This window comes from Cyprinodon tularosa, unplaced genomic scaffold (genome assembly GCF_016077235.1).
Source record: "Cyprinodon tularosa strain WSP-4 unplaced genomic scaffold, ASM1607723v1 ctg920, whole genome shotgun sequence".
Classification (NCBI taxonomy): Eukaryota; Metazoa; Chordata; class Actinopteri; order Cyprinodontiformes; family Cyprinodontidae; genus Cyprinodon; species Cyprinodon tularosa.
The window spans coordinates 197188-268496 of record NW_024039697.1 but is presented as its reverse complement, the minus strand read 5'-3'; the positions used below and the strand labels follow the sequence as shown (position 1 = coordinate 268496).

At 41.9% G+C, this 71309-nt stretch overlaps 3 protein-coding genes and 1 long non-coding RNA gene across 6 annotated transcripts in view; 3 read left to right on the top strand and 1 right to left on the bottom strand.

The window, feature by feature from the left end:
* The window catches only part of rrp36 (ribosomal RNA processing 36), an 8659-nt gene extending 1236 nt beyond the window's left edge, over nt 1–7423 (top strand). The window contains exons 2-7 of the mRNA XM_038274595.1: nt 2722–2854; nt 2949–3015; nt 3101–3205; nt 3271–3348; nt 4648–4765; nt 7066–7423. Of these exons, the coding sequence (XP_038130523.1) occupies nt 2722–2854; nt 2949–3015; nt 3101–3205; nt 3271–3348; nt 4648–4765; nt 7066–7217 (653 nt within the window). The 3' untranslated portion in view covers nt 7218–7423. The remainder of the gene's footprint in view (nt 1–2721; nt 2855–2948; nt 3016–3100; nt 3206–3270; nt 3349–4647; nt 4766–7065) is intronic.
* Nucleotides 7424–25026: 17603 nt separating this feature from the next.
* Nucleotides 25027–48355, top strand: slc22a7a (solute carrier family 22 member 7a). Its single transcript, XM_038274597.1, has 10 exons — nt 25027–25483; nt 28729–28832; nt 32869–33023; nt 37461–37629; nt 37717–37840; nt 42313–42422; nt 42500–42714; nt 42825–42933; nt 45322–45528; nt 45946–48355. The coding sequence occupies exons 1-10, from the start codon at nt 25118–25120 to the stop codon at nt 46001–46003; spliced, it is 1617 nt and encodes a 538-aa protein (XP_038130525.1). The 5' UTR covers nt 25027–25117; the 3' UTR covers nt 46004–48355.
* A 1326-nt stretch (nt 48356–49681) lies between these two features.
* Nucleotides 49682–69140, top strand: ero1b (endoplasmic reticulum oxidoreductase 1 beta). 3 transcript variants are annotated; one of them, XM_038274591.1, is made up of 16 exons: nt 49683–50095; nt 52969–53088; nt 53231–53314; nt 53402–53443; nt 55445–55527; nt 56598–56671; nt 60668–60788; nt 60982–61028; nt 63137–63148; nt 63237–63263; nt 66524–66616; nt 66701–66947; nt 67034–67103; nt 67635–67721; nt 67994–68127; nt 68208–69140. In XM_038274591.1, exons 1-16 carry the CDS (start codon nt 49934–49936, stop codon nt 68266–68268), a joined length of 1464 nt encoding a protein of 487 aa, XP_038130519.1. In that variant the 5' UTR covers nt 49683–49933; the 3' UTR covers nt 68269–69140. The 3 variants fall into 3 exon arrangements, with proteins under 3 accessions (XP_038130520.1, XP_038130519.1, XP_038130521.1); XM_038274593.1 differs by lacking the exon at nt 49683–50095 and adding an exon at nt 50320–50520; XM_038274592.1 differs by lacking the exon at nt 63237–63263 and having other exon boundaries at nt 49682–50095.
* LOC119776278 lies at nt 62671–69596 on the bottom strand. Its single transcript, XR_005279765.1, has 3 exons — nt 69522–69596; nt 63467–63699; nt 62671–63363 (listed from the first exon to the last, which is right to left on the bottom strand). It is a non-coding gene; the product is annotated as an uncharacterized LOC119776278 (long non-coding RNA).
* Nucleotides 69597–71309: the final 1713 nt, after the last annotated feature.

The following is a 71309-nucleotide window of genomic DNA, read 5'->3' as shown; positions in this document are numbered from 1 at the left end:
TGACCTCAGCCCTGTTAGCTCTGACCCCCCATGACTGACCTCAGCCCTGTTACCTCTGACCCCCCATGACTGACCTCAGCCCTGTTACCTCTGACCCCCCATGACTAATCTCAGCCCTGTTATCTCTGACCACCCATGACTGATCTCAGCCCTGTTACCTCTGACCCCCCCATGACTGAGCCCTGTTACCTCTGACCCCCCCATGACTGAGCCGTTACCTCTGACCCCTAATGACTGACCTCAGCCCTGTTACCTCTGACCCCCACATGCCTGAGCCCTGTTACCTCTGACCCTCAATAGCTGACCTCAGCCCTGTTACCTCTGACCCCCCATGAATAATCTCAGCCCTGTTATCTCTGACCCCCCATGACTGATCTCAGCCCTGTTACCTCTGACCCCCCCATGACTGACCTCAGCCCTGTTAGCTCTGACCCCCACATGCCTTAGCCCTGTTAGCTCTGACCCCCAATGACTGACCTCAGCCCTGTCAGCTCTGACCCCCCATGACTGACCTCAACCCTGTTACCTCTGACCCCCATGACTAATCTCAGCCCTGTTAGCTCTGACCCCTCCATCACTGACCTCAGCCCTGTTTCCTCTGACCCCCCATGACTGACCTCAGCCCTGTTACCTCTGACCCCACCATGACTGATCTCAGCTCTGTTACCTCTGACCCCCCATGACTGACCTCAGCCCTGTTTCCTCTGACCCCCCATGACTGACCTCAGCCCTGTTACCTCTGACCCCCTCATAACTGAGCCTTGTTGCCTATGACCCTCCATGACTGAGCCCTGTTACCTCTGACCCCCCTCCCCCTCATGACTGACCTCAGTTGTGTTACCTCGGACCCCCCATGACTGAGCCCTCTTACTTATGACCCGCCTTTACTGACCTCAGCCCTGTTTCCTCTGAGCCCCCCCATGACCATATAGTGGTTAGTATACTATATAGTGGCCTATAAAGAGGTTGGTATACCATATTGTGGCCTATATAGTGGTCAGTATACCATATAGTGGCCTATAACGAGGTTGGTATACCATATAGTGGCCTATAACGAGGTTGGTATACCATATAGTGGCCTATAAAGAGGTTGGTATACCATATTGTGGCCTATATAGTGGTCAGTATACCATATAGTGGCCTATAAAGTGGTCAGTATACCATATAGTGGCCTATAACGAGGTTGGTATACCATATAGTGGCCTATAACGAGGTTGGTATACCATATAGTGGCCTATAAAGTAGTCAGTATACCATATAGTGGCCTATATAGTGGTCAGTATACCATATAGTGGCCTATAAAGTGGTCAGTATACCATATAGTGGCCTATAACGAGGTTGGTATACCATATAGTGGCCTATAAAGTGGTCAGTATACCATATAGTGGCCTATATAGTGGTCAGTATACCATATAGTGGCCTATAAAGTGGTCAGTATACCATATAGTGGCCTAAAAAGAGGTTGGTATACAATATAGTGGCCTATATAGTGGTCAGTATACCATATAGTGGCCTATAAAGAGGTTGTTATACCATATAGTGGCCTATATAGTGGTCAGAATACTATATAGTGGCCTAAAAAGAGGTTGGTATACCATATAGTGGCCTATATAGTGGTCAGTATACCATATAGTGGCCTATAAAGAGGTTGGTATACCATATTGTGGCCTATATAGTGGTCAGTATACCATATAGTGGCCTATAAAGAGGTTGGTATACCATATAGTGGCCTATATAGTGGTCAGTATACCATATAGTGTCCTATAAAGAGGTTGGTATACCATATAGTGGCCTATAAAGAGGTTGGTATACCATATAGTGGCCCATAAAGAGGTTGGTATACCATATAGTGGCCCATAAAGAGGTTGGTATACCATATAGTGGCCTATAAAGTGGTAAGTATACCATATAGTGGCCTATATAGTGGTCAGTATACCATATAGTGGCCTATAAAGTGGTTAGTATACCATATAGTGGCCTATATAGTGGTCAGTATACCATATAGTGGCCTATATAGTGGTCAGTAAACCATATAGTGGCCTATATAGTGGTCAGTATACCATATAGTGGCCTATATAGTGGTCAGTATACCATATAGTGGCCTATATAGTGGTCAGTATACCATATAGTGGCCTATAAAGCGGTTAGTATACCATATAGTGGCCTATATAGTGGTCAGTATACCATATAGTGGCCTATATAGTGGTCAGTATACCATATAGTGGCCTATAAAGTGGTCAGTATACCATATAGTGGCCTATATAGTGGTCAGTATACCATATAGTGGCCTATATAGTGGTCAGTATACCATATAGTGGCCTATAAAGTGGTTAGTATACCATATAGTGGCTGTATAGTGGTCAGTATACCATATAGTGGCCTGTATAGTGGTCAGTATACCATATAGTGGCCTATATAGTGGTCAGTATACCATATAGTGGCCTGTATAGTGGTCAGTATACCATATAGTGGCCTATATAGTGGTCAGTATACCATATAGTGGCCTATAAAATGGTTAGTATACCATATAGTGGCCTATAAAATGGTTAGTATACCATATAGTGGCCTATATAGTGGTCAATATACCATATAGTGGCCTATAAAGTGGTTAGTATACCATATAGTGGCCTATAAAGTGGTTAGGACGGACATTCGGACACAGTTTCCGTTGTAGCTTCCTCATAGTGGAATATTTCCTGGTGATGTGCTCTTCCTACTCAGGACTGTCGAACATTCCCTTTGAGGAGGTCATGAAGCTGCAGCAGAAGGTGGGAACTAAAGCTTTCAATGAGGTGGCGTTCAGTAGCAGAAGACACGGAGCAGTCAGCAGTAAGAAAAGGCTGAACAAGAACAGGTCTGTTGCTTCTTATGGTGAAAAGTGTTTGATTTCTGCAGCAGGTCCTCCTCCCACAGACCTTCAGTTTGTTTCACACAGTGTTTGATTTCAGGCCGATGGAAATCTCAGCCAAAAAGGCGCCATCCTTCCTCCGCCAGGTCATCCCCATCAAGAAATCTGTGAGTCACACCAGTTTTGACAGAACATTGTACCATAAACCCTCCGGATGCATTAGAAGCTTAATGTTGGACTGTTGTGTCATAGACCAGGAGGGATCCTCGGTTTGACAGCCTGTCAGGGGAATACAAACCAGAGATATTTGAGAAGACTTACAAGTTTATTAATGACCTCAAACACAGAGAGAAGGAGGTGAGAAAACCCAAAGGTTTATTATCCTGCATGAGAGGAGCTGCTAACATTCTCTTTCTGTGCAGATGATTAAGAAGCAGCTAAAGAAGAAAAAGATGGGCAGTCAGAGGAAGGAGAAGCTGCAGTTCCTGCTGAGGAGATTGGTGAGAAGTCCTCATACTTCACTCTTTTTATGATCTGACACAGAGAAATCAAGTGTGATCTAGAATTGGACAACCTGCACTGTAGATCTACATCTCACAGCTCTGGCAGTGATGGAGACACCCTCTCACTGACAGCAGCAGCTGGAGGGAGGGCCCCTGGGCTTTGCTATCCTCTTCAGCCAGCTCTTCATAGGCAGGCCTTATATCCTGCTAAAGGGCCAGCTTTCTAAAGCCGGGTGTACGCCCTTTTTGGGCCGATTCTCCAGTCGTGCAATCATTTTTCCATCGGGCCGACTTTCATCCTGATGGTGCGTGATGTAGTGAACAGGGGGTAACGAGGGGCGATCAGCCTCTAACGACCACCTCCCCATCAGGAATCGTGAGGTCGGGAGAAAATCAAACATGTTTAATATTCAGTCGGCCGTCGTAAGGTGGTCATGGGCAAATTGCTCAGTTGGCAAACAGGGATTCTTCTTCTTCTTCCTCTCAGATGTAAACACAGAAGCATGGCGGGGGTGCAATGAGTGAGTTCTTTCTGTAAAACTGACAGACCGCAGTAGCCCCGGTTGATCAGCCATGTCTATAAGCCGTCTCTTTCTCTTTTCAGGGCTTTCAGCACAAAATGGCACAAATTGCCAAGGCAGCACATTTCACCTCTAGTGAGCTTTATATTCCTCTTCTACTCGTTTGGCTTCCCGATAGACGAGTCTGAGTAGCGCCCTCTCACTGCGGAGCTGAGTCCCACAGTGTGAGCAGGTAGATCTAATCAGAGCGTCGGGTCGCACAGCGTGAGAACAAACATTCGAGCTGGGAACTTCTAAACCCTGCGGTTTTGTCGTACAGTTTGTGCTGTAGCTGCGTGCAACCATTAAATATATAGCACAGTGTAAGCTCCGCTTAATGGGGTTGGATATTGACAGGGGGCCCGCTCTTCTGGCCGTTGGATTATAAGGGGGACAATTCCTCCAAGGGCCATATATTAAGGGCTCCGCGGGGAACAGTGTCTTATCAGCTCCTCATAAGGCCATTTAGCCCCCTCACCTGAGGCCAGCTCTTCAGAGAGTCGGCATTTCAGGCTGGGCTGACTATTTTGAGGGCCCGTTTCCCCCCTAGGGCCAGGTTTGTCAGGGGGCCTTCATGCCAAGGGGGCCAGCTCTTTAGGGGGGGTGGCAATTTTTTGAGAAGGTGTGGGTACCAGATCTGCTTGAGCCCTGCAGATGCCAGTGACGTATGATTGGCTGAACGTTGCCACATGACCCAAAACATGTTGGTTGCCCAGACTGTCCACTGTTTTTACAGGAGAACCAGGAGAAAGCCAGACAGACCAGAGAGCAGCAGAGAGAGAGAGAGCTCCAGTTCAAGAAGCAGCAGCGAGAACGAGCCAGTCGTGGGGAGCGGCCTTTTTTCCTGAAGAAATGTAAGGAGTGCTCCATCAGTCAGGACCTGGTGATGTGGGTTTGTTACCTTCTGAGCTGCATGGATCTTCATGGTGACTCTGAGTCACCAACTAGCTGAACAGAGGGAATGAATGCTTGAATCACAAGTCCAAGCTTTGAGTTACAGTTCCTTTGTTTGACGTGAAAATCTTCAGAATCCCCGTCAGAAACTCTCAGCGATGCAGGTCATACACATCCATGTTCCACCGCTGCATAAGGAGCAGATTCCTCTGTTTGACCTAAAACTGGATACATAAAAGTAGGCTTTGGTGTTAGTCTGCGGCAGACTTTTTCATTCCTCATTTACGAGATAAAAAGCCTAAAAATGTACTCAAATAAACTGAAACCTGTCCATCTGGTTAAAGGTAAATGATCACCTTGAATCTCTTTACCAAAAATCCTGTTAAAATCAGGTCATATAGGTCAACCTGATAGTGTTTAAATAGCCTAAATAGAGTTCCAGCTCTGGGTGCGATGAGCAGACATGGTGCCATCTGCTGCAAGACATTATATAAAATGATACACTACCATCCTGTAACCTTTAGATGCGTCTTTTCTCTACTACCCCTGGGTCTAAAGGCTGGCTCATTTGGCTCAGCGGAGGCTAACCGGCCACTCGTTTCATTCAGGTGTGTTCAGAATGGCATGGGCTGGCTAACCAGAGCTGATGAAAGAGGCTGTGTCTGACTGTCCGCCCTAATCAGGGCACTATATAGTGGTTACGCCATTCTAGATGAGTGTCCCAACGTCTAGTGGATGAAAAAGTAGTGGACTTGAAATTTCCCACAATGCACCTTAAAAAGTAGTGCTCATCTATGGTCACTAGAATCAATTGTTTATTTCTATAGAGCCAATTCACATCATGTCATCTCAAGGTGCTTTCCAGTTCACCAGATCATCCAGTCAGATTGATTCAACGTTTTCTATCTATAGAAAAGCAGCTAATCGACTCATTGACTCTTCAGCAATCCCTCACACTAAGCATGCTTGTAGTGACAGTGGAGAGGAAAAACTCCCTGAACAGGAAGAAACCTCCAGCAGAACCAGGCTCAGTGTGAGCGGCCATCTGCTGAGGCCGACTGGGGTTCAAGGAGACAGAAGCAGACATAGAAAAAGAAGCATAGATACAAAAGGCAACTGTCAACCAGCTCCACAGGCGGCCCCGTCCAGGAAACACACAGCCAGGCAGACGAGCTCCGTGCCAGCTCCCATGTCAGAGGATGAGGAGTGCACATCCACTGTATTATGAAATTTAGGCAGGATCGGGATGCACACACAGAACACACAAACTGTTTCTGCTAGAATTAAAATGTGTCGCTTTATTCCGCCACAGAAAACAGCAAAGCAAGCACATCAATCAAGGCACGGTGCTGAATACAAATTATATTGCTTCAATACAACTTCTATTGTCCCCCTACCGTCACACAAGGATCGGAGGGCCGGTCGATCCCGGCAGGGCAGCAACCCGCGCAGCTAGGCGTCCGTACGCAACCCTAGGAGACCCCGCCAGTGCCAACCGCCATCCGTCATTTATGCCAAACTTCAAAGGAAAATCTTTTACCCAATCAGGAAAAGTGATCGCTCCCTCTCACGCCTGGAGCGCATGATTACAGAAACCAAAATATGGAATGCCCCACCCAGGGCTCCTGGACAGCCGAAACCAAAAACGAAATTACATCATTCTCAGAGCATGGCACCGAGAGGTTGTGAGTACAAAAACAAATTATATTATCCTCTCAAGGAAACAGAAACTTAGATAATGAGAGTGCTTAGGTAATAAGAGGGCTTCATTTGTGATACAAAACTTGATGATTGTCAAAGAACATAAAATGTAAAACCCATATATATCATGCACTTAGAGAAACAGGACTACACTGAAAAACAGGCTGATCTCCAGCATCTAGAAACAAAGGTGTTGATGGCAGCAGCACAGCTGATATTTCTCTCCAGGATGGAGTCACAGCCAAACAGGAACAGACGATGTTAGGTCAATGTCTAAACCCAGAAGCCAACTCAAGACTGAATTCAGTTCAGTTTATCTAAAGAGCACCAATTCACAACACAGTTTTTTTTTTTTATTTCTTCCCCAAAACGAGGAGCAAATCTCTTTTTACCATCCTTTGATGTTAGAGATTGGTTTGACCTCTCCAGGGTCCTGAAAACCCAAACTATACTAAATAAAACTGCAGTATAATGACAGTATTTAAAAGTTTGAAAGAAAGTTAGATTTACTGGAGCTCGTTTTTGGAACACCTGATCTAGTTTTCTTTTTTCTCCTCAGCGGAGAAGAAGAAGCTGCAGCTGGCTGAGAAGTACCTGGACTTGAAGAAAAGCGGCAAAGTGGAGAAGTTCCTCAGCAAGAAGAGGAAGAGGAATGCAGTGAAAGACCGCAGGAAGCTGCCGGAGCAACTCCAGAGCCAGAAGCTTTCATAGTGAGAGCTGGCCAGGAGCTGCCTCTGCAGAGACTCATCTCCGCCTCCTGATGGCGCCGTTAAACATTCATCAGCAGGTCTCCTCTTCCCTGATGTCATTAGGGAGGTTTGGATGCCTGAAAACCTCCCGGGTTCAGTGATGTTTAAGGTCTAATGTTGGATTGGTGTCCAATGATTTAGTAATAAAGGTTTTCTATTTTCATCCTCCTGTTCTTCTGCTGATAGCTTCTCTATATTTATCTCCCTCTGTGGTGCAGCTCGCTCCACTGGGACCGATCATCTAGAATATCGCCTAGCTTCACTCCTCCAGCTGTTCAGCACAGTTTGCCGTTCAGCTACGGCCGTTTCTTCTGTTTAGAACGACCCAAACCAGAGACACGGACGCTTTGGGGTGGCCCTCTGTTTTCAGTTCTCCATGTATGGATGCTGTGCCGCTGAGCCAGAGGGATCCCATCAGATAAGCCGTCCGCTGAGCTGGTTCCATCCTTTAAAGCTCATTTCTTTAATAAATATCCTATCCTAGCCAGAATGCTGGGTGAACACTGCAGGATGGAAACTGCCAACATTTCAACATCTGCTCTGTTCAGGTCTATGTTTTCTCTGGAGACACTGAAACCGAAGGGAAACACATTCTGCCAGGTTTTAGGTTAAATTCCTGCTTGTGATGGAAACATTTCCAAACCACATGAAGGGAACGTGTTTTTGGTAAACCCAAAAAAGTAAAACCAAACGACGTGACAGTTTCAATTGAAAAAAGCTTCCTGGATGGGAAGCAAAATGACTTCAAACTTAATGAAACTAAGTCTAGTGGATTGTTTTTCACTTTTTTGGAATGACTATGACCTGAGTGGCTGAGAATCTTCTCCAGCATGTTTTTGGTAAAGAAATCCCCACTTCTACTTTCTCAGCTGCTTCCATTCAGAAGAGTCAATGTTCTAACAGCCTTGGTCCCAGCTTCTATCAGGGATTGGCTTGTTTTAAAACACCTGATGTGGTTCCATGTCTGACTGATAAACACTACAACAGCTCCACTATGAAACCCTGACATGAACTCATGCAGCAGCAGCAGTTCCAGGGTTGGTCTGCCTGATGGGGACCAAACATTGAGGGAACAGACCTTCACTTCTGGAACATTGTAAGGTCAAATTGAATTCATTTACAGTAAATAACAGCCCTCCAGAGGGCATGTTGGTGGAGCAGGGGTTAAAGCATGTGCTGCAGGTCGCCCCCTCTTCATCCCAATCTTTCAAATACTAAAGTTAGTAAACAGCAGGAGCTGCATGACAAACAGCGGGTAGATCAGTGGGTTTGAACTGCTGCCTGAAACCATCCAAAAACAGGAGTGTTTGGTTAACTGGTCGCTCTGCAGTACTCCTGCTGGAGCCCCCCCCCCACCACTCAAATAACTGACACGTCAGAAGTGACTGTTAATCACTCATTCTGTTCATATGAAGTTTGATTTGTTCTTTCTTGGATGGAAACCCAGTCAGTTGAGAGTTCTACTTTAATGACCGTTAATGAAAGCAGAGTATTACATCACAACCAAAGGTTTTATTACAATAATAAACATTTAACATGAAGCCAGCTGTGGATGAAGAGGCTGAACTTTAGAAGCAAAGACAGAGATCAGTACAGGCAGAACTCCCAGAGATGTGAAACCGCTTCCAGCCGTTCCCATGCAGGAAGATCTCTCTCTGCTTCAAACAGAGATCAGTCCGTCTTCTCCGCAGCAGTCCTCTGTCTGAGCTGCGCCTCAGATCGAACGCTGCTCCTCATCGCTCTCTGCAGGGCCCAGGTGCTCAGATGGACCAGAACAAAGGCTCCTCCAGCTGCCCACAGCCAGTTCCTCCGGATCCAGCTCTGAGACTTCATCCAGACTCACTGAAAGACAGCAGCACACATCAACGCCATGGTGGACAGGAAAGCTGATGTTTGGTGAGGAAATGAGGATCCAGCAGCTCACAGCTGAGTCCTGCTGGAGATCAGGGCTCCAGCTAACCATCATTTAGCAAATCCATTCATCGGAAGATTATTTTCTCCATTAATAATCACACTTTCTACTAAATTAAACAAGTGAAACTCAAACTTTTCCACTTGAGGGGTTCTGATAGAGCATGTTGACACAGTGTTGTTTTTTTTTTTTATCTTAAATGAAAAATATTTATATATTTTGTATAATTCCTGCTCTGGGGGAGGGGCGGCCTAGTGGTTAGGGCATAGACCTTGGAATCCAGAGGTTCTGAGTTCGAGCCCCACTCCCACAGACTGCCACTCTGGGTCCCTGAGCAAGACCCTTAACCCCACACTGCTCCCTCGGCGCCGCACAATGGCAGCCCACTGCTCCCCAATGAGATGGGTTCAATGTAGAGAGTTCATTTCTCCAATGTGAGATCAATAAAGTTCAATTATTATTTAAGTGGGTCTCTAGACTCCAGATAAACCGATGACTAAATTATTGTTTCAATAATCGATTAATCTGATTGTTTCAGCTCTAGTGGAAATCATTAGACAGAAAGCTTCCAGATGTCTCTTGGATGGTCAGTAAGGGACCTAAGGGTCAGCTTAGTTTTATTTAATGGCAGGACTGAAGGGATCCAGGAAACTGATTCAGGGAGGGGCAGGATGGTTCCTCAGCTCTGGAACCGTTGCCCTGGAAACACGGACTACAAAAGGTAAAACATTTCGGTTCTGGCTCTAAAATGAAACTTTAGTATCAGTTTGCCTTTAATGAGCCTTTTAATGCTTCCCAGGGTTTAACAGAGAACTCCATGTGTGAAATAGTTTAAAGTCTGCTGATCTCTGTGCCGTTAGCAGCTAGAGAACACCTCTATAAATAACCCTGCATTGTGGACCAGGAGCCTGATAGTCGGTTCTTTGCAGCGACAGGTGAACTGATCACACGGCTCGGTGAGCGCAAGCAGAGCACAGCATGAAAGGATGATCTGAGAGGCTGGTGTTAAACCAGCAGCATCTAGTAGACAAACCAGGAAGTGCATGTGCTGACAGGAAGTGCATGTGTTGCCAGGAAGCGCATGTGCTGACAGGAAGCGCATGTGTTGCCAAGAAGCGCATGTGTTGCCAGGAAGCGCATGTGCTGCCAAGAAGCGCATGTGCTGCCAAGAAGCGCATGTGCTGCCAGGAAGCGAATGTGCTGCCAGGAAGCGAATGTGCTGCCAGGAAGCGCATGTGCTGCCAGGAAGCGAATGTGCTGCCAGGAAGCGCATGTGCTGCCAGGAAGCGCATGTGCTGACAGGAAGCGCATGTGTTGCCAAGAAGCGCATGTGTTGCCAGGAAGCGCATGTGCTGCCAAGAAGCGCATGTGTTGCCAGGAAGCGAATGTGCTGCCAGGAAGCGAATGTGCTGCCAGGAAGCGCATGTGCTGCCAGGAAGCGCATGTGCTGCCAGGAAGCGAATGTGCTGCCAGGAAGCGCATGTGCTGCCAGGAAGCGAATGTGCTGCCAGGAAGCGCATGTGCTGCCAGGAAGCGAATGTGCTGCCAGGAAGCGCATGTGCTGCCAGGAAGCGAATGTGCTGCCAGGAAGCACATGTGCTGACAGGAAGCGCATGTGTTGCCAAGAAGCGCATGTGTTGCCAGGAAGCGCATGTGCTGCCAAGAAGCGCATGTGTTGCCAGGAAGCGAATGTGCTGCCAGGAAGCGAATGTGCTGCCAGGAAGCGCATGTGCTGCCAGGAAGCGCATGTGCTGCCAGGAAGCGCATGTGCTGCCAGGAAGCGCATGTGCTGCCAGGAAGCGCATGTGCTGCCAGGAAGCGCATGTGCTGCCAGGAAGCGCATGTGCTGCCAGGAAGCGAATGTGCTGCCAGGAAGCGAATGTGCTGACAGGAAGCGAATGTGCTGCCAGGAAGCGAATGTGCTGCCAGGAAGCGAATGTGCTGACAGGAAGCGAATGTGCTGCCAGGAAGCGAATGTGCTGCCAGGAAGCGCATGTGCTGCCAGGAAGCGAATGTGCTGCCAGGAAGCGCATGTGCTGACAGGAAGCGCATGTGTTGCCAAGAAGCGCATGTGTTGCCAGGAAGCGCATGTGCTGCCAAGAAGCGCATGTGTTGCCAGGAAGCGAATGTGCTGCCAGGAAGCGAATGTGCTGCCAGGAAGCGCATGTGCTGCCAGGAAGCGCATGTGCTGCCAGGAAGCGCATGTGCTGCCAGGAAGCGCATGTGCTGCCAGGAAGCGCATGTGCTGCCAGGAAGCGCATGTGCTGCCAGGAAGCGCATGTGCTGCCAGGAAGCGAATGTGCTGCCAGGAAGCGAATGTGCTGACAGGAAGCGAATGTGCTGCCAGGAAGCGAATGTGCTGCCAGGAAGCGAATGTGCTGACAGGAAGCGAATGTGCTGCCAGGAAGCGAATGTGCTGCCAGGAAGCGAATGTGCTGACAGGAAGCGAATGTGCTGACAGGAAGCGCATGTGTTGCCAGGAAGCGCATGTGTTGCCAAGAAGCGCATGTGTTGCCAGGAAGCGCATGTGCTGCCAGGAAGCGAATGTGCTGCCAGGAAGCGCATGTGCTGCCAGGAAGCGCATGTGCTGCCAGGAAGCGCATGTGCTGCCAGGAAGCGCATGTGCTGCCAGGAAGCGCATGTGCTGCCAGGAAGCGAATGTGCTGACAGGAAGCGAATGTGCTGCCAGGAAGCGAATGTGCTGCCAGGAAGCGAATGTGCTGCCAGGAAGCGAATGTGCTGACAGGAAGCGAATGTGTTGCCAGGAAGCGCATGTGCTGACAGGAAGCGCATGTGCTGACAGGAAGCGCATGTGTTGCCAGGAAGCGCATGTGCTGACAGGAAGCGAATGTGCTGCCAGGAAGCGAATGTGCTGACAGGAAGCGAATAGAATGTGCTGCCAGGAAGCGAATGTGCTGACAGGAAGCGAATGTGCTGCCAGGAAGCGAATGTGCTGACAGGAAGCGAATGTGCTGACAGGAAGCGAATGTGCTGCCAGGGAGCGAATGTGCTGCCAGGGAGCGAATGTGTTGCCAGGGAGCGCATGTGCTGACAGGAAGCGCAAGTGCTGACAGGAAGCGCATGTGCTGACAGGAAGCGCATGTGTTGCCAGGAAGCGCATGTGCTGCCAGGAAGCGCATGTGCTGCCAGGAAGCGCATGTGCTGCCAGGAAACCCCTGTGTTACCAAGAAGCGCATGTGTTGCCAAGAAGCGCATGTGTTGCCAAGAAGCGCATGTGCTGCCAGGAAACCCCTGTGTTGCCAGGAAGCGCATGTGTTGCCAGGAAGCGAATGTGTTGCCAGGAAGCGCATGTGTTGCCAGGAAGCGCATGTGTTGCCAGGAAGCGCATGTGCTGCAAGGAAATGCCTGTGTTGCCAAGAAGTGCATGTGTTGCCAGGAAGCGCATGTGCTGCCAGGAAGCGCATGTGCTGCCAGGAAGCGCATGTGCTGCCAGGAAGTGCAAGTGCTGACAGGAAGCGCATGTGTTGCCAGGAGCGCATGTGTTGCCAAGAAGTGCATGTGCTGCCAGGAAGCTGCTGCAGCAGGGAAGCTCTTACCTTAGTCTGATCCTTGCTTTTGGCAGAAGGAGCAGCGGGGGAAACGTAAGCAACAATGCCGGGCTCAGGGATGTAGTCCTCTCTGTTCTTGTGCAGCACCGGGTTCGACTTTAAGTGATACCAGCCCCAGTGAATCAGTCCCAGGCTTGTGCCCATCACAATAAGAACCTTGTAGTTCCTCCAGATCTTCTGCAGACCCATGACTGATGGAGAGCGAGCTGAAGAAAGCAAATATAGATTCATTTTCATCTGCAGGATTAATGCACCATGACATCTGCCTCAATATTTAGACAAAGCATCATACATTGAAATATTAAACAAGATGTGTTTTTATTCTATGCTATGAGACAAAACAACTTTAAACTAAGCCTGAAATCCCTCTGCTGAACCTCCATCAGGGTGCTGCTTTGGGCCATGGTGTTGCTCCCTAATTGACCCTTGGAGTCAGTAACCACAGCAACCACAGTATTAAAGGAGCAGTCCCCGTATTTATTTATGACGTCAAATACTCTAAACTGCATAGACGTGAGAGATAACTATCAGCCCTGAGGAGCCAATAATGCTCCTAAATAACTCATTCCACAGGAACTCTCACAGCACGGCGTATTAGGACCATTCAAAGACGGTAAAAAAATCGAAATAAAAATATTTTAGTTTAAAGTTGCCTTTTTACCAGAATAAAAACGCAAATTTAGGAGTAACACCAATATCTACGAAATTAAAACATACGAATAAATGAGGAAAAAGTAGGAAATTAATGAGAGAAAAAAACACATATTTAGGGGGAAAAGTAGCAAATTTGCAAGATTTTAACGTACATTTATGGAACAAAACCAGATTATAATACACATTAAAGTATGCTATATAAAGAAGATGCAAATAGGGTATTTAATTATGGAACGAGAAGATACAATGGCCTCATGGAAGGTTTTAAAGTAAAAATGAATGATACAATAAATTTGCATGTTTAGAATCTCGTAAATTTGAATGTTTTTTCTTGTAAATTTGCCTAATAAATTCAATTCAGTTTAATTATATAGAGCACATGTCATCCCCAGGCCCATTACGTTGCAACCAGATCATCCAGTCAGACAGATTCAAAGTTTTCTATCTAAGGAAAACCAGTTGATTGCATTGACCCTTCAGCAATCCCTCACACTAAGAATGCTTGTAGCGACAGTGGAGAGGAAAAACTCCCTTTGAACAGGAAGAAACCTCCAGCAGAACCAGGCTCAGTGTGAGCGGCCATCTGCTGAGGCTGACTGGGGTTCAAGGAGACAGAAGCAGACATAGAAAAAGGCAACTGTAAAAAGCGGCCCCTTCCAGCAAACACAGCCAGGCAGACGAGCTCCGAGCCAGCTCCCATGTCAGAGGATGAAGAGAGCACATCCAGCCAGTCACAGTCAGAGAAATAGGACTACACTGGAAAACAGGTCAAGCTCCAACATCTATAAACAAAGGTGTTGATGGCAGCAGCACAGCTGATATGAGTGGATGGAGTCACAGCCAAAGTCACAGCCAAACAGGAACAGACCAGATGAAGCTACTATGACAAATTTGTGTCTATTCTGGTTAAAAATTCGGTATTTGGAAGGCCCTGATACCGTCATGCGTTCACATTCAGCAATGAAGATGTGCTCTTTAATAAATAAACATATCAAACAATAAAAGTTTATTTCAAAAGGCAAAGGTTTAAATCCACATCACTGCTGACCATCAGACATTGCTGGGTTCATTCCAAACATCCCTCCTGCTGTGAAGAACTGATTCCCAAAGATTTTCCATCAGATAGAAACAGCAGCTTGGACTAAATGGATGGAAGGCTTCCAGCCTTCTCATTTGTTTGTTAGGTATTTATTCTTTGATAGTTCTCAATCTTTTCCTAATTGGCTTAAAGGTTAATTGGCTCAGATGCTGTAACCATATAGCAGGCTTACTGGATCTGAATGGATCATTAGATTTAATCACACATGATGGATATATGCAGGGCTTTGGTTGCATGTAGGTAACAATCCGTTCAACAGAGTGCATGCAATTACTTCGTCCAACTGCTTCATCCAACCCTTTGGTTTGTTAAAACCAGTACTTGCTGTTAGTGAAGGTTCCTTCTGTTTAATTTCAGTCTAAGGTAACATTTGTTCTTTTGGTGTCGTATAAAACAATATGAGCCTAAAGGATTGGTCCAGCACTAGTGAAGGGTCCAACATCATTGATGCATAGGCACATGTTTCGAGAAATGGAGTGAAACTCCTGTTGATGCGCGTATCGTTTCAAAAAGTCACGTTTTAAAATGAGTCACGCACTAAACCTTCCGTTTAGTGCGTCAGTGGGATGGCTATTCCATTCCCTGAGGACCGCTATCATGCAGATTTTAGATTGGTCTTTGGTCAAACAGACCTTAATGAAATGGCTGAATAACCTCCTCAGTATGCTGTCAGTTTATTCAGTCCTATTAATCATCTATTTACTTGATTCAGGTATTTTGGACCAAGGACACATCTAAAAGTTGCAGGACAGGGGCTGTCAGGAACTGGAACTGCCCACCCCTGTTATAAGCGCATCTGTGAACAGGATGCATCTACCAAGAAAATCTGATCTTTTGAGGTTGATTTTTAAATTCATGAGGAAATATGTTGCCGCCTGAAGGCGAAGGAAAGGTTTGAGCCGTGTGGGCCCATTTTCATCCTTTTCCTCTCAGTTATCACCCAAGTTACCTGAATTTAATTCTATATATATATATATATATATATATATATATATGTATATATATATATATATATTTTTTTTTACAATCACCCTTATTCACATGTTCACCTAAATGTCCACGTTATTTATGGACTGCATCTAAAAATCTCAAACATTTTTCCATATCAATAAGGAAATTAAATAATACAATATAACATAGAATGCCTTAAGTTACATTATTACCAGGTCAAGGCACTTTAGTCCAATAGACCGCATGCAGTGCATTAAACGTCCAGCAGGTGTCAGTATTGAGTGACATGGTATTAACGCAGCATCAATATAGTTTGGAAATGTGTCGAAACGCCTCATCAACCATCACTAGTCAGCACATATCAGTCCGCAGTGGCCTTTAAAAACCTCCAATCATTTATTTAATGAACACTGGCGAGAGAAGGAAAACACAGAAGAACCGCAGACATTTTACTTTTAACACCCTGGTCATTATTACAGTTTTCTGCCGAGGATAATGTTGCAAAAAGACCGAAAAGATTCACGCAAAACAGAAGAGAACAAAGCATAGATTCACCTTCAGTAATCAGCTGCTGCAGGCCGCCATATTGTTTCTCTCTGTCCGCGAGAGGCGCCTATTGATCTGCCTGAACAAATGTCACTGTAAGCTATAATAATTAAAGAAATCTTAGCAAAGAGTAAAAACTATTATTTCTATCGCTTGTGTTAGATGGAGATATTCAAACAAAAGAAATGTAATCTAACAAAAACAAAAATAACCCTAACAAACTCGTGGCAAGTGTATCGCTCGTTTAACCGTATTTAAAATCAGGCGAAAATTAGACAACTATACTAATGTTACGTCAACACAAACGCATGGCGTAACTGGGACGGGGAGGAGTCAGTTATGTCACATTAATGTAGAGGCACCCCTCTCTTATATAGAAATCTTATAATCACTCAACTTGCAGATGATAAAACTCTCTTTTTGAAAGATAAAAATCAGGTCTCTAGTGCTTTGGGATCATTAAAAGAGTTTTCACGAGCTTCTGGATTATATGTAAATGTCAACAAATGTGAACCCATGGCTAAAAAGCAGAGATGGCAAAAGTACTCACTTTCCGTACTTGAGTAAAAGTACAGATACTTGTGTTAAAAAATACTCTGGTAAAAGTGGAAGTACTGATTAAACTTCTTTACTCAAGTAAAAGTAACAAAGTACAGGCTTGTAAATTTACTTAAAGTATAAAAGTAAAAGTAGAAACCACTTTTTTCATGCCGTTGCCTACATTTTAAATGGATGTCTGCCAATAGGACTAGATCTCCGTTGTGTTCATTTTCAATCATCTCGTCGTCCATGCTACTATGCTAACGCCACCGCCACCAAGCTGCAATGATTTGCCGCCAATGAATACCGCCAAATCTGTCGATTCATCTTGTAGTGGTGCGTCAAATGCAACGTAGGTTCCCATCCAATTAGATTGAATTTGGTATTGATGACGTGAAAAATAATAACGGTAACTCCATTGAAATGATTCAAAACTAAAGTAACGAGCCAATTTTTTAAAATGTAAGGAGTAGAAAGTACAGATATTTGTGTAAAAATGTAAGGAGTAGAAGTAAAAAGTCGCCATAAAAATAAGTAGTAAAGTAAAGTAAAAATATCAGAAAAATCTACTTGAGTACAGTAACGAAGTATTTGTACTTCATTACTTCCCATCTCTGCTAAAAAGGAATGCTCCACCAGCTCCATTCGTAATATAACAGTTAAAGATGAAGTGAGGTACTTGGGCATAATAATTACTAAAGATCAACAAAGAAGAGCATCCTCAGATTTTGAACCCATTATTCAGAAAAGTCAAAGAAAGCTAAACCAATGGCTCTTAGAGATCTCTCTATTAAAGGGAGAGTATTAGTAACCAAGGCAGAGGGGATTTCACGTCTGACTTTTGCAGCTTTATCTCTCCACTTCTAAATGACATTTACATAATGTGAACTTTATTTGGAGAAATAAGACTCACTATTTATTTTCATGAATCCATACAATGAAGGTGGTCTTAACTTCCTAGACTTTAGTACTCTGAACAACACTTTTAAAATCAGTTGGCTAAAAAATATATACAAATATCCTAACTGTATTTGGAGTGCTTTACCTTTGCATCTGATTTCTAAACTTGGTGGATTAAACTTCTTCTTAATGTGCAATTATGATATTGATAAAGTTCCCATTAAGTAATCAGCTTTTCACCGCCAGGCCTTCCTGTCATGGACTCTGATCTATAAACACAACTTCTCCCCCCTTAGGTATCTTATATTGAATAACAGGGACATTCTATACAAGCATAAATCTCTTTTTATTGAGTATTGGTTCCAAAACAACATTACACACGTGGCTCAGTTATTTAACAAAGATGGTCGCCTTTTCTCATATGAGGAGTTTTTAACTGAATTTCATCTTCCGATTCCTCCAGGGGATTATACGAAAGTCTTTGGATCCATCTCTTCAGCTATTTGTATGCTTTTCTGGTCATGTCTTAAATTAAATATTTCTCAGTTGTCCTTGTTATCACCGGTGGATTCTTCTGTAGGTAAAATATGTTTTGTTGTTTCAAAAAATACATCAATCCTTATTTCAAATGAACATTAAAGTTGTACCTTATGCCATCTCACACTGGGGAAGATTCCTGGATTACATCAACTGGAAAGAAGTCTGGCTGCTTCCAAATCGATATTTGATAAATAACAAAACTAAAGAAATCTCATTTAAGATAATCCATAACATTTATCCTACCAAAGTCTTTATCCAGAAACACTTTAAAAAACATTGATGTCACCTGCAGCTTCTGCTGTAATAATCCTGGAACATTTGTTCATCTATTCTGGAACTGCCCACTTATCAAGACCTTCTGGTACAGCATTTATTATTTAATAAAGAGATAAATAGACAAAGATTTTCTTTTATTTTGGAAGACTATACTATTCGGCATTAAGGGAAATTGCAAGGTTCAACCAAAGAGATCACATAGGTATATATAATTGACTTTATTATTATTATAGCCAAGTTCTTTATACATAAATGTAAATATAGAGGCTCCAAACCAGCATTACTGCTTTTAAGCATGAACTTAAACAATACATTGACACCATACAATTATCAGAAAATAAGAAAGCAATCAAAACTTGAGAAGCCTTTGTCCTTTTTAATATTATTTAGAGCGCAGTTTCCCACTAGCGTTAACTTTTGTTTAATAGATGTATGATCTTAATTTATTTTTATGCAATTTCTTGTCTTTCTTCCTTACTGTTTCTTGTTTTGCACAAAACGAGGTCATTTACTTGACTGGTAAAAATGTGAATTTACCATTTAAAAATGGTTGTGAATACCTATAGTACAATATGGTTGCTCTGTATGTTCTTTGCAGAAACAAATAAAGTTGTATAAAAAAAAAGACACATTAATATATAATTCCTCATAAGAAAAAATACTTATATTACATTTTCAACCACACATTTGTCAATTGCAATAATGAATAACAAATAAATAAATAAAACTCGTTGTGTCACAAATTTACATCAAATTCTAATTATTTTATAACTTCATATAAAACCTAACTGAACTGAATCCAGGAACTTTAAGACAGAAATTTATTTAACTAATATAGATTTAGAGATTTCCTGCTGGCCTAATTTCATCCCTGTTATCTGATAAATGAATAGTTTCTATATGCTGCCTTCTCAGATGTTTCAGACTCCAGAAAATGAAGGAAACCAAAAAAGAGAGAAATATAATCTATGATTAATATCATAATTATAACCTTGATCACCCATGGAAAATTATAATAGTACAGCCATAAAATCAAAATTCAGAGTTTCAGCATCACTCCTGATTCAGGAGCTGATTTTTTGGGATTCTAGTCAAAGACAGGCAGACAACACATAAAACAGACCCATTATACAGACAGAGAAATTTAAATAGAACAGACCACATGAAGCTACTATGAGAAAAGTCAGAGAGAGCAGAACTTTAGAGATTAAACTAACAATTTCTGCAGAGTGGGAGAATAGAGGCAGAATGATGAAAAATGGGTTTCTATGTCCTCCAGCAGTCTAAGCCTATAGCAGCAAATCTGACAGACAAATAAGATTTATATTTATTCACATTTTTTTAATTGTTCCACTTATGTTGGCTGCAGTTTGTAGTAGCTCTGCTGGCTTGGTTCAGATGTGGCCAACCAGATTAACTAAGGCTCAATACTATCAGCTTTAAAACAGACCAATCTCAGCAACTAGCTGCTTTAAGAGCTTTTCTTTAAAAACAGGGGGAAAAAAGGTTTTGCCATTAAATCCATAGTGATTTGATTGATTATAACCTGATATCGCTGCTCCTGTTATGCTCTGTTGGGTCTGAACTGTTCTGGATTGAAAATAAACCATCCATCCATTATCTGACACGCTTGTCCCGAGTAGGGTCACGAGGGGGTGCTGGTGCCTATCTCCAGCAGTCAATGTGCGAGAGGCGGGGTACACCCTGGACAGGTCACCAGTCCATTGCAGGGCAACACAGAGACAAAAAGGACAAACAACCAGTCATACACACACACCTAAGGAGAATTTAGACAAGTCAATTAACCTAACAGTCATGTTTTTGGACTGTGGGAGGAAGCCAGAGTACCCAGAGAGAACCCACACATGCTCAGGGAGAACATGCAAACTCCATGCAGAAAGACCCTGAGCCAGGAATCAAACCTAGAACCTTCTTGCTGCAAGGCAGCAGTGCTACCCACTGCTCCACTGAGAAAGCTTGAAAATAAACCTGTGCCTTTAATTCCTACTATTCAAGTTCTAAACTTTCACTTTCTAAAAGAATATTATGATCAACTGGATCAAATGCAGCACTGAGATCCAACAGGACGAGCACAGATACATTTCCATTATCTGAGGCCATGAGAATATCATTAGTGACTTTCACCAGAGCTGTTTCAGTGCTATGATGAGCTCTAAAGCCAGACTGAAACTCTTCAAAAAGCTCATCGCTGTTTAAGCTTTCTCTGCTCACACACTTGATTAGCAAACCAACCGTCTCTGTCCTGATATTGAAGAAAATTCTTGGTCAGGTTTTGCTGAAAAGGGGCCCATGGTGTATTAAGCTCTATTCTAATTTACATTTAAGTTAGGTTAGAAATCCCTTGAACAGCCAAAATGTTTACCCCTTTATGGATAACTGTGATACAGTCAGTTTAAACACTGAAAGTTGCATATACATTTTTGGAGGTCAGGATTTGAACTGATTTACTCTTTTTATGACTCCTTTTCTGGCCTTACTAATACTACTATCAGTTTGATTTTGAGGATGTCATACATTTTAGACTTATTTATAAAGAAGAGTTTGTTATAGATTCCACTACAAAATCAGCAGCAGTGATGATAACATTAAAGCAAACAGAGTTTGAGTGTCAGAGCTCTGTTTGCTTTAATGTATTTCTGCATACATTTTAAATAAGGCTCTAGAAATTGAATTAGGAGCAGTGAAAAGAAAACGACATTTTGTGCTCTACAAGTTGATTCAGAAAAAAATACCTAGGTGGATCTAATTGAAAATAGTAGTGTTTAAATATTGGATTAATGGAAGTTGATCTACAGAATGAGTTTGGGTGGAAAGGCTGCAAACGTTTTAGACTAATAAGGACTTTTGGATACGAAACAGTAGATTTGTTTATCAGGTTTTAAGACAGAAACAAAACTACGGATATTTACCAAGAGCTTTACAATCACATTTTTACAGACTTCAAAACCTTATTTTGTATTTTTGAAAAATCCAAATTGAAAAGGAATTGATGCTGCAGCTGTGGTTTTGAAATTTATATTAGGTTTATAAAAAGAGCCTTAAATAGTCTGCCAAAGTGGTAGAACTGTGTGCAGTGGGACTGGCACTGGAAAGGTCAGGAAGCGTAAACTCAGAAAATATTATTATCTATGGGGGTTTATCATCATCATTACAGCATTAAAACAGGTAAGACACGTGAATCTAGCACAGGTGGGAATATCTGAAGAAAAGAAGATCGAAAAAAAGGAAAGAAGATCTGATGAGGCAGCAAAGGAAGAAATTAAAGCTGACAATATAAATATGCATTTTAAACTGAATGCACAAGTTTGAAGGAACAACCTAAACATTTTCAGAGAAATGGATAGAAAGCGCAGATAAAACATTTAGCAGCCCTCCATGTCCGTTTCCTAGGAAACAAATGCCACCGGTGCCAAATGCGGAAATGGGCAAAATCCAGTCCATAAGATTTATAAGCAACACATAGGTAAAATATGTTTGTATGCTAATAATTGAAGGAAGGATGAATGAAAAACGAACAGACATTCTTGATAAAAAATCTGCTGCCATCTACCAGGATGATGAAGATGAAATGTGGTCGCACATTTCAGCAAGACAATGAGCCAAAACACACAGCTATGAAAACTCTGCATTGGAAATAAAGAAAATAAAGCAGCTAGAATGGCCCAGCCAATTTCATTTCTCCATACTGGGAGGCGTCTTGAAGCTGTCATTGCCAACAAAGGCTTTTGTACAAAGTATTAAATGCGTTTCAGTAATGGTGTCCAATACTTTTTCCCTGTATCATTCCACTTTATTACACATAACTTAGTTTCTGGAAATCTATGGTTTGACTTCTCTGTATGTGTGAATTGCATGGATTGTTATCTGCTGAAAATGAATAGCACCTCTAGAAATTCATTTACTGAGAAAAATGGTGCCGTGTTCAATACTTATTTTACCGGCTGTTGTCACGATTAAAGGACAACAAAGAGCAACATCCCTGGAACAAAGAAATTAGAAGAGGAGCTTTGACAGAGTGTTTTCAGCACATTACTGAGAGACTTAAATGTGAGTCCAAGGGGACATGACGCCAGTCATGGTGGTTAGAGAGCATGAGCTGTCTGCCACTTGCAGTTAGAAAATGAGCTCTAAGTTCCATGAGTGACAATAACAAGATCTCACATTCAGAAGCTTTGAAGAAAGAAAGGGGAAGGACGTGAAAAAAATCACTGTAACTAATTCATTAGAGGTGGAAATTAAACCCCGACACAACAAGTCAAGGAGGAGGTCCATGCTGCTCTTAGGCCTAGCAACTGACTTGGATCAGGGTCAAGTTTCTGAGCCTGCACTCTCAGAGGACCTGGGCTGGACACCATCTTTAGAAAAAAGCCAGGAGCCCTGCAGCAGGTCATCAGGGCTGCTCAGCCGTTCTGCAGCTATCAAATGGAGCTTCATTTGACAGTGAGGTGGGTTAATTATAATCTCAGCGGATTTTTATCTTTCTGGAACTGGTCTAAAAGGTTTCTTTCAGTACCTTTGAATAACACTGCCCTGTGACCAAATCATGTGCTTCCTTTTACAACTCCTAAGCAAATTGAATTTCACGTTTCAGTTGATCGCCTGGTCAGCTTGAGAACTCATGTGAATATACAGGAAGACTTAAAGCTTTTCTATCAACTGAAGCCCAGAAGTCACACTGCTAGTTTGATGAAGCCACCAGAAAGTCAACCAGAGATAACTGCTGTCTGTTTCCATCAGGGAGAGATTTACCAGGCAAATTTGCAACTATATTATATGCTGTTGAAGATTCTCATTCATCCAGGTCATAGTCATTCAACAGAAGTAAAAAATAAAAAATAAAATAAACAATCCACTGGACTTTCTTTCCAAGTTTGAAGACGTTTCTCCTCCCATCCAGGAAGATTTTTCAATTCAAAACGTCAGGAATAGCTCCAGGCTTTATACAGTAGCCCAACAAAACCTTGTTTTTGATTAAAAACCATCCAAATTGAAACGTCCACCCCTTTGGAATGCCAGAAGGGCTCAGCTTCTTCCTGCTCTCATGGATCTAACTGGAATCCTCTGTAAGACCTGTTCTTGAATGTGATGGTCCCATTTATAGACAAATTAATAATAATAATTTCACTTTTTTAATCTCACAATGGAGAAATTCACTCTGTATATCCTAACCCATCCCCTTGGGGAGCAGTGGGCTGCCACTGTGCGGCGCCCAGGGAGCAATCCATTAACAGTTTGAATGACTAAACTCATCCAAAGTCATTTACAGACCTACAGAAATCAAGTGTAGAGAATTTGCTTTGTTTAGCAGCAGTCATTTGGCCTAAAAAATACTGCAAGATGTTGCCAAACCCAATATAAGATCCTATTTGACATTCCCCTCTCTGTACATAAAAGTGTTTATGTACAGAGAGGGGACCTCCCAAAGATCTGTAGGACTGTTAGAAGATTTCTGTTCGATGTTGATCAGAGTGGAAAACGTTCATGGGGGGGGGGCAGAGAGGTACCAATGTGCACTTGGAGGCTGGGAACTGATAAACGGCAAAAACATCTTATGGTAAATCTCATACTGATCAAAATGAGCCAACAGGATGATGAACAACATCCATATTTTCCAAAAAAATCACACACATATTTGTACATTGTTGCTGTTAGAATTCACTTTTGGTTCTACACAATATATATAATAAGCACAGCACTGCTTTCCCCATCAGAGGAACCAGACGGTTTGCCAGAATCACTTAGATTTTTTGCGTCTGCAAAATTACAATCCACGTCCCCAGAGCCCGTGCAAAAGCAGGCTTGACCAGCTGGTTGCTTGAGGAGTCCCACAAACCAGCCAGGCTCCATAGGACTCCTTCTTCAGCTTGACAGCATTCCTTACTGCCGGTGTCCACAAACCAGGTTCAGGAATAACTGCATTGGCAGCCACAGCAGACCTTCCAGCCAGAGCCGCAGGTAGGCCGCATCGGCAGAGAGGCAGATAACATGGTGGTCCACTTAGGCTTAGTGTCCACCCCACATGGAATCTAGGAGAAGCTCTCCTGGCGGTGCTCAGGGATGCTGAGAAGGCCTGGTCTTCCCTACTGCGGATCGGCCCATGGACTGAAACCGCCCCTGAAGGCAAAGGGATGCCTCCTTGGCTCTCGCTCAGACTCATTCTGCCATGGCAAAATGACAAAATGCCTGTTCCCAGAGAACGTTCCAGCACCCGAGAATCAAGTTGCATGTAACTGCTGCCCATTCTTCTTTGCACTGCTCCTCCATGGTTTACCCTGCAGGAGTTGTTTCTGATTTGTCACCCAGACTCTGTTGGCCTTTGGAGACCCCCCTGAGGGCATTTAAGTCCCTGATAACATCATCCAGGAACTAAAACCCCTCCAGCATGTTGGGGTCAGTCCTAGGAGGGGCCCTGCATGAAGGTTGTCTTTATTTTCTTTATTTTCATTTGTCAGAAAGCAGTTTTTTCCAGAATCTCACCCTAGAAGACATTTAGCAGAGCTTATCTGTTAAGAAGATATATTAATTGCAAACATACCATTATATTTCCCATTTGGTCTAAAAGAAATAAAGAGTTTTTCTTCTCCTGCTTTTCATTAATCACTGCTTACTTCACACAAGACTGACACAAAATTACACCTTTAGTCAAAAACTCTCATATTGAGAGAAACTATGAAAAGAAGAGAGAAAAAACAACATGGACCAAGCCCATCCACCTAGGACCCTCCCCCTGGATGGCCACCCCTGTTAATGAGGGATGGGTCGACAGTGGAGCACAGACAGAGAGACACAGTGTTACACAGCAAGCAGAGCTCTGATCAGCAGAGCAACCAACCCTTTCCCTCCATCCTGTCATCATGAGGTTTGAAGAGATCTTGGATGATATTGGTGGATTTTCCAAATTTCAGTTTTTGCTGTTGTCCATCCTGTGTCTGCCCCGTGCCATCCTCCCCCTCCATTTTCTCCTGCACAACTTCATCTCTGCTACCCCTCCTCATCACTGCTCCCTCGGGATCCTGACGAAGAGGAATGAAAGTTTGTGGTCCTCTGACCCTGAGACTGTGGCCTTTTTTATCCCTTACCAGGATGATGGCTCTTTCAGCTCCTGCAGGGTCTACAGTACCCCACAAACCAGCAACTCCAGTCAAGAGAACAGGACTGTAGTGTGTCCAAATGGATGGACCTATGACAAGTCTCAGTTTAGCTCCACTACTGCCTCTGAGGTAAAATAAGGACTCAAATACTCTTAACACAAACCTCCTGTCTTGCAATGAGAGATAAGTTTGTTTAAATGTTTTAATGGTAGCAGTGGATGCTGTTAATCAATATATATTCAATCTTTAGAAAGTCCTACAGAGTTGTTTTTGCACCACTGCAAAGGAAAAGAACTGACCCCTGCTAAAATAATCCAGTTAGTTGATCATTTACATTGAATTATCTCATGACTCAGACAGAGCTAAACCTAGATTATTGGACATTGCTGTCCTTTAGGGATTTTCATTTCAGTTGTTTCTCAGTTTCTTCAATTTTCCTCTTTCATTTCTGCCACATGGTTGTACTCTACGTGTGTCATTGTCTCCCATTATGCATAGATGGGACCGGCTTGTTTCAGAGAAACAAGCTCAGGGCTCCTAATAATTCAACTTGATGGTATGCTCTTTGTTTTTGATTTTATGCCAGTCGTATGATTTTATTCGACTTTTTAAAGGCCGGTCCGTGAAAATATTGTCTAACATATAGCCGGCGAAGAAAAAAAGGTTGGGGACCGCTGCTCTATAGGTCTTGGTGGCTGGATGTGATTGAATGCCTTTTAAGTTCATTCATGCGTTATTACTGTTGTTGTCTACTGTCTTAGACTATCCTCAGTAGTATTGCTTAGATCCCCCAATGTTAATGTTGTTTAAGTCTTTCACTGTAAGTCAGGAACCAGGTTGAAATCACAGTAGCACCAGGAAGGGCATCCAGTGAAAAGCTCTGCCAAGTCAGTGAGGACGTTGCATTGACTCCTTGTGGTGACCCATGCAGCTGAAAGGACTGCTTACTGTGAGGGCTGGTCCTTTTGCCACCTTCTTTTTTTCACAAATGTTTTATGTTTTTAGTGTCACTACACTGTCACCATTAGAGAACAAAGAAATTCACTCTCTGCATTAAACCCATCCCCTTGGTGGGAAGTGGGCTGCCATTGTGCAGCATGCAGGGAGCAGTGTGGGTTTAAGGGTCTTTGTCTGGGGTTAAGGGACCCAGAGTGGAGGCTGTGGGAGTGGAGCTTGAATTCAGAACCTCTAGATTCCAAGCGCAAACATCTAGGAGTTCTCCATCTTTGGCTCCCTCTTCCTCTGATAATGACCAGGCAGCCAGATCCCCACTGACAGCTATTATGTATGTATTTGAATGCGGTTAATTCATAGTCTACCACAAGCAGTGTCCAAAGTGTTCAAAGATGTCTCTCTGCTTTAACAAACCTAATTTAGATGATGAAAGTTCTCTTAAACCTCTTTCCTACCGAAAAAAAGCAGGTTAAAGGAATAGTACACCCAAACCATGATTAGCCTTCATTTTCTACTCACCCCCATGCTGAACAACACTCTGGAGTACTTTTTTGATATCTCAAATGCATCTGGAGATCTGGGAGGCTTCTTGCTGTCTGCTGACATTCAAATAATGGAGGTCTATGGCGCCCGAGATAGAAAGGTCCATAAAAGTCCACAAAAAACGTGTCAATATTCCTCCATACTGCTCGTCCAATGTATTCCAAGTGTCCTGAGTGGGTAGCGTCCAGAATTTACTCGAAACGAAATAATTTAGAATGTTTTTAGAGCATAAACAGTAGTGTATAGGATTTCCTAAAAGCGCGCGCCTGCGGGTTCACGAGCGTACGGAAACCGCGATAGACCAAACCAGATGAAAGTGCGCATTCAGCTCGGCAAAGAACTCCTGCTCTTCCTCAACCCTGAAGTCCTCAGACATTTTTCTTTCGTTGTTTCTTTCTTTGCACAGGTAAACAGCACATTTCTTCTTCTACGCTTGCATTATCAAGAGCAGACGCTGAATGCGCACTTTCATCTGGTTTGGTCTGCCGCAGTTTCCGTAGACTCGTGAACGCGCTTTTAGGAAATCCTATAAACTACTGTTTATGCTCTAAAAACATTCTAAATGACTTCGTTTCGAGTAAATTCTGGATGCTACCCACTCAGGACACTTGGAATACATTGGACGAGCAGTATGGAGGAATATTGACACGTTTTTTGTGGACTTTTATGGACCTTTCTGCCTCGGTCACCATAGACCTCCATTATTTGAATGTCAGCAGACAGCAAGAAGCCTCCCAGATCTCCAGATGCATTTGAGATATCAAAAAAGTACTCCAGAGTGTTGTTCAGCATGGGGGTGAGTAGAAAATGAAGGCTAATCATGTTTTGGGTGTACTATTCCTTTAACGTGTCACTGGTGACACCATCACGCTGGGTTAGTTTTAATGATGTCACCAGTGCGACATAAATCAGGGAAGTAAACAATGGAGAGGAAGCCAGGGCATAGTCAGTGTGTTTTATTGTTTCTCTCTATTATTTGTCTGAATCCTACTCACCAGAGCTGCTCCATGTTTATTGAATGGAAACAAAGTTGTTTCTGTTTGTTAGATCAGAGGTGACCGGAGGAATGTGTTGATATCCTTACTTTGCGTTCAATGGTATCATGTAGTTTAGCTGGCCGACCCGCCTCTGGTGTTCCCACAGCATGCTGATCAGAGCCGAGGCGAATTTAACACTAGTCGCTTGCCGAGTCATTCGACCCGGTCACACTGACACTTAGATTAACTTTATGCTCATTTCGTATAGCACTTTTGTAGACATGTGTCAGTGAGCCATTCCCACAGCCACTAAAAGCCAATTGTTTCTGGGTTTAAACAGGTTTTGCGGGAAAGGGTACAATAGAGTGCTTAAGGAGGGAAACACCTAAACCTGCAGAAAAATGTCCTATTAGGAACCAAACCCCTGAAGTGAAGAGAAGTGAAGTGAAGACACCCCTGGTTTAGTCTTAATGTGATTATATAATTCCAGTCAATAATATCAACCAGAAGGATATCACTTACAGTTAATTTGGTTACATTTGGGTTCATAAAATGTCATCATTCAAAAGACTTGGCTTGTCTATAAGGGGTCAGAATCACAACAGATGGAGAAACTCTGCATTGAAATAGAGCAGAGTTCGTCTGCATGTTGGGTGTTTTTTTTATGATGAGTTCAATTCTTCAATAAGAAATGTGATTTGTTTTAGGAGCTTTAATTACATGGGGGTGATGGAAGTGGGAGGGGATGAAATGCCAGGGAGTATGCAAAGGGCAGAAATCAGACACCCTAAAGAAATAAATCCCCCTCTCATAATTTTAGTGGGAATCTGTTTCAACTGCTGATGATTACCAACTGAAAAGTTTGATTACACAATTTAAAGATGTCTACTTTATCGACAGTGGGACCTGGTGTGTAAGGACAAGCAACTGAATCAAGCACTTGCCACCTACTTCTTTCTTGGGGTGATGTTTGGAGCCATTGTCTTTGGACAGCTTTCAGACAAGTAAGTCCTGAAGATTCCCCCCCAAACCACCTCCTTAGAGATGCAACATGAAATGAAGGTCTGAATCCAATCACCTAGACTGTAAGAATTAAGGCATTCATAGAAAACTAATACATATTTGTATTGCATAATTTGAATCTTAATAACACATAAAGCTGACCCTCATGTTCTTAGTCACTTTTTTCCTGCAAGGCTTCCTCTGCATTGTGGAGTTGTAGGAACAGGTTCAAAAGTCAGATGGATACATTCCAAAATAGTGAAAAAACAATCCACTGGACTTTGTTTCCAAGTTTTAAGACATTTCTCCTACCATACAGGAAGCTTGTAATGAGATCCAAGCTTTTAGAGTGGACCAAAAACAAAGTCTTGTTTTGGTTCAGAAAACATGCAAATAGAAACAGACGAACGGGTCCGCCCCTTTAGAGTGGGGGTAGTTTGGCTTCTTTATTACCCTGCAAAGCCCCATACCTGTCTATGTCTCTGAAAGAGGGGTCATCAAAGGGAATTGTTGGCCTGGCTGAATAGACGAGGTCCTCTGTCCCCCTGTAAGGAAGTTGGGGTGGAGATGATAGCAGGAAGGGATCAACTTAATCGCTGCATTGTAGGTTTTTGAAAGCTGAAATCTGAGTCCGCCCCCTCTGTTTAAGGACTATGACTTGCATATTGCACTCTATTGAGGGATACATTTTAATTCAGTTAAATTCAGTTAATATCTATAGTGCCAGTTCACATCATGTCATCTCCAGGCACTTTACAGAATCAGTTCAACCAGATCATCCAGTCAGATTGGTTCGAAGTTTTCTATCTAAGGTAAACCAGCAGATTGCATTGACTCATTGACTCTTCAGCAATCCCTCACACTCACACTCAGCAATCACTTTGTTCCCTAGAGGCAAAAAGTAAAAGTCTCTTCATAAAATACGAATGGGAACCTGATCAGAACATGAAATAAACAGAAATCAAAGCACTCGGTTTAGAAAAATATGCCATTCAATATGAATAGTTATATATTTAAATGGGGATCTAACAGCACTATGTGTTTTTGTCAATAATAACTTTTTACTTAAAACTGCATCCCAGCATAAAATTGCACTTCCATGCTTTTGTCATGTGTTTTTGCATTTAGAAGCAGTTTTTTGTTTGAGTTATGTCAGCTGCCTCTTTTCTAATAAAACTGCATGTGAGTGAAGGAGTGCACACTTGGCGGTACAGTGATGTTCTAAGAACCAAATGTCAGTTACCCAACCTTCCCAGACCACGGATTACCGACACTGGATCCGCATGACCATAGACACACTGGCGATTGTATTAATTCTGCTGGTTTAAACCTGCTGAGGTTCTTGTGATATGGTTGAGGTTTAGAAAAAGAAGCCGTATGCATTCACACTGAGAACAGTTTGTCAAATATTCTTGCTATTACTCTCTCAAACTAACGTGGAATAAATAGGTCTAATTTATGCTGCGCTTTTAGAGTCACTAAATGCCACTAAATGCAAATCATTCAATCACACACACAGTGACACGCTACTCTGGTACTTTCCATTGACAACCATGGAAAGTACCAGTAACCCAACGTCAATTCATACCCTAGTCCTGCACCTAACCCTTACCCTAAGAAAGGAAAGTCTCCAGTTATTGGTCCCCAAGATGTAGCATATTCCTGGGAAATTCAATTCAGTTTATTTTTATAGCTCCAATTCACATCATGTCTTCTCAAGACACTTTAGAGTTCACCAGATCATCCAGTCAGATTGATTCAAACTTTTCTATCCAAGGAAAACCAGCTGATTGCATCGACTCATTGACTCAGCACCCCTCAACTTCAGCAATCCCTCACACTAAGCATGCTTGTAGCAACAGTGGAGAGGAAAAACTCCCTTTGAACAGGAAGAAACCTCCAGCAGAACCAGGCTCAGTGTGAGCGGCCATCTGCTGAGGCCCACTGGGATTCAAGGAGACAGAAGCAGACATAGAAAAAGAAGCATAGATATAAAATGCAACTGTAAACCAGTTCCACAGGCGGCCCCGTCCAGGAAACACACAGCCAGACAGACGAGCTCTGAGCCAGCTCCCATGTCAGAGGACGAAGAGAGCACAACCTAAGCCTATAGCAGCCGGAGAGGAGCCTGATAACTAAAAGCTCTGCCTTCCTTTATTCCTTTATAAATTCTAGGAACCACTACTAAACATGCAGATTGAGAATTAATATGTATCAGATATAATAGATGATAGTTGCCTGTCTTTTCCAAATTGTGTTCTGTCCTGAGTTACAGTTGTTGGAACTGTGTCTTTAACCTCATGGAAAAAAACCTTCCTTTCCTGCATTTAACAGCCTGATCGGCCCGTATAGCGAGTCTTTAGAATAGAATAGAATAGAATAGAATAGAATAGAATAGATCAGAATAGAATAGAATAGAATAGAATAGAACAGAATAGAATAGAAGTGAAGAGAAGAGAAGAGAAGAGAAGCGAAGAGAAGAGAAGAGAAGAGAAGAGAAGAGAAGAGAAGAGAAGAGAAGAGAAGAGAAGAGAAGAGAGGAGAATAATATGCAGCTGTGGACATTTTTACAATAGAGGATATGTGAAAATAGCAGCAACACTAGAGATGTGCAAAACTTTACTGAAGCTATTAGTGAGAACGAGAGGAGTCTCATTTAGAGCTAACGTCATTTGCTGCTGTATTGGACACAGGAAGTGGCTACGTCGAATTAGATCAGTCAGTTTATGCAGTGCAGATTAACACGCCATTTCGGGTCACTTTACAAACACAATAGAATCAAATCATTCAGACAAATCGGTTAAAGCTTTTCTGTCTAAGGAAAACCAACTGACTGCAGTAGACAGTACTTGATATTGTGCCTCTGACTTTGCAACAATCGCTCACAACAAGCATGCATTCAGAGAAAGTGGAGAGGAAAAACTCCCTTTTAACAGGAAGAGGCATTTATTAGAACCAGAACCAGGCCCAGCGTGAGTGTGTTCTGATTCTGTGTCAGCTGTCCTGCCTTCAAACCTTGCTGCATATGTGGAGTTGTTTATGGGCTCATGTCTGGGTTAGGAAGGCATGAAATCTGTAACAGTTAAAATAAGATGATAAAACCTCAACATCTTAGTAAATACCCAAAGAATTTATGGGGAAGGCTGGAAGAGCAAAAGGCTGCTGACAACTGAGCAGCAGGGAAGTTTTTAAGTCGACATCGTCGTGCTGGAAAGGGATGTTGGATTGAATGACAGATTGAAATGTCATACACAGTGGGCATATGGTCTGAAAAACATTAAATCTACGGGTTAAACAAGATGTACTCTGTGGCCACATTCATGCAACTTTAAAGAATCGGTGGGAAATAAAAAAAATCTGCGGCCAACATTTTACCAGGACATTTAAATTAAAACCTGATTGTATTTGGACAGGAATACTGCCCCAAAAATCTGCAGTCAGCAAGAAAGTCTTGCTATAGGTCGCATTTAAAGGGTTTATAACCAAAGCATCAGAAGAGCAGATAAAAAGTGACACAAGTTCCCCTTGATCTGGAATAAGAAGACTTAGATGTGACCTGTTTGTAGAGAAAGCCTCTCCCTGTAAGCAGGAGCTGGTCCTCCACCACAACAGGTCATCGTCAGAGACCTGAAGTAGGTACAGACCAAAAGCATGATTGTCATCAATAAAAACCCAGTCAAAAGCTTTTACATCAAGAAAGACACTTTAATATTTTTCCATCCTGCATGAACTGGGGCCAGGGTGGGGATTGTTTAGTCCTATGACTCGTCTTTTGTATGAATTCAGCTGAGACCATTAATTAAAAAAGCCACCACTCATTAACAGTGTGAGGGCTTTATCATTATTTTCTCATGCATTTTATTTTGTTAAAAAAGGTCATAAATGTGCGATAGAAATAAACAAAACATATGTTTTAAAGGATAACAAAGGAGTAACAAAGTTAATGTAAGGTAATAATGTTTACCTTTACCAAAAGGACCTAAAATCTGATGGAAGCAATGACAACCTGTGTGTTCTTTGGCCTTCTCTGTGTTACAGGTTCGGCCGGAAGTACATGCTCCTGGTAGCTTTAATTGGCTCTACCTTACTTGGAACAACCTCTGCCTTCTCCACATCCTACGTCATGTTTGCCGTTTCCAGAGCGCTCTCCGGCTTTTGCCTCAGTGGACTGTCTATCATTGGATTAGTCCTGGGTAACAGCTCAGTTGCACAGCAATTAAACTCATAAGCATGTCGACACAAGCGTTTAATGTTTCCGGCTAAACTGTACCAAACACAAAAGGATCAGAAGAAATTAAAGAATCAAAACTGCCTATAAAAACATTTATTCTGCTTGTTTTCAAGTACATATTAATAAATAAACACTGACTATTTAAAGAAATTCAGCATGCCATAGTTTGTTTAACAAAAACTGTGATTGCCAAAAGTTTTGGGTCATTGCTTTCATCAAATCTGAGAGAAGAAGGTTTTGACTGCAATTTTGGTAAAACTTTATAATAACGTTAATATTATCATCCATAAATGGTAAAGACACAATTTATTATTGATAAACAGATATTTAGCTAATGCTGGATGATAATTTATAAACAATATCCAACCCTTCATAAAAGGTAAAAAGATCAAATTGCCCTGCCATGTTAGTTCAGCCCTAACCCTAATCTGATTTATTTATATAGCCCTGCCATGTTAGTTCAGCCCTAACCCTAATCTGATTTATTTATATAGCCCTGCCATGTTTGTTCAGCCCTAACCCTAATCTGATTTATTTATATAGCCCTGCCATGTTAGTTCAGCCCTAACCCTAATCTGATTTATTTATATAGCCCTGCCATGTTTGTTCAGCCCTAACCCTAATCTGATTTATTTATATAGCCCTGCCATGTTAGTTCAGCCCTAACCCTAATCTGATTTATTTATATAGCCCTGCCATGTTTGTTCAACCCTAACCCTAATCTGACTGATTGATATAAACCTGCAATGCTAGTTTAGCCTAACCCTAATCTGACTGATTGATATAAACCTGCAATGCTAGTTTAGCCTAACCCTAATCTGACTGATTGATATAAACCTGCAATGCTAGTTTAGCCTAACCCTAATCTGACTGATTGATATAAACCTGCAATGCTAGTTTGGCCCTAACCCTAATCTGACTGATTGATATAAACCTGCAATGCTAGTTTGGCCCTAACCCTAATCTGACTGATTGATATAAACCTGCAATGCTAGTTTAGCCTAACCCTAATCTGACTGATTGATATAAACCTGCAATGCTAGTTTAGCCTAACCCTAATCTGACTGATTGATATAAACCTGCAATGCTAGTTTAGCCTAACCCTAATCTGACTGATTGATATAAACCTGCAATGCTAGTTTAGCCTAACCCTAATCTGACTGATTGATATAAACCTGCAATGCTAGTTTAGCCTAACCCTAATCTGACTGATTGATATAAACCTGCAATGCTAGTTTAGCCTAACCCTAATCTGACTGATTGATATAAACCTGCAATGCTAGTTTAGCCTAACCCTAATCTGACTGATTGATATAAACCTGCAATGCTAGTTTAGCCTAACCCTAATCTGACTGATTGATATAAACCTGCAATGCTAGTTTAGCCTAACCCTAATCTGACTGATTGATATAAACCTGCAATGCTAGTTTAGCCTAACCCTAATCTGACTGATTGATATAAACCTGCAATGCTAGTTTAGCCTAACCCTAATCTGACTGATTGATATAAACCTGCAATGCTAGTTTAGCCTAACCCTAATCTGACTGATTGATATAAACCTGCAATGCTAGTTTAGCCTAACCCTAATCTGACTGATTGATATAAACCTGCAATGCTAGTTTGGCCCTAACCCTAATCTGACTGATTGATATAAACCTGCAATGCTAGTTTGGCCCTAACCCTAATCTGACTGATTGATATAAACCTGCAATGCTAGTTTAGCCTAACCCTAATCTGACTGATTGATATAAACCTGCAATGCTAGTTTAGCCTAACCCTAATCTGACTGATTGATATAAACCTGCAATGCTAGTTTAGCCTAACCCTAATCTGACTGATTGATATAAACCTGCAATGCTAGTTTAGCCTAACCCTAATCTGACTGATTGATATAAACCTGCAATGCTAGTTTAGCCTAACCCTAATCTGACTGATTGATATAAACCTGCAATGCTAGTTTAGCCTAACCCTAATCTGACTGATTGATATAAACCTGCAATGCTAGTTTAGCCTAACCCTAATCTGACTGATTGATATAAACCTGCAATGCTAGTTTAGCCTAACCCTAATCTGACTGATTGATATAAACCTGCAATGCTAGTTTAGCCTAACCCTAATCTGACTGATTGATATAAACCTGCAATGCTAGTTTAGCCTAACCCTAATCTGACTGATTGATATAAACCTGCAATGCTAGTTTAGCCTAACCCTAATCTGACTGATTGATATAAACCTGCAATGCTAGTTTAGCCTAACCCTAATCTGACTGATTGATATAAACCTGCAATGCTAGTTTAGCCTAACCCTAATCTGACTGATTGATATAAACCTGCAATGCTAGTTTAGCCTAACCCTAATCTGACTGATTGATATAAACCTGCAATGCTAGTTTAGCCTAACCCTAATCTGACTGATTGATATAAACCTGCAATGCTAGTTTAGCCTAACCCTAATCTGACTGATTGATATAAACCTGCAATGCTAGTTTAGCCTAACCCTAATCTGACTGATTGATATAAACCTGCAATGCTAGTTTAGCATAACCCTAATCTGACTGATTGATATGAACCTGCCAGGTTAGTTTAGCCTAATGCTAGTTTAGCCTAACCCTAATCTGACTGATTGATATAAACCTGCAATGCTAGTTTGGCCCTAACCCTAATCTGACTGATTGATATAAACCTGCAATGCTAGTTTAGCCTAACCCTAATCTGACTGATTGATATGAACCTGCCAGGTTAGTTTAGCCTCATGCTAGTTTAGCCTAACCCTAATCTGACTGATTGATATAAACCTGCAATGCTAGTTTAGCCTAACCCTAATCTGGCTGATTGATATAAACCTGCAATGCTAGTTTAGCCTAACCCTAATCTGACTGATTGATATAAACCTGCAATGCTAGTTTGGCCCTAACCCTAATCTGACTGATTGATATAAACCTGCAATGCTAGTTTGGCCCTAACCCTAATCTGACTGATTGATATAAACCTGCAATGCTAGTTTAGCCGAACCCTAATCTGACTGATTGATATAAACTTGCAATGCTAGTTTGGCCCTAACCCTAATCTGACTGATTGATATAAACTTGCAATGCTAGTTTGGCCCTAACCCTAATCTGACTGATTGATATGAACCTGCCAGGTTAGTTTAGCCGAACCCTAATCTGACTGATTGATATAAACCTGCAATGCTAGTTTAGCCTAACCCTAATCTGACTGATTGATATAAACCTGCAATGCTAGTTTGGCCCTAACCCTAATCTGACTGATTGATATAAACCTGCAATGCTAGTTTGGCCCTAACCCTAATCTGACTGATTGATATAAACCTGCAGTGCTAGTTTAGCCGAACCCTAATCTGACTGATTGATATAAACCTGCAATGCTAGTTTGGCCCTAACCCTAATCTGACTGATTGATATAAACCTGCAATGCTAGTTTGGCCCTAACCCTAATCTGACTGATGGATATAAACCTGCAATGCTAGTTTGGCCCTAACCCTAATCTGACTGATTGATATAAACCTGCAATGCTAGTTTAGCCGAACCCTAATCTGACTGATTGATATAAACCTGCAATGCTAGTTTGGCCCTAACCCTAATCTGACTGATTGATATAAACCTGCAATGCTAGTTTGGCCCTAACCCTAATCTGACTGATTGATATAAACCTGCAATGCTAGTTTGGCCCTAACCCTAATCTGACTGATTGATATAAACCTGCAATGCTAGTTTAGCCTAACCCTAATCTGACTGATTGATATAAACCTGCAATGCTAGTTTAGCCTAACCCTAATCTGACTGATTGATATAAACCTGCAATGCTAGTTTAGCCTAACCCTAATCTGACTGATTGATATAAACCTGCAATGCTAGTTTAGCCTAACCCTAATCTGACTGATTGATATAAACCTGCAATGCTAGTTTGGCCCTAACCCTAATCTAAATGGTTCACTATAGAAGCATGTTTTATATGCCAGACATTGTTGGACCTTTGCAGCAATGAGCTTTATTAAGGCATGAATGAATGAGTTCCCTTAAACAAACTTCTCAACCTTTCAGATTGAGATTTTATTTAATCTTATGTTTAAGCTAAGACCCAAATACTATATGTTGAACTGAAATTGTAAAGGCATTTCTAAGTCCTGTTTTGTCCAAAATATAGTTGAGTTTTGTTCCCTGTTCATCCTCATTGATGATGACCTTCTGTTTCCTCCCCTGTGGTTGAGAATCAAACTTGGGAGGCATGTAGATCTCTGTAAATATACTAGCAGCAACATTTTTACTCAAATATTACACTTATTTTATTGTTTGTGGTCTTATTTAATAGTCATTAAGAAATGTTTGTCTCTGTCACATGTTTTGTCTCTGAAATGAATAAATATTTATCTACCATCTAAGGTATCGAGTGGATAGATATAAAGCACCGCACCTTTACCGGTACCATCATGAGCCTGTCGTGGAGCGTGGGAAACATGCTCCTGGCCCTAATGGCCTACTTCATACGAGACTGGAGGCACCTCACACTGGCTGTGACTGTGCCCTGCAGTGTAGCCATCGTCTGTTGTTGGTATGTTTTTATACATTCTGTCCTCCTCCATAATGGTTGAAATATGAGTTTCTATATGAAAACAAACAACGATCTTTTTCCCCTCAGGTGGCTGCCAGAGTCTGCTCGCTGGTTGTTGGCTAATGGTAGAACAGAGGAAGCAAAGAAATATTTGGTTCAATGTGCTAAAATTAACAGGACATATCAAAACACGACCAAACTGGACACTGAGGTACAGATAATTGTCTTAGACTCACAGCTATATCAGATTATCTAAGCAAACTCCCTTCTGTTTATGCATAACAACTAATCCGTGTTTTAACATTGGAAGATGTGAAGGACCAAAGGAGACCATGTTAATGCTCCCAAACAGACAGAGCAAAATAGTACAACTACATTCACCAGTTTATTTAAACTATAGAAATTATACAAACTATACATACCCCAAAAATAGATCATTTGAAAAGACTTAACTCCAAGGAAAACAACGATACAGATTTATCACTATCCAACCTCAGACTAATCCCTAAACAAATCAAATACACAACAAAAACAGGGCTAAAACATTGGCAGATCAGACCAGATGGACACATTTGGGAAGAGAAAAGGGAATCATCCACTGACAGACTTAGCGGAAAAAAATAACTAACTCCCAGCTAGCTAATGATGCATTAAGGACTAACAACTATGAATAAAACTGGATGGATGGATGGATGGATGGATGGATGGATGGATGGATGGATGGATGGATGATTAATGATGAATGCATGGGAGATGGATGAATGGATCCAACGGCCTTCAACTTGTATGTTAGATCCAGTTCCAACCAGGTCATTTAAGGAGGTATTCCCTTTGATCTCCTCCTCCATTTTAGATGTGATTAATGTATCTCTGTTGCAGGAATATGAACCAAAGATTTTTAAGGTTGCTGTAATTAAATCTTTGTTTAAGAAACCGTCTCTTGAACCAGATGACTTGGTCAATTATAGACCTATATCCAATCTTCCTTTCTCATCTAAAATCCTTGAGGAAGTAGTTGCCAAACAAGTCTGCAATCACTTACTCCATAATGGACTTGTATCTGCGCTCGTTCTTTTGGATCTCAGTGCTGCATTTGATACAGTTGACCATAATATTCTTTTAGAAAGACTTGAATATTTTGTTGGAATTAAAGGAACAGCACTAGACTGGTTTAAATCTTATCTATCTGATCGATTTCAGTTTGTTCATGTTAATAACAGATCTTCCTCATGCTCAAAGGTTACTGTGGAGTACCACAGGGATCAGTGCTAGGACCAATTCTCTTTACTTTATACATGCTCCCAATCGGTAGAATTATTAGACAGCATGGGATTGATTTCCACTGTTATGCTGATGATACCCAGCTATATCTGTCTCTAAATCCAGATGAAGCTAACCCATTACATAGATTACAGGCATGTCTGAAGACATAAAAACCTGGATGACTCTTAACTTTCTGCTTCTGAATGCAGACAAAACAGAAGTTATAGTCTTGGACCAGAGACTCTGAAAAAGAAGCTGATTAGTCAGTCACTTAATTTGGATGGGATTAAACTGATTTCAGATAATAAAGTAAAAAATCTTGGTGTTGTTTTTGATCAGGACCTGTCATTTAAATCCCATATCAAAGAGGTTTCTAGAATCTCCTTCTTTCTGGCAAATATTGCAAAAATTAGAAATCTCCTGTCCAGGGGTGATGCTGAGAAACTAGTCCATGCATTTGTTACTTCAAGGCTGGACTATTGTAATTCTTTACTATCAGGAAGTCCACAAACTGTAGTTAAAAGCCTTCAGCTGATCCAAAATGCTGCAGCCAGAGTTCTGATGAAAATGAAAAAGAGAGATCATATCTCTCCTATCCTGGCTTCTCTTCATTGGCTTCCTGTTAAATCCAGAATAGAATTTAAAATCCTCCTTCTCACATATAAAGCCTTAAATGGCCAAGCTCCATCTGATATCAGAGATCTGATTGTTCCTTATGTTCCTAACAGAGCACTTCGCTCTCAATCTGCAGGTTTACTAGTGGTTCCTAGAACTTCTAAAAGTAGAATGGGAGGCAGATCTTTTAGTTATCAGGCTCCTCTCCTGTGGAACCAACTACCAGTTTTAGTCCGTGAGGCAGACACCCTGTCTACTTTTAAGGCTAGGCTTAAAACTTTCCTTTTTGATAAAGCTTATAGTTAGAGTGGCTCAGGTTATCCTGAGCTATCTCTATAGTTATGCTGCTATAGGCTTAGACTGCTGGAGGACATAGGGACCCCCATTTCATCATCCTGCTTCATTCTATCTCTATTCTCCCACTCTGCAGAATCTGTTAGTTCAATCTCTAACGTTCTGCTCTCTCTGCTTTTTCTCATAGTAGCTTCATCTGGTCTGTTCCTGTTTGGCTGTGACTCCATCCTGGAGAGAAATATCAGCTGTGCTGCTGCCATCAACACCTTTGTTTCTAGATGTTGGAGCTTGGCCTGTTTTTCAATGTAGTCCTGTTTCTCTGACTGTGACTAACTGGATGTGCTCTCCTCATCCTCTGACATGGGAGCTGGCTCGGAGCTCGTCTGCCTGGCTGTGTGTTTCCTGTGGAGCTGGTTGACAGTTGCCTTTTGTATCTATGCATCTTTTTCTATGTCTACTTCTGTATCCTTGAACCCCAGTCGGCCTCAGCAGATGGCCGCTTACACTGAGCCTGGTTCTGCTGGAGGTTTCTTCCTGTTAAAAGGGAGTATTTCCTCTCCACTGTCGCTACAAGCATGCTTAGTGTGAGGGATTGCTAAAGAATCAATGAGTCAATGCAATCAGCTGGTTTTCCTTAGATAGAAAACTTTAAACCAATCTGACTGGATGATCTGGTTCAAATTTCTCTGTAAAGTGACTTGAGATGACAGGTGAATCCATTCATGCTGAGTCTGGTTCTGGTCCTGATGGAGAATTCTTCCTGTTAAAGGGCACCTTTTCCCCTCCACTGTTACTACATGCATGCTCAGTGTTAGGGATTGCTCCAAAGTCAACAACACTGTGCTAGTGACCGTTAGTGATTGTCTCCTGTTGCCATCTGTTCATCCAGTGAGCGAATCCAGAAGAGTCAACGACTCGATGCAATCAGCTGGTTTATCTTAAACAGAAAAACCTAATCTGACTGGAATTAAAAGGATTGGTTCTGTAAAGTGCCTGAAGATGGCGCTCTTGAAGACTTTATGTTCTGAATATTTCCATTATTCCTCTGTCAGCGACCATCTCTAAAGCTGATCATTTCTCTTTCTCACATTAAACCTTCTTCATCTCCCTTAAAGGCAACCATATTTCTATTTGGGGACATTTCCAGCTCGTAGATAAAAATAAATACATATCATGAAAATTAAAATAGGGAACAGGGACAGTGATGCTTTCATCCATTTTTACATATATATTAATATTTAAACAACAAAAAAACAGGTGGAAAATCCAGGAATGTGCCTTTCTTGTTTCCTTAGATTGATTAAATCAATCAATCGATAGTGTCTATTAGTGCATCTGGTAATTCTGTCTTCTTCCTCTTCTTCCCTCGCCATCTTTTCTTTGTAGCTGAAAGACTTCTGCCTGCTCTGTTTTACTCTTCTAAGTAGATTTTTCTTCTTTCTCTTCAACTGATCTTTTCTCATCAGTGTTCCTATTTTCCTCCGCTCTCATTCAGTCTTCTGATCTTCTTCCTCTCCTCTTCTATCCATCTAACACTGATCTGAAACAGGGACATACTAAAATCAAAATCCCTTCCAAATACATAAAATCTCATCACACATATAATGACTATTACGAGGATGGTGATTATTATTATTATTATTGTTATCTAACCTGATTAAATACTAAAAAGCCTCATCATCATAATATTTGGAGCTAAAACTAAAAGCAAGCTAAAAAAGGAAGATTAAACAGGTCTTCTTCAATCATTCTCAGATCATGCAGATCTTGTCTCATTCAGTTTTCCTTTTACACAGCAAAGACTTTTTTTTTAACCTGGGCACGAACCAAACATTTATCACAATGATCAGCCCAATTCAGATTAAATGAACCGATTAACACCCTCACCATCACACCAGGCAGCTGAGATTGCTTCTGATAACCAACTGCTTCATCTGTTTAAAAGTTCTGCTCCTCATCTACACGCTGCCAATCAGCGACAGCTGTCTTTCTACCGTCATAACAGTCTCCCCTCATTCATAAGATGGTAAAATCTGGGACATTTCCGGGGACAGGCTTAGCCGGGGACAGGTAGTCCCTGGAAATCGGGGACGTTTGGTCCCCATAATCTTCCTACATCTATGAAACTTCTTTGTGTTTTTTTTTTTTTTTTTGCTTGTCATGCTAACTTCTGATTTCCATCCTTTCTGTTGTTCTTTTTATCATCTATCCCTCAACTCTAATGGATTGATACAACAGACTCCAAACTAAGTGCCAGTTTTCTGCTTTAAAAATTTGTTAAATGATTTATTTGTAGTTAAAACATTATTTAGCATGTTGACCTGGTCATAGCCTTACCATAAAGCACACACTGTGCACCTATTGACTCCTAAATGTAGTAAATTACGCACCTGGTTAGGCCTAATCATGCTGCTTTTAGCTTTATAATACATCTGGTAAGGAATTAAATGTAGTTAACTGAAGTCAGTAAATAACCAAGTGACCTAACAGTGGACTGTGTGGCTGTTTCAGGTTTTAAGGAAGGTGACCCTCTCTGAAGTGGCTGAGAAGAACCACACCTACCTGGACTTGGTCAGAACTCCTCAGCTGAGGAAGATCACTCTGTGCTCTGGGCTGTCCTGGTACTAGATCTATTGTAAACATGATTACTGCCTGATGTAGGAACTTCTGGGTGATGTTATATTCACCATGTTTGCAGGTTTGCTGTTTCCTTCCTCTACTATGGGATCAGTTTCAAGATATCAGGATTTGGTGTCAGCATTTACCTCACCCAGTTCATCTATGGCGCAATTGAAGTTCCCGCCAAAGTCCTGACGTTTTTTGTCCTGGATTTCATTGGCCGTCGAAATGGCCAGGCCTGGTTTCTTATTATAACAGGAGCTCTGATTGGGATAAACACTGCCATACCTTTAGGTTCATTCTGCTCTTGTATTGCTCTTTGATGATATTCATAGTAACCATTTGGAGAAATGCCTGTGCATGAAGTAGCTCAGAGCTTGAACTCTCTCTTGCTCTCTTTCCAGAGTACTCTGTGGTTCGTACATGCATTGCTGTGGTGGCCAAAGGTTTCTCTGAGGCGGCCTTCACCACTGCCTTCCTCTACTCAGCCGAACTCTATCCTACTGTACTCAGGTAAACACCTGCTGTCCTAAAATTACACTCATCACCCTAATTTTGAGCATTTGGTTTTCTTACCTCACTATAAGTTCAAAGCCTAAAGATACACTATATTGCCAAAAGTATTTGCTCACCTGCCTTGACTCACATATGAGCTTAAGTGACATCCCGTTCCTAATCCATAGGGTTCAATATGACATCGGTCCACCCTTTGCAGCTAGAACAGCTTCAACTCTTCTGGGAAGGCTGTCCACAAGGTTTAGGAGTGTGTTTATGGGAATTTTTGACCATTCTTCCAGAAGCGCATTTATGAGGTTGCACACTGATGTTGGACGAGAAGGCCTGGCTCTCAGTCTCCGCTCTAATTCATCCCAAAGGTGTTCTATCGGGTTGAGGTCAGGACTCTGTGCAGGCCAGTCAAGTTCATCCACACCAGACTCTGTCATCCATGTCTTTATGGACCTTGCTTTGTGCACTGGTGCACAGTCATGTTGGAAGAGGAAGGGGCCAGCTCCAAACTGTTCCCACAAAGTTGGGAGCATGGAATTGTCCAAAATGTCTTGGTATGCTGAAGCATTCAGAGTTCCTTTCACTGGAACTAAGGGGCCAAGCCCAGCTCCTGAAAAACAACCCCACACCATAATCCCCCCTCCACCAAACTTTACACTTGGCACAATGCAGTCAGACAAGTACCGTTCTCCTGGCAACCGCCAAACCCAGACCCGTCCATCAGATTGCCAGATGGAGAAGCGCGATTCGTCACTCCAGAGAACGCGTCTCCACTGCTCTAGAGTCCAGTGGCGGCGTGCTTTACACCACCGCATCCGACGCTTTGCATTGCACTTGGTGATGTATGGCTTGGATGCAGCTGCTCGACCATGGAAACCCATTCCATGAAGCTCTCTGCGCACTGTTCTTGAGCTAATCTGAAGGCCACATGAAGTTTGGAGGTCTGTAGTGATTGACTCTGCAGAAAGTTGGCGACCTCTTCGCACTATGCGCGTCAGCATCCGCTGACCCCGCTCCGTCAGTTTACGTGGCCTACCACTTCGTGGCTGAGTTGCTGTCGTTCCCAAACACTTCCATTTTCTTATAATACAGCTGACAGTTGACTGTGGAATATTTAGGAGCGAGGAAATTTCACGACTGGATTTGTTGCACAGGTGGCATCCTATCACAGTTCCACGCTGGAATTCACTGAGCTCCTGAGAGCGACCCATTCTTTCACAAATGTTTGTAAAAACAGTCTGCATGCCTAGGTGCTTGAATTTATACACCTGTGGCCATGGAAGTGATTGGAACACCTGATTCCAATAATTTGGATGGGTGAGCAAATACTTTTGGCAATATAGTGTATATATAAAGCATTCACCTTGATGTTACATGCAAATATTTAACATGTAATGATACTGCCCTAACTTTGCCTGTTCTTTGTCTTTTGTTTTGTTTTACAGAAAAAAGTGTTAATCTTTGCGTTTGTTTTTCCACACTTCAGGATAGAAAGTTTGATTTTCTGTTTAAGAACCCAATGTAGGTGCCATAGGATGGACTGCAGCACCCAAGCTTGAGTTTAAGTTATTCTAATTTAATTTCTTTGCTAATCCAACATCTGCTGTTGAGAAGTTCAGTTTATTTCTATAGCACCAATTCACATCACATGTCATCTCAAGGCACTTTATAGTTCACCAGATCATCCAGTCAGATTGATTCAAAGTTTTCTATCCAAGGAAAACCAGCTGATTGCATCGACTCATTGACTCTTCAGCAATCCCTCACACTAAGCATGCTTGTAGCGACAGTGGAGAGGAAAAACTCCCTTTGAACAGGAAGCAACCTCCAGCAGAACCAGGCTCAGTGTGAGCTGCCATCTGCTGAGGCCCACTGGGGTTCAAGGAGACAGAAGCAGACATAGAAAAAGAAGCATAGATATAAAATGCAACTGTAAACCAGTTCCACAGGCGGCCCGTCCAGGAAACACACAGCCAGGCAGACGAGCTCCGAGCCAGCTCCCATGTCAGAGGACGATGAGTCGATTTAATCAACTGGTTTTCCTTAAATAGAAATCTTTGAATCAATCTGCCTGGATGATCTGGTGAACTGCCTTGAGATGACATGTGATGTAAAGTGCTATAGAAATAAACTGCAATGAATTGAAAGGTGAAGCTATTAACAGAAATTAAGAGTGCTAATTTGCCTGTGCAGTAAGTAGTATCATCTTCAACGTTTGCATGCAAAAGGAATAAATTATCTAACAGGTTTGGTCCATCCGATTTAAATGAGGAAACTGGGTGTTCTACCAGGAGTTTGAGAGTGGCTGCGTATTAAAGGATTAAAGGAAAGTGTCAAAATAAATCAACTTGTAACATGCTCAAATATATTCTGTTTGTTCTTTTTATGGGCCAGGCAATGCGGTATAGGCTACACCTCCTGTCTCTGTCGCTTTGGAAGTTCCCTAGCCCCAATGATAATGCTGCTGGATGACGTCTGGCTTCTCCTGCCTCCCGTGATCTTCGCTGGGACTGGGATCATCAGCGGAAGCTTGGTCTTTCTGCTCCCAGAAACTCTCAACATCCATCTGCCAGAAAACATTTTTGATGTTGAGGAGAGAAGGTAAATGCAGAAGGCAAACTATTCAGGAATCTCTGATGGCCAGCTTAGCACAATAAGCTATGAAAAACACCAGGATAGTTACAGAGGAAGGAAAAGAAATGACAGTTTGAACGTAGAGTTCAAAGTGAGTGAAATAAAGACACAGAGGACAGCGTGCTGGTTAAAGGAGAATCATGTGACCGGGCTCATTATCCCTGACTGTTCCTCCCTCCAGGTTAACCCTGAGAAAGAGGTGAGGAAATGAAAAGCAGAGGTAGTGTGTAAAGTAAAGAAAGCTCTGATGTAAAGCTTAAAATATCAGAGAGCCCAAACCCTGAATGACCTTGTTTAAAAAAAAGGATTTAAAAATAAATAGATGGTGATAAAATCTCCCAAATGGGATTTCCCTTCTTAATTTGATTCTACCTTTGGCTGCAGGCACATACCAGGCAGCGCAGCAGGCGGCGGGGAGGAAGAGACTGAGCTGAAGTCATAAAGTAAAGAAGACAGAGCTGCAGGTCGCTCCTCCTCATCAGAACACAGATCCTCCTCATCACTGGACACTTTAACCTCATTGGTGCTTTACGATTTTCATTGGAACTTTTACACCTTTACAGCTAGACTTCTTTACCTTATCATCACTGAAGTGATGCCAGGTGCCAATTACACCACAGTAAAACATTCTGGTTTTACATGCTGGCAGACAGACAGTTGTCCCACTGCAGAATCAAATAAGAAATTATGCATTTTATTATAAGAATCCCCTAATTTTAAATCTTCAATGTCAAAAAGAGTTAATAAATGGTTTGAAAATTGATGAATGTTCCTTACTTGCTGACAGTCAGGGCTGGCCGGGCGATGCAAGTCATAATGTCATAATGTCATTAGAAAGTGTTTATACTGTAGTTATTATTTATTTTCTTCATCTATAATACATAATTTATTCATTATTTAAATTGGATTATGCAAAAAAGCATAGATTTTTTTAATATATTTAAATTAAACTCTTACATTTAGCCATTTGAGCTGAGAGTTGGTGCAGAGGTCATCACAGTGTGTCTGTCTGTTAAAAAAGGAGAGAGCCAAAGGCTCCAGGTGGACGGAGCATCATGGACCAAAATAAAATACTTGATTTGTGCGACTGGTGGATTCAGGTGGTGAGAGGAGCTCTGGCTGAACTAATCGATTAAGATAATTTCCTTCCTTCACACAAAATCCCAGCTCCAGCTTAATGAAAAGGTTCCATCATACAGTAATAAAAAAAATACATTTTTAATTAAACTCGCAGTCGTCATGCTAAAAAAAAAAAAGCATGCAGCACATGTTAGTGCAGTTAGATGGGGCCAGTATACACATGAAAGCAGTCCACTGGAAAACCAGTTAGGAGGACGAGACAAATGTAAGGAAAGGTTCACATGTGATGTAAAAAAAACATTTATATACTGGATGGTCTCAGTAAATGCATTAGCTGGTTTAACAGAGATCTGATTTAAATCTGTTTTCCCCTGTTTCTGTTTCCTTATCCACTGAGTCGGCCAGAGCAGAAAGGCTTAAACTCTCTCAGAACACTCCAGCTGTTCCATTAAACTCTATACTTATCAAATTTTATACACAGTTAACCAACATTTAATTTTGTTTTGTTCTAAAAATGATAATTTATGAACAGAATAACTTTAGATTAAGCTCAATCTTCTGGGCTAGAAAATAACCATGAAATAAATGTGTTCTGTTAGAACATTATGTGGGATTTGAGGATTTATTTGATTCACTTGTAAATGAAAATGAGCCCAATTAGAGCTTTAAACCCCCCAGAGCCGCCCCTCTACCATTCTTTCACATCTGTTTGAATCTGAGGACAGAAAAACCGTCTGAAGTGGGAACAAATAGAAATATACATGAAAAAAAAAAAACCTGGGTTTACATACGTACATGTGGCTGTTTTTGAAATAACAAAAACAGCCACAATCATTATTGATGAAGTTAGCATCTCTCCATGACAGCAGTATGGTTAATAAAAACAAGCAGAAATGTTAATCTGAGGAAACGTTAAAAGAAGCGGAGACTGGAAAGCTCTTCATGGCTGCTGTTCCAGAAATTTTTTTTTTCTGAATACTTCAGAAAGTAAAAGGATTATTCTGTGTGAAGAAAAAAAAATAAAAATGGTATCCTTTGCATGTTGGAAGAACATGTCTGTCATTTTTTGTTATTTTAGTTGAAACACTTATTATAAGACAATATCAGAGGTTAGTGTTTGTGAGAAATATCAATTGTTTTATCAATGATGTTTATTTTCACCAATGTACTCAGCAATGTTTTGGAAGATCTATAGTATTTCCTGTAAGATAAATATAGCACTAAATTAGTTACTTGAGCTGCATTCACCATGAGGCAGTATTGAGTCAGGTATGGAGATGGCTGATATATATGGCAAGTGGTATAGATTTAAATGTGAAAATAAAAAATGAGATCAAGAGAAAAGTCAAATGATATGTTTAGACAATAGGCAGAGTAGGACAGTATGCAAGAAGGTTAGGGCCACTGGATAAAAATAAGAAAAAACTTACTGAGTTTTTCTTTCATTTGAGTTTGATATGGGAAAAAAAGTCTGAATTCTAACCATAATCTCAGAATTCTGAATTAAATCTAGGTGTATGATAGACTGACTGTGTATGGAACTTAGGTGGCACTTTAGGGTGTCAGGTCAGAATACTTTGGAGACGTTCAGGTGCTTGCAGTGAGAAGAGGCAGAGTCCTTTAATCAGCTTTGATTGATTTATCTGCATTTATGAGGTGAATGCTGGTCATCATAGAATATGTGAACAAAATAAAGATGTCATTTTAGTTTGGACTCCTGCTGGAGGTATTTTGGGAAATGAAAGAGCAGGTGGGTTGGCTAAAGAGGAGAAGATATTGATATGCCAGTAAAATTATATCTAAATCTGAAAGCAAACGTATAGTTTGGAGAGAAGAGATGGAAAATAAGGAAAACAGCTCAGTATTAATCAGTACTTTCTCCCTATTGATATTGTGCACATCAGTGGTGTGATCTGTCAGACATAAGCTCCACTCTATAGGTTGATGGTTCAAGACCCGCCTCTGGCTTTTGATAGCGATTACACTAAATTATTTTGGCTGATGAGACTACTTTGCATTGGTTTGCCCTAGTAAAAATATATATTGGGTAAAAACGTTGCCGAATGAGGTCAGTTTGGCCAAACGATTGGTTAAACACAACTTCCAACCCGATTAAAACCAAAAAACTGTGGAAAAACTATTATGTTTGAATAAAAAAGACGAACACCTCTCATTGTGCTCGTCATTGCCCAATTTTCACAAACACTTTCACTGTCTGCTTGAGTTTATTTCACTAAAATGGCAGAAAAACTATGCACCTTAAATGATTGTTCTAAGAAATTTTACACTTTAAAAAAATTACAAAAGATTTTATTTTACACTCCAACCATTAAAAATTTTAAATGAACTTAAAAGGGAAAAACAAGAAAAACAATATAGCAAAAAACCACAGATTGTATTACTAACTGTAGTTCTGCTTTCCACCAGTAGGTGGTGACATCTCATCTCACCATCCCAAGCAGATATATTAGGAAAAAGGGCTTTAGAGGGGTTAAAAACAATTACAATTCCTTTGGTAGAGGGGAAGGGAAACTTATTAAGAGTAAATAAATGGAAAAAGGCAAAACAGGTGAAACGAAGATAAGAAAGGAAGAGGATTATATAAGGTACAAAAATCAGTATTAAATAAAATCATTAATGAGAGAAGCAGAAGGGAAGAAGTAATAATGATTAATAGTGGCTCGTGCCTATTTAAATGACAATTTATATTTAATAGGGAGGAAAAAAAACAATAAATGTGAAGGATGTGGAGAAAAGGACAATGTAGAAGACATACTGATGAACTGTAAAACTTATAAACATGAAAGGGAAAACAGAAGAATGGTTGGAAGGACAGGAAAAGAATGGAGTCTGGGAGGAATGTTGGGAAATGAGCGAAATATAAATGATATTGACAGATACAGGAAAGCATTATTTATTTATCTACAGAATACAAAATAAAATAGATTTTTATGTAAAGTAATGTTGCTACACACTCAGTAGATGGCGCTATGCAGCTTAAAGTTGCTTGCGATCCGCCATAATAGAAAAGAAGAAGAATAAAAAAAAAAAACAAGAAGAAGAAGAAGAAGGAAGAGGAAGCGATGGGCGTCGTGAGGAAGGAAGACAGATATTTCTGTGTTTTTATCGACGGTGAACTGAAGCTTGGTTGGACTTAGAAGGCCGTGTCCTGTTCCTGCTGCTGCGGTCAGAGCTGGTTCCTCTCTGCAGCTGTCGCCGCGGGGTTAGCTCGCTGCTAACGGGGGCAGACCGGAAGAAGTGTTTTCCTGGCCGTGGTTGACAGCGCAGCGGGATGTGGAGGAGAACCCGGCAGGCCTGCTGGCTTCTGCTGTCGGTCTGCTTCCTCAGGGACCTGGTCTCTGCCTGGTTCCAGCAGGACAGCGGGAGACCGCAGACACAGCAGGAGGAGCGGAGCGGCTCCTGGTCCAGCCCGGAGCAGAGCTGCCTCTGCCATGTAAGCTTTGCTTTAAACACCAACTTCTGTCATTTTCTGCCCGCTGTTTGGCTCCATCTACCGTCTCCATGGTTACCGTTATCTTTTGCTTTCTAATAACTGAGTCCGAGCTTTAGCCAGCGGGCTCCTCCGGACCCCTACAGCTGTAGTCTGTGCCCGGGCTGAGCTGATCGTGGTTTGTCCTCATTGGCTGCCCTCGGTCTGCTTCCTGGGAGTTGTAGTTTTTACCTCCCAGGATGTCAGTGCCTTCCTAGGGACGCGGTTCCTTCCAGAACTACAGCTGGGTGTTAGGCTCAGCCCACAGCACCACAGCTGCTCTGCTCTGCTCTGCTCCAACATATGGGAAGAAGGAGAGAAGAAAGATGCTGAGGAGAGTTTGGCTCTTAGTCCCGCTGCTGACATTCAGTGGACTGCTGCAGTCAGAGGTCATTAGTTTCTGCTTCTTCTGGGAACCATTAATCTCATCTTAATGTTTAAAACTCAAACCAGCCTTATTAGCAAATTCTCCATATCTCTGCTTTTCATCTTTTATTTTCATAAATGAAAAGATCAATCATGTAAGTTAATTAAAATGTTTTATTTGTTAGTGTTAACTGATTAAAGTAAATATTATTTTGCAATTCCCTGATAAAGGGACTGGTGGTCAGTCACATATGGTGGGTGGCCTGTTGAGTCGTGGATCAGCTGCTGGGACAGTTTCACCTTAATAGGCACTGTTGTGTTGTGTGTGTGTGTGGGGGGGGCTGACTGTTTCCCTTTAGTAGAAATGGATCTAAATGCTAACAACCTGTTTACATTCATTTTAACTCCAGAGATACGGAGCTGTAGCTCTTTATGCAAATAGGAGTGAGATGCAGCCTGTCTGTAGTGAGCTACGCTAGTGAGCGCTGAGCTTTCACTGCTTTATTCTCTAACAATTAATGCATCAATTTAAAGCTCTTTAATTTGATAATTTCACTGTTTTCTCAGCTGAGTGAATCCCTCCAATATGATTATCTTACTTTGTCATAATTCTAAGTTACTAATATTTGAATATTAGACAGGTAACCATGGGCAACAATCTGCAGGTTTACTAGTGGTTCCTAGAACTTCTAAAAGTAGAATGGGAGGCAGATCTTTTTGGCCTCATTTCCACTACCCTGTTGAAACTGTGCTGAGATCGGTCTGAGCACGGTAACCAAGATAAGTTTAGTGTAAATGGCACAGGCAACTGAACCGGAGCGTGCCCGACGCAACTGAACCGAACCGGAGCGTGTCCGACGCAACTGAACCGACCTTTTTTACCGCAGGTTTTACTGAGCCCCGTTCTCTGACCTCCTTCTGCTGTTTCCAGGTCCAACAGGGAACCAGAGCCGTTCCAGTGGCTTTAGATCAGAGAGGAGGCCTTTCCTGAATGTCTGGTTCTCACGTGAGCCGGTTTGATCACATAGCTTTGGTTTAATGGTGTCAGTGAGGCTGACATGATGTCTCCTGGCGTACGGGTGGAAAGGGCTAGAGAAGGTTCTGAGGTTCTGGTGCGTGGCCCAGTTTTATCTCATGCCTTCTGATTGATTTATGGTTGTACTTCCAGGCGAAAATCCTTTCCCTACCAGCAGAGAAGCATTTGTAGCATTAATAGAATCAGAAGCCAGTTTATTGCCAAGTAGGTTTGCACTTACAAGGAATTTGACTTGGTGTTGAGGGTGCTTTAGTCAGAGTTTATAGCTATATACAATATAAGATTCAATTCAGTTTATTTCTATAGCACCAATTCACAACACATGTCATCTCAAGGTACTTTACAGTTCAACCAGATCATAGAGTGATATTGATTCAGAGTAGTGATGGTTAAAGAAGCATCTTGAAGCCAAACTGTATTGATGCTGCCTTGATACTGTCTGACAGAATACTGACACCTGCTGGACATTTAAAGCCACTACAGGCAGCTGATTGGACAGACTAAACTGAATATATTTGGTGACCTAGAACAATGATATCATTTAAGCTATTGTAGGTTATATTGTATTATTTCATTTCTATGTTTAAATTGAACATATTGTGATATTTTTAGATCTAGTCAATAAATAATGTAAACTTATATCACATGGTGAAAATTTAGGGGGAAATGTGAATGAGGATGCTAATGGTCTAGGATTTGAAATCATAATTTTAAAACAATAAGTACAATAAAAATAGCAAATAAACTAAGAGTAAATTTGAGATGAACTTTAATTCAGATAAGTTGAGTTATAACTGAGAGGAAAAGGATGACACAATGAGAATATAAAAACAGCTGAAACATTCCTATTCCTTTTAGGCTGCTCCAAAATTCTGGATCATTTTAATGATAAATTGCAAAGATAAGGTATTTTTGTAGCAGATGCATCATGTTGACAGATATGTTATTAAACCCAGTTTAGTGAGTCAGTCAGTTAGAAACGACTCCTGGATCGGTCACATGACTTTCTAGAAACGACACGCGCACCGATGCAGTGTTTAGCTCTATGGGCTCCATGCATAAACCCACGCATCACTGTTAATGCAGCCATTACTAATTAAGAGTTTTCTATCTAATGAAAACCAGCTGATTGATAGTGTCCATGTCTCTGGGCCTTGTTGATAAGGCTGCTAGCGGGTGGGAAGACACTGTTCCTGATGGCGTGAGGTTTTGGTCCTGATGGACCGCAGCCTGCTGCCAGAGGGAAGTGACTAATAACCCTGTTTTCATATCTTCTAATTGATTCTTTTAATAAACGTTTGGGGCCAATTTTCCTCTGGCTTGTAGATAATATTTATTAGACTGTTAAATGTGTTTTTTGGAAGAGACACAGATGTTATTGTTGTGAGCTGAAGGAGGGTGAGTATGTGCAGCTCATCTGTCTGCTCTGCTCCAGCTCACAGGGGTTCTAGACGACTGCTTCTGCGACGTGGAAAGCATCGACGTTTTCAACAACTTCAAGATTTATCCTCGCATCACAAAGCTAGCTGAGAGAGACTACTTCAGATACTACAGGGTAAGAGCTGCAGCGCCACGCCGCCTGCTGCTTTTCTCTTCCTGTCCAGCAGCTCGGTGTGCTGGTAGCTCTACATGGAAACAGAGCAGAATGAAAGCTTCCCTTAAAGAGGCAGTTATCCATGTAGGCCTGTGTTTTCCAGGTGAACCTGAAGCGTCACTGTCCTTTCTGGCCTGATGATGAACACTGCTCCATCAAAGACTGCCATGTGGAGCCCTGCCCCGAGGTCAGAGCTGGGAATCATTAGGGGTTGCTTTAAACTCATCTGCTGAGGTTTCTGTTTGGTGCTCACTGTGTGGATGTTGCTTTGCAGAGTAAAGTCCCTATTGGCATCAAGTCTGGAAACTATAACAAGGTAAGAAAAGCTCTAAAACCACATCGTTAAAGCCCAGAGTGGGGGTCAGCAACCCAAAACCGGTGTCCTGTCAGATCAGCATATCTGTAGTCAATATGCATGCGCAAGATGTCAGATTTATGTTTATCCCTTTAGTTTCTACGAAAAATAGACTTTAAAGTACCTCAGTGGGCGTGTATCCCTTTAGTCAAGGTCAGATAACCAAACGCTTCAAACACCATAAATTAAGTCATTACATCGTTTTTTTGTACGTGAATAAAGGGATACACACCCTTTGAAGTATTGACTATGGGTATGCTGGTCTGACGGGTATGCTAACCTGACAGACCACCGGCTCTTTAGTGCAGCCTTGAGGCTCAATGTAGCTTTTTCAAATATAGTGTTTAGGAGAACAAAAGAAAAAAAAATCCAGAAAATCACATTGTCTGATTTTTAAAGAATTTATTTGCAAAATATGGTGGAAAATAAGTATTTGGTCAGTTACAAACAAGCAAGATTTCTGGCTCTCACAGACCTGTAACTTCTTCTGTAAGAGGCTCCTCTGCCCTCCACTCGTTACCTTCATTAATGGCACCTGTTTGAACCCGTTATCAGTATAAAAGACACCTGTCCACAACCTCAAACAGTCACACTCTAAACTCCACCATGGCCAAAACTAGAGAGCTGTCAAAGGACACCCGAAGCAAAATTATAGACCTGCACCAGGCTGGGAAGTCTGAATCTGCAATAGGTAAACAGCTTGGTGTGAAGTAAATCAAATCATTCTTTAAAAATCAGACAATGTGATTTTCTGGATTTTTTTTCTCATTTTGTCTCTCATAGTTGAGGTATATCTATGATGAAAATTACCGGCCTCTCTCATCTTTTTAAGTGGGAGAACTTGCACTATTAGAGGCTGACTAAATACTTTTTTGCCCCACTGTACCTTATTAAAGGCTGTTATTGCAGGCTGCGTTTTCTTAACATATTGCCCCGATAAGGAGGGGAAAGAGGATTCTATTGTTACAGTGCTTTGGAGAGGACTGCATTTTATATCCATAAGGAGGTTTGAAACTACAGGAGTCCTGTTATGCATATTTCCCTTTCTTTCAAATCCTCAAAATAAAAATAACACCAAAAATCTAATCTTTTATTGTATTTCTGTATTTCCATGGAGGTTCAACTTAAATCACCAAATATGGTAGAGCTGGTTAGTCCCATGGTGTCATTTTTTCCCAGATGCACTGCAGGGGAAAAAACATTTAATCATGAATGTTTATTATGTATTTAGGCCTTTTTAATCAATTTGATAATATACACTTAGAGGCCTATATAACACTTTTACATCTTTGCAGATCCACACAGATCTGTTTTTGTTTTTTTTGGTCTCTTTGAACAGTGCTGACCCATAACCTAGAGGAAGGATTGGTTTGGGCCGAAGATATTAATCAGAATAATTGATTATTGAAATAATCGTCAACTAATTTAGTAATGGATTCATCATTATCAGGAATATAGAGAGTGTAAAACAAGCCTTCAGCTGACAGAGCGACCCACTTAGAGCAGGAACTATACCACGATTGTAAAAAATAATTTCCATGTCAATCTGCTCGATCCAGAACTCAAGTGGAAAAGTTTTAGTTTCACCTGGTTTGATTTTGTAAAAAAAAAAATCTTCTTTAAGGAAGCTTTGGCTGTCTGATTATTAATGGATTAATTAATAAACTAATCAACAGATGAATCGATTTGCAAACTAATGGTTAATTGCAGGCCTACATGTGAGCAGCAGATCCAGTTAAGATCAGCCATGAATGAGTCAGACATCTGTCAGTCCGGATGTTCCATTGCTCCCAGTTATTAAACCATGCTGGGGAGTTTGGTTTATCATGGATTCACCTTTACAGGAAGAAAGCTCCATCAGAATCAGATCTCCCGTAAAGCTCTCTTTAGTCTGTTGGAGGATGTGAGGCTGTAATTGTCTGTATTATCTGATGCTAACTATTGCCGCCTCTGTGTATCCAGTACTCCCAGGCAGCCAACACCATGCCGGACGAGGCTGAGTGTGAGCAGGCCAGCAAGCTGGGCGCCATCAACAGCACCCTGAGGTCAGAGCACAGCTTCTCTCCTCCTCCTGCTGTCCGCTGCAGCAGCTCGTTTTCATATAAAGTGCTGGAAGGCAGGTTGAACATGAACCTGCTTGTCCACAGCTGCCTCAAACGGCTCAGTGCTGGGAAATGATCAGCAGCACTACTTCCTGCTCTTCCTGTAGTCGGTTGATGTCAGATGGCAGCTGGTCTGAACTGAGTTTAATGCTGATACCATAAAATCTGACTGCTTAAACACGATGAATAGACTGCAGAATGAAGAGAAACCAGAACCAGACAAACAAGGCGGTAGATCCCACCACCTTGTGCAAATATGCTGTATTTTTAACACCAAACCAAAACACTGCATATTTGCACCATATATATTTAATGCTGTGAACTTCCATATCAATGCATTTCTGCACCGTCTTTCCTCCCACACTGTTTGATCACTGCTGCTCTTAATGGAATGGAAATGTTCTGAAAGCTAAACAAAACCACATGTCATTTTGTACACACTGTGTGTAGAAAATGAAAATAAACATGGTCTAAAGGGCTGTTATCCTCCTGCAGCAGTGTGTCACAGTGAGCTTGTCGCAGGTATTTTTCATTTATGCTCAGATTAGAAGCGTGGTCTGCGCTGTTATTCCCCACCACAACGCAAGAGGAGCAATCAGGCATGGCTTCCATCACATGGCCGACCCAAAAATAAACAGAGATCCTGAACAGTTTAGGAAACTGTTGCTGATTTGATTTTACTGGATGAAGCAGGAAATCTGGTTATGTTTGCAATGTGCTGCCACACACATGCAGACAACCTGGTTTCTGGGTGTAAACCAGTCTGTAAGACCTTCTGTTTTCTATCTGGACCTGCTTTGTAGTGCTGAAGTTTGCTGTTAGCAGCATTTCACGCGGCACATACTCAGTCTTTAGGACGACATTAGATGGTTACAGCTAAGAACAAAAGCTCAGACCATCCTGCTCCTTAATAGTGTAATACAAGCTGCTGCCCCCCCACCCAATGGATTGGTAAACAGTGGTCCCAGTCTGTCCCAGTAACACTCTTGAATCTCCACTATTTTCTGTTCCAGTAACCAGAGCAAAGAGGCGTTTGCTGACTGGGCGAGGCACGATGACGCCCAGGATTACTTCTGTGAGCTAGACGGTAAGGTCTGCTGCTCCTCAGGAACGCCTCCATCGCTGCCCTCACTAGGAAAGAAGAATAAAACAGGAAATGACATCAGCTACTAGAACGTTTCCAGTGGGAGAGTAGAGATCTGTTCAAATTCTTGGGCTGCGTCTTCCAAGGATCCGGTCTACCTAGACTGGATCCTTCCAACTCCGTGAAAATAAGGAGACCGGAAGAGTTTTGGCTGTGAATTCAAACCGGTCCAGCCTTCGGCGGGTTTTACTGCTGTACGCTCTGTCGCTTAGCAACCGTGACAGTTGACACACAAAGCAGGAAAAGAATGAATACCGAACTTTTCAAAGCTGTTTCTTTTTATTTATTTTTTATTATAAAGTGAACAAAGACTACAGTCATGAGAATCCAGAGTGGAATAAAGGTTCCAACCACCGGGAGCAGGAACAAATCAAATCAAATGTAATGATAGAAACCTTAGTCAGTTAAATAACCTGCTGCTGTCATTCTGCACATCTCTGATGTTGCTGCTATTTTCTAATTACTGTAAAAATGTCCATAGCTGCATATTAGTTATTTATTCTCCAGTTTTATATTGTTAAAACACTTTACAGGATTTTATTGTTTATATTTTAACTCTTCACTATAATATTATTCTTATAGATATTTCTTAGGTCCAAATTTGTGTGACCATTTGTTTCAAAAAGATTTTTGCTGCTGTAAACATCCGAATTTCCCCATTGTGAGAAAATAAAGAGATTTTCTATTCTGTTCTATTCTATAAAAGGGGTAGAAAGATATAAGTAAATAAACAATGTATGTATAAAAATATGTCTCTTATAATAACAAATATACTTAATTAAAACAAGCAAATTGTGCAAAATAACAATTAAAAATGAAACTCCTATCAGCTTTATAGTCCCCACTCTGCAGATCTATTAGAATCTGTCCTTAAATTCCAGCCAAACTCATTTACACAGTAACAGATTAAAACCTTTAGATAAATCAAACATTACCGCCACATATCTTACTCTATAACCATTAAAACAACTATTTTCATTCATTTCAGATGGAACTATTCACAGACTTGTATCATATTAAACTGAACTTCCAACTTTCACCACTGTTCGCGCCAACTAACCTTTCCTCTGATCACGGAGCAGCCATTGCTTGGTCTCGCAATGAATCCTGGATAGCGAGGATACATCGGACCCGTCCTTCACATCGAGTCTTGTAATCCGGCCAGACCTCGGCGCCGCGCTATGACATAATCGTCCTTAGAATCTGGCCTTAGGAGGACACAGCCCATAAATTCGAACAGAGCCTAGATATGCTATATGTAGATATGGTTGGACTGAAAACCAGCTGACTGGATCCAGTCAGGATTCCCTCCTCAGCAGGTAGAGGTTACCTGCTCTTCTGCACGTTTTCAATGCTGATTCAGGTCATTGCAGTTCAGCAACTGCCTGGGCCCACTTTGTGGCCCACTGTGGAATGCTTAGTGTGAGGGATTGCTGAAGAGTCAATGAGTCGATGCAGTCAGCTGGTTTTCCTTAGATAGAAAACTTTGAATCAATCTGATTGGATGATCTGGTGAACTGATTCTGTAAAGTGCCTGGAGATGACATGATGTGAATGTGTGCTATAGAAATAAACTTAATAGAATTGAACATTGGGCAGGTCTGTTCTGCAGCAATCCCTCACACTAAGCATGCTTGTAGTGACAGTGGAGAGGAACAACTGCCTTTGAACAGGAAGAAACCTCCAGCAGAACCAGGCTCAGTGTGAGCGGCCATCTGCTGAGGCCGACTGGGGTTCAAGGAGACAGAAGCAGACATAGAAACAGAACATAGAAGCTCTGATCTATAAATAGTTTCTATGTTAGAGACGCTAAACGGCTTCATCAGTGGCTGGCTGGGAAAGGAACAGTTTAGCAGAGGAGCTCTGAGCCAGTTAAAGAGGGAAGAAATGGAGCACAAAGCTGAAGCTGAGCTCATTGCTATGTCTAGGAGAGAAACAGGACTAAACTATGAAAAACATCTTGACGTCAGCTGGCCAGCTGATGCCTTCCTCCAGGATGGAGTCATCGTCAAACAGAACCAGTGTGTCTCAATGAGCCAGCTTTTCATTTCTTTGTTTCTCCAGTATTCTAGCTGCGGTGTTGCCTTCTTAGACGAGCCTTTCTGGTAAAAACAGGTTTCATGTCAACAGGACTTATCTGGTTAAAAGGTTAAATAGGCTTCTGCATTCATCAGTCACCATGTAAACTGGTAAGTGGGTGAGAGTGGAGCCAGCAGCAGACAGATGTACAGGTGCTGGTCATAAAATTAGAATATCATGAAAAAGTAGATTGATTTCAGTAATTCCATTTAAAAAGTGAAACTTGTATATTATATTCATACATTACATACAAACTCATATATTTCAGATGTTTATTTTGTTTCATTTTGATGATTACAAATGACAACAAATGAAAATCTCAAATTCATCATATCAGAAAATTAGAATATTGTGAAAAGGTTCAAAATTGATGGCCCCTGGTGCCACACTCTAATCAGCTAATTAACTCAAACCACCTGCAAAAGCCTTTAAATGGTCTTTCAGTCTAGTTCTATAGGCTACACAATCATGGGGAAGACTGCTGACTTGACAGTTGTCCAAAAGACGACCATCGACACCTTGCACAAGGAGGGCAAGACACAAAAGGTCATCGCTAAAGAGGCTGGCTGTTCACAGAGCTCAGTGTCCAAGCACATTAATAGAGAGGCGAAGGGAAGGAAAAGATGTGGTCGAAAAAAGTGTACAAGCAAGAGAGATAACCGCACCCTGGAGAGGATTGTGAAACAAAACCCATCCAAAAATGTGGGGGAGATTCACAAAGAGTGGACTGCAGCTGGAGTGAGTGCTTCAAGAACCACCACACACAGACGTATGAAAGACATGGGTTTCTGCTGTCGCATTCCTTGTGTCAAGCCACTCTTGAACCACAGACAGCGTCAGAAGCGTCTTGCCTGGGCTAAAGAGAAACAGGACTGGACTGCTGGTGAGTGGTCCAAAGTCATGTTCTCTGATGAAAGTAAATTTTGCATTTCCTTTGGAAATCAAGGTCCCAGAGTCTGGAGGAAAAGAAGAGAGGCACTTCATCCACGTTGCTTGAAGTCCAGTGTAAAGTTTCCACAGTCAGTGATGGTTTGGGGTGCCATGTCATCTGCTGGTGTTGGTCCATTGTGTTTTCTGAGGTCCAGGGTCAACGCAGCCACATACCAGGAAGTTTTAGAGCACTTCATGCTTCCTGCAGCTGACCAACTTTTTGGAGATGCAGATTTCATTTTCCAACAGGACTTGGCACCTGCACACAGTTCCAAAGCTACCAGTACCTGGTTGAAGGACCATGGTATCCCTGTTCTTAATTGGCCAGCAAACTCTCCTGACCTTAACCCCATAGAAAATCTATGGGGTATTGTGAAGAAGAAGATGCAATACACCAGACCCAACAATTCAGAAGAGCTAAAAGCCACTATTAGAGCAACCTGGGCTATCATAACACCTGATCAGTGCCACAGACTGATGGACTCCATGCCACGCCGCATTGCTGCAGTAATACAGGCCAAAGGAGGCCCAACTAAATACTGAGTGCTGTACATGCTCATACTTTTCATGTTCATACTTTTCAGTTGGCCAACATTTCTATAAATCCTTTGTTTTTATTGGTCTTCAGTAATATTCTAATTTTCTGATATGATGAATTTGAGATTTTCATTTGTTGTCATTTGTAATCATCAAAATTAAACAAAATAAACATCTGAAATATATGAGTTTGTATGTAATGTATGAATATAATATACAAGTTTCACTTTTTAAATGGAATTACTGAAATCAATCTACTTTTTCATGATATTCTAATTTTATGACCAGCACCTGTAGAGCCTGGTAGCTCATGCAGCTTGTTGACTAGAAATGAAAGCTTGTCTCTGCTGTGGAACCACATTAATCTAAGTGTTTGTTTTCTATGTGAAACAGATGAAACCTCTCCAGATGCCGAGTATGTAGATCTGCTGCTGAATCCAGAGCGCTACACTGGCTATAAGGGCGCCTCTGCATGGAGAGTGTGGAACAGCATCTACGAGGAAAACTGCTTCAAGTGAGACAGAGAAACAACTTCACTCTGTTTTACAGAAAAACTCCCGCATCAGACCAACCATTGGAGTGGACAGAACCAGCCGTCTGTCTGCCTGTCTGTCTGCCTGTTTCCCTGCCTGTCTGTCTGTCTGCCTGCCTGTGTGTCTGTCTGTCCGTCCGTTTCTCTTCAAAAGCTGTTTGCTGTCCTGTTGCAGGCCCAGATCAGTGTACCGACCTCTGAACCCTCTGGCTCCCAGTAAAGGTGAGTCAAAGCAACTTCTGACTTTGTCAGATCGTACTGAAACATTTAGTTTGAGAAGATGACTGAAACATTTCCACATCCTTCTGCTCCGCTGACGAGTCGACTGTAAATTAAACACGTCACATCTTTTACGTTGCAAACATAACTAGATTTCCTGCTTCATCCAGTAAGATCAAATCAGCAACAGTTTCCCAAACTGTTCAGGATCTTTTTATTTTTGGGTCGGCCATGTGATGGAGGCCATGCCAGGTTTCGCTTTGTTGAATCCCAAACATTCAGAGAATTTACTGTTGCAACAATCCATGTTGTTTCTGGCAGCCATCTTGGATTCAGTCTTAGTCTTCCGGATGGAAACTATTATTAGTTTTAGTTACATTTTAGTCGTTACAATATGCGATAGTTTAGGTTGGTTTTATTCGAATAAAACTTAAAAAGGTTTTATTCTAGCTTTACTCAGTTTTATGTTGCAAAAGAAAAGTGAACCTTTACAATTTGGAATAAGAACCAGATTCTTTCCCAGACTGACAGCTCTATCCTAGATGCTACAGTAGCTGGGTATAGAATGCTGTTGGACAGAAAACTTTGATTTAGAGAATTCAAATACATTCTTTAATGAATTAATGCCTTACTTTATAAAAAAAACTGTCTCTTAAAAGATGTGAAAATAGTGGATCTAGTTCAGCACAGCGGATAAGCTAACAAAATGCCAAATAAAGGAATGGTTTTAGACATCCAAGGTTTCCATTCCAAAGTAAACTCTTCCTGATCTACTATGAATTATTCATCACACACAATCAATAAAATCTGCATTGCTCCAAAAAAAAGCAAAGAACAAAAACATTCTGCTTTCTGCTTTGGCAGTTTAGGCTTTATTTACCCCTCAGTTACTGCTGCTCAGGGGTCAAAGTAGATTTAAATTCACAGGATTTTGATATAAAATAAAATACAGAGAGAACCTACATCACTGCTTTGTAATGCAGTGGCAAACCAGACCTAAATAGAATGAATATGCTAACAAAAATATTGAAATATTTAAAGGAAACAGCGAAAATCTTGCATCATTTTCAAATAGACCTAAACAAGAACAATGAGAGAGAAATATTCAAAGATCTATGCACCTTTTCATCTGGATCTTTATCCAAAACTGAACAGAATGCAATGAAATATTTGCTTTGGATATACTTTAGGGATTCCTTTTGGTAGAAATTAAGAGTTAAAGCATCACCTCTTGTGAGCTGGAAGAAATAAAATCATTCTGCTTTGGCAGAACATGATCAGCCACATATAGTTTATTCAGCAGCGAGAGCAGGAAGAGCCATACTGCTGAGAGCGAACCATCAGTGTAAAGCACAGACCCTGAGTGAAGAGTATAAAGACACATTCCTGCAAATTCCTTTAAATCAAGACTAAAAACACTTTTGTTTACGATTGCCTTCGACTGTTCTAGTTAAACAGTTCAACCAAAACATATTTTCTTTAGTCCAACTGTTTTTAATATTCTCTTTTGTTTCTGCATTTTTTATTTTATTTTTTTTTTTTTTTCCTACTTACTTTGATTCTGTTTTATCTTCCTGTATTTTAATCATGTAAAGCACTTTGCATTGTCTTTGTACTGAATTGTGCTCTACAAATAAATTTGCCTTGCCTTGCCTTGCACAAACAGCTGGAAGATCAAGAGTTTGTGAGAGTTCATTCCACTGTCACTAGTACAATGGAATGTCCTCTGCATTTAACCCATCGCCTTGGGGAGCAGTGGGCTGCCATTGTGCATTGTCTGTGGGAGTGGGGCTCAGGATTGCAAACTCTATGCCCGAACCACCAGGCCGCCACTCCCCTTGATGTCAGACAGAATCATTGCCGATCCAAGAAGGATAAAAGTAGAGAAGTGGAACTACTCCCATCATTGGTCATTTCATGGTTTACCAGAACATTGGCTGGGCTTTGCAGCAGCTCTCTGTCTCATCATGGAATTAGTATTAGCTCAGATATTAAGTGTGTCGAAAATATGAAAACCAAGAAATCTGAAATGCTGCAGATGATTTAGTTTTTTTTCCATGTGTTTGATTTTAATGGTTTCTCCTTTCTTTTCTCCGCTGCTCTCTTATCAGGGGATGATGATGGTGAGTGAAGCTCAGTCTGCTCCTTAGGACATCCTTTTCATTGCTCTGACTCCAGTTAAACTTTTGGTTTGTGTTCCTGACCACCCAGGGGAAGGCTTCTACAAATGGCTAGAAGGTGAGCTCTTTGTGCCGCTCTGAAAGCTGAAGGAGAACAACCTTCTGGGTTTGTCTCCATGTTCTGTTGGTGCACTTCCTTTCCTCAAGCAACATAAAACCTTCAAAATAAAGACATTAAATATTTTTATTATGTTTTCATTTGCCAAAAAAGCTGTAAAGACCAAATAAAACAGAAAGGTGAGAGTAGTAACTCCTGCTCACAGCTTAGCGTCGGCCTCAGGTCAGGTTGCTCCTGCCGACCCTACGGCGGCCTCGAGGGACGAGTCGGTGAGGTCAGCCTTTGAAGAGGTCGTACCCCATGCTGCTGCTCTCCATGGTCCTGAAGGAGGCTAACTTTCTGTGCTTTGTGATTTAAGCTAAACAGCCTCCTCTTCCAGCTTGGCTGGGATGGATGAACGATGGCCGCTGTTGCTCCATTGCTGGTCTTTTTCACACTGCAAAAAATGTTAATCTAAATAAGTCATTTTTTTCTAAAATAATTGCATTTTTTGAATTCAGGACGTTATTGAGGCACTTTGCCAAAGGAACAATTTACATTTAAACTAAGAAAAAAACATTTGTGTCTTATTTCTAGTTCATATTATCTAATTATCATATTTTAAGAATAAAAACATTCATTCCATTAACAAATCATTTTATTTACCTCCTAAAATTAAGAGTAAATATAATTTCAGACATTTTTTATTATTGCTTGATCTTTTTTGCAGTGAGGTGCTGCAGCCTCCTGCCAGTGAATCGCTGATGCTGTTCAGATCCTTTCTGTTATTGGCCCTTCACATCTTATTGATGGAAACCATCCACTGGGGTGGAGTTATTTTCCTCTGGACTTAAACTACAGTCATGGCCAAAAGTTTGAAGAATGATTCAAATGTTAATATTTACAAAGTCTACTGCTTCAGTTTTTATTACGGCAATTATACCCCAGAATGTTCTAAAGAGTGATCAGCGTAACAGTAATTAATCACAAAGTCAATATTTGCCTTGAAAATGAACTTTATCCCCCAAAGCACATTTCAACGTCATTGCAGCCCTGCCTTAAAGGAGCAGCTAACATGGTTTGAGTGATTGCTCCATTAACACAGGTGTGGGTGGTGATGAGGACAGATCAATCTGTCATCATTAAAGGAATAGTACACCCAAAACATGATTAGCCTTCATTTTCTACTCACCCCCATGCTGAACAACACTCTGGAGTACTTTTTTGATATCTCAAATGCATCTGGAGATCTGGGAGGCTTCTTGCTGTCTGCTGACATTCAAATAATGGAGGTCTATGGCGCCCGAGGCAGAAAGGTCCATAAAAGTCCACAAAAAACGTGTCAATATTCCTCCATACTGCTCGTCCAATGTATTCCAAGTGTCCTGAGTGGGTAGCGTCCAGAATTTACTCGAAACGAAGTCATTTAGAATGTTTTTAGAGCATAAACAGTAGTGTATAGGATTTCCTAAAAGCGCGTTCACGAGTCTACGGAAACCGCAGCAGACCAAACCAGATGAAAGTGCGCATTCAGCTCGGCAAAGAACTCATGCTCTACCTCAACACTGAAGTCCTCAGACATTTTTCTTTCGTTGTTTCTTTCTTTGCACAGGTAAACAGCACATTTCTTCTTCTACGCTTGCATTATCGGCAGAGCAGACCCTGAATGCGCACTTTCATCTGGTTTGGTCTGCCGCGGTTTCCGTAGACTCGTGAACGCGCTTTTAGGAAATCCTATACACTACTGTTTATGCTCTAAAAACATTCTAAATGACTTCGTTTCGAGTAAATTCTGGATGCTACCCACTCAGGACACTTGGAATACATTGGACGAGCAGTATGGAGGAATATTGACACGTTTTTTGTGGACTTTTATGGACCTTTCTTCCTCGGGCGCCATAGACCTCCATTATTTGAATGTCAGCAGACAGCAAGAAGCCTCCCAGATCTCCAGATGCATTTGAGATATCAAAAAAGTACTCCAGAGTGTTGTTCAGCATGGGGGTGAGTAGAAAATGAAGGCTAATCATGTTTTCGGTGTACTATTCCTTTAAGTAACAATGACACCACTGGACACTTTAAATAGAGGCTGGTGCTTGGCATCATTGTTTCTCTTCTGTGAACCATGGTTATCTCTAAAGAAACACGTGCAGTCATCATTGCACTGAGCAAAAATGGCCGAACAGGAAAGAGAATCGCAGCTGGAAAGATTGCACCTCAGTCAACAATCTATGGCATCATGAAGAACTTCAAGGAGAGAGGTTCCATTGTTGCCAAAAAGGCTCCAGGACGCCAAGAAAGACCAGCAAGACGAGGTGAGCGCTACCACCAGTCTGGTCTCATGCCAACTGTAAAGCCTTGAAACCATTCATGTGTGGGGTTGCTTCTCAGCCAAGGGAGTCGGCTCTCTCACAGTCTGACCTAAAAACACAGCCATGAATAAAGAACCAGAATGTCCCCCCAGAGCAGCTTCTCCCAACCATCCAAGAGCAGTTTGGTGATGAACAATGCCTTTTCCAGCATGATTGAGCACCTCGCCATAAAGCAAAGCTGATATCTAACTGGCTCAGGGAACAAAAGAGAGAGATTTTGGGTCCATGGCCTGGAAACTCCCCTGATCTTAATCCCATTGAAAACTTGTGGTCAATCATCAAGAGACGGGTGGACAAACGAAAACCTAGGAATTCTGACCAAATGCAAGCATTGATTGTGCAAGAATGGACGCTATCAGTCAGGATTTGGTCCAGAAGTTGATTGAGAGCATGACAGGGAGAATTGCAGAGGTCCTGAAGAAGAGGGGTTAACACTGCAAATATTGACTTGCTGCATTAACTCATTTTAACTGCCATTAAAAGCTTTTGTTACTCATAATATGATTGCAATTGTATTTCTGTACGTGATGATCTGACATACACACATGAAAACCAGAGGGCAGCAGATCAGGTGAAAATATAATATTTGTGTCATTCTCTTTGGCCATGACTGTAAGGCAGATAATAGCAGGTATGGTTCAGGGGAATAGAGCTGGAAGCATTCTGATTGGCTGCTGAAGGGGCCTTCATCATTCCAGCAGAAATGTTGCGGTCATGGAACATGGAAACAGCGTTCGATTTTAAAATGGGGCTGGAATCAATGAGGTCAATAAAGGTTTGCTCTAATCTAGACTTAAAGGTAAACTAAACAAGGCTTACAAAGTCTCCAAACTAAAGGGTCTGATGTGGGGAGAATGGAAGTGGGGCTGGGCTGGTGTGATGAACCTGCCTCTCTCTGTCTGTGTTCAGGTCTGTGCTTGGAGAAAAGAGTCTTCTACCGACTCATCTCAGGCCTCCACAGCAGCATCAACATCCACCTGTGTGCAGAGTTCTTGCTGGACGGTGAGGAGCGCCACTGATCTGGTCTAAGCAGGATCAATGTGCTGATGCAGAGACGATGTAACTGCTTCCTGTCTGTCCTGGCAGAGGGCTGGGGCCGAACAACATGGGGGCCCAACATTCAGGAGTTCCGCCGCCGCTTCGACACGGCTGAAACGAAGGGTGAGGGCACCCGGCGGCTGAAGAACCTCTACTTCCTGTACCTCATAGAGCTGCGCGCTCTCTACAAGGTGGCGCCGTACTTTGAACGAGCTGTGGTGAACCTGTACACTGGAAACGCTCAGGAGGACGGAGCCACCAAGGAGCTGCTGCTGCAGGTTTTCAATGAGATCAAGTAAGAAGTCATCAGAGGAGGGCGGAGCTTCTCTTCTAGCACATGCCCGCTCTTCAGACGCTAAAGTCGCTGTGCTTGTCTTCCAGAGCTTTCCCAATGCACTTCGATGAAAAGTCTATGTTTGCTGGAAACAAAATGGAGGCCAAGACATTAAAGGTGAGGCTCTTCTGAACAGATGGGGTTCTAGTTTCATCTTTCTCCTGGCACACCTGTACAGTTAGTGGCTGTGAAAGCTCAGAGAATGGATAACACTGCAGAAGCAATTCCAAACAAGTACAAAAGCAATCCACTGGACTTAGTTTGAAGCTTTTTCAATTCCAAATGACAGAAACAGCGTTGAGTTCCAGGTTTTATAGAGTGGACCAACAAAGCCTTGTTTTTGTTTAAAAAACATGCAAGTTGGAACGGATAAAGGGTCCACCCCTTTGGAATGGGGGTCGTTTGGCTTCTTTGTTAGTCTGCAATGCCCCATACCTGTCTATGTCTCTGAAAGGGGGTCGTTAGAGGGAATTGTTGGCCTGGCTGAACAGGCGAGGTCTGCTGCTCTCCTGTAAAGGGGTTAGGGCTGAGATGATAGCGTGAAGGGATTAACTCTATCGCTGCATTATAAGCTGAACTGTAGAAGGAAGGTTCTGGAAGCTTAGAACCAATAACTGACCTCTGATCGTCTGGTTTTGTGTCCCTCAGGAGGAATTCCGGCTCCATTTTAAAAACATCTCGCGGATCATGGACTGTGTGGGCTGCAGTAAGTGTCGGCTGTGGGGGAAGCTGCAGGTCAGTGAGTTTCTCTGCTCTTATACCCATCAGCCCTCTGACTCAGCAGGCTGCTCCTCCTCACCGATCTTTTCAGCTCGTAGCCTAGAGTCCGCTTCTGGACCAAGGAGCTGTTTCTATTCTGTATGTTTCTACCAGGCAGAAGTTCTGTTCCTTTGACCCAAATGTTGTAAAAGAAGTGGTCTGAGTAAATCTGAGGGCAGATGAACCACCTTTACCTGAGAATGTTTGTGTGATCATGTGACCCGCTGATGGTTCTGTCCTGTGTTCAGACCCAGGGTCTAGGCACGGCGCTGAAGATCCTCTTCTCTGAGAAGGAGATCCAGAACCTGCCAGAACACAGCCCTTCCAAGGGCTTCCAGCTCAGCCGGCAGGAAATAGTTGCCTTAATGAACGCCTTCGGCAGGTAGGCTGGTTCCCATGGTAACGGTTCCATTTGATCCCATTCATGTGCCCAAACAAAACAAAACTGTCTCTGTTCTCCAGGTTGTCCACCAGCATTTATCAGCTGCATAACTTCCGCCTGATGTTGAAGGAGAGGAGTTAACAGGAGCTCCGCTCCAGACCGTCACCTCCCCACAATTTTTCCTTTAATCCTCCTTAATCTGCACTTTTCACAGCTGTCCTGCTTTTTCCAGCTCTTTCCCCATTTTCTCTCCTTTTCCTGAACTTTGCCCCTTACTGGGGCAACATGTAGAATCCAACTGAAGGCCCAGGAACCAGGCAGACGGCTCCCCACATCATGGCTGACTTTCTCCTCACAGGAATCAGGAAGCTGGAGAACTCTGCCATCATGTGGAGATCAGAAGGAGGTCTGCGGACCACGGAAAGGTTCTGATCTGATTGGACCTGGAACCTCAGGAAACATCCTGCTGCCTCAGTTATTCAGCTCACATCCAACTCTGAAGGATCTCTGTGATATCCCATAATAATGTTACAGCCGGGCTGTTGCTTTTCCCACTACAGACTTTGACTTTAGATACTTTTTGAACTTTTTATCTGGAGCTAATAAAGCCAGAGCAGGACAGAAGAGACATAGGAGCAGAACCAGGACCCGTTTCCTCAGAAGGACCAATGGAGCAGACGGGACGCTTCCATCGTTTAATGCTGACTATTTTAGAATCTGCTAATGTTGCTAGGGAGGACAGAGCACCATCCCATAGAAGCACTTTGAATGCTCCTCTATGGTGAAAGCAACTTCAAACAAGCAAACCACATAAGGTGATGAGTGTTAGGTCAAAGTTTAACAGGAAACCAGCAGCTTTCAGGAAAAAAGAAATGCTTTCAAAGCTCATCTCTCGGTGGAAGGGAAAGGAAGGATTTCTCCCTTTCTGTCTTCCAGTAGGATTAAGGTCAAAATGGAAACCTGTGAAACTGTCGTGCCTGAAACCTTTTGTGTAATAAAAGAATCCTCAAACATGGTGGCTCATGAGGTTGGTGGCTCTGCTGACTCTGATCCAGGTTGGGAGGATCAGATGTCTGGCTTTTCTTTCGCTTTGATTAAATATTAAAGTCATAGAAATGGCCCTCCTTACTTATCCCCAAAACAGTTTAAAAAAGGTTAACCAAACTCAGAGAAAAAAAAAAAAAAAAGCCTTCGATAGCCATAAGAGGGCAGCAGTGAGGTGGCTGGCGACAGATATTGCAGAACTAAAATGGCCGGTACTTGTAGAGTCCTTCACTCACTCTAATGGTGGTAAGCTAAACTAGCCAGAGCTGCAGCGGGGCACACTGGCAACGCTGCTCTACAGTTAGCAGCACAGAGGACACCTCTGAGATGGATCTGAACCAGCAACCTACCGCTTGGAGGATACAGCTCTGATCATTACATAGCAGGTCCAGGTTATGCCATTTATCTGTAAAAACAGGCTGGTTTTAGGGTGAGGTAATCATCTCAGGGAACGGGAAAAAAATGTTTGGCAACAAAAACATGAATGTCAAACTTCCATCAGCAGCCAGGAAAAATGAGCTGACTCATAAAATCTTCCCTCTTTAAAGAAAAAGTCCAGTCAGCGAGAAATAATCAATGGATCAATATTTATACCTAAAAGTAATATGTTTGCAGTGATTTAATTAATTTAGATTTAAACAGTAAAAAACATTTTTGCCCAAATATAGTAGGCTACCACCTCCTCGCCATCTTCCAGCAGTGACGTCACGCTGCGGTAAGCCTAGCGCCATTCTCACCGCTTTACAAGCTAAATCAATGGGAACTACTAGACACATCTGCAATCAACAACAATTATTGAAGATTTCCAGAGGACTTCACCATTGAAATTCACCAGAGCTATAGTGAAACTGACAATGCCCACGTGCATGGCAGCTGGATGCTGGAATACATCGGGTAAAAGTTAAAAATAAATAAAAAAAAAGGTTATTTCACCTTTTTGATTCTGTAGAAGCAGTTTTATTGTCTTATATCAGAATCAGAATATATCCTACAACATGGCCCTATACTTACTTAGAAACAAAACTTAAAGGTCAGTTTTGAGTCTTAGTAACACCATGGTCTCCAAGGCTGCATGAGGGGGTTTGGTAAAAACAGAGAATAGCTGTATAAACACTCTTTGAGGGTCGGAGTGACTTTGACGCAGACCAGCCCACGTGAATTCCAGTAAGCTTTCGACATGATATTCCTGTGCATGTGCAGTTACGTAATGCGACGTGGAAACTATAAATGCAAGCCTGAATCGACTGAAGGTTGGGGGAATTTTAACAGACGTGACGATGCATTGCTGAATGTATGAAGTTTTTAAGACAGCTGTATGAATTCGGTTTTGTAAATAAATGTTCCCCCCTCCGGATGATGGAATGGTGTGAATCGTTGGCCTTCTTTCTGTCATAAGGGAAATCTACCAATGAGCTTCCAGAATTCCTGATCCTCCACGGACGGGTTTTGTCGTTGGATTGCCAATATGTAGCCAACATTTGGAAGAAGAATGTTTTCAAGATGACTTGGATAATAGCGCGTTGTGACAAACACCAGATACAGCACTGGGACTTGATCAACAGCCGATACCGCACCGTGACGTCACTAACCAGTAGGTGGCAGTAGTGTTCTTTGACAAACATGGATGCCTCCAGTAAAGCACATTCACATGAAAATTACTCTGAATTAAAAACACTGATCATTTATTGAACAGGATGGAATCATTTTATATTTAGTACTTTCAGAAGTTTGAATTCTGAATATGAGCAGACTTTTCCATTAACCAACATGGCCTCACTGACTGCCTTCATACTTTAAACACCAAGCAACATGAAAGATGGGAAACTATCAACAAACTAAAGTGTAAATGTATAGAAAACTGAAGCTGACAATTTTTGGATAGCAGAATCATGATGAGGTCTAAAATCTTTGGTTTCTCTTATTTCTGAAAGTTTTAACACAGAGACGAGCCAGAAGGAAGGTTGTAGTTGTTCCAGCAGAGTGCCTAGGCTGTGAGGCAGTTATGTTTTAATACACCAGGACTGTTTTTGTAACTTTATACTGAATGAGCTTTTATTTAAGCAATTTCCAAAAAGATGAGCGCAAACATTCCAGTACATAAGCAGTATTTTTAAATCAGAACAACCTGATAAACTTTA

Excerpts from the sequence above, each read along its gene's own strand:
- slc22a7a (XM_038274597.1), top strand. The coding sequence starts at position 25,118 with ATGAGGTTTGAAGAGATCTTGGATGATATTGGTGGATTTTCCAAATTT. Across the intron at positions 25,484-28,728 it reads GCTCCACTACTGCCTCTGAG|TGGGACCTGGTGTGTAAGGA; the intron begins GTAAAATAAGGA and ends CTTTATCGACAG. Across the intron at positions 37,630-37,716 it reads GTAGCCATCGTCTGTTGTTG|GTGGCTGCCAGAGTCTGCTC; the intron begins GTATGTTTTTAT and ends TTTTCCCCTCAG.
- ero1b (XM_038274591.1), top strand. The coding sequence starts at position 49,934 with ATGTGGAGGAGAACCCGGCAGGCCTGCTGGCTTCTGCTGTCGGTCTGC. Across the intron at positions 63,264-66,523 it reads CTTCTACAAATGGCTAGAAG|GTCTGTGCTTGGAGAAAAGA; the intron begins GTGAGCTCTTTG and ends GTCTGTGTTCAG. Across the intron at positions 66,617-66,700 it reads TGCAGAGTTCTTGCTGGACG|AGGGCTGGGGCCGAACAACA; the intron begins GTGAGGAGCGCC and ends CTGTCCTGGCAG.